This window comes from Triticum aestivum, chromosome 5D (assembly GCF_018294505.1).
Source record: "Triticum aestivum cultivar Chinese Spring chromosome 5D, IWGSC CS RefSeq v2.1, whole genome shotgun sequence".
In the NCBI taxonomy this organism is placed as follows: Eukaryota; Viridiplantae; Streptophyta; class Magnoliopsida; order Poales; family Poaceae; genus Triticum; species Triticum aestivum.
In genome coordinates, this window is record NC_057808.1 from 532,047,452 (window position 1) to 532,119,540 (window position 72,089).

General features: G+C 45.8%; 1 protein-coding gene and 1 long non-coding RNA gene across 2 annotated transcripts; one reads left to right on the plus strand and one right to left on the minus strand.

The window, feature by feature from the left end:
- Positions 1–5,629: 5,629 nt before the first annotated feature.
- On the plus strand, positions 5,630–17,223 carry LOC123123535 (uncharacterized). The gene is made up of 4 exons (XR_006460654.1): positions 5,630–7,573; positions 7,709–7,956; positions 8,472–8,594; positions 15,867–17,223. It is a non-coding gene; the product is annotated as an uncharacterized lncRNA (long non-coding RNA).
- On the minus strand, positions 8,883–17,281 carry LOC123123534 (DNA-directed RNA polymerase II subunit RPB1). Its single transcript, XM_044544058.1, has 14 exons — positions 17,103–17,281; positions 15,894–16,166; positions 15,155–15,457; positions 14,898–15,056; positions 14,620–14,781; positions 14,226–14,446; positions 13,995–14,136; positions 13,539–13,874; positions 13,162–13,448; positions 12,815–13,073; positions 9,624–12,730; positions 9,468–9,542; positions 9,303–9,362; positions 8,883–9,212 (listed from the first exon to the last, which is right to left on the minus strand). The coding sequence occupies exons 1-14, from the start codon at positions 17,184–17,186 to the stop codon at positions 9,137–9,139; spliced, it is 5,544 nt and encodes a 1,847-aa protein (XP_044399993.1). The 5' UTR covers positions 17,187–17,281; the 3' UTR covers positions 8,883–9,136.
- Positions 17,282–72,089: the final 54,808 nt, after the last annotated feature.

The following is a 72,089-nucleotide window of genomic DNA, read 5'->3' on the forward strand; positions in this document are numbered from 1 at the left end:
TGACTATTATCTGAATCTGTTGTTCATTGAATGGTGCTAACTGAATGTAATGCTAACTGAACTTGCAGTTTGGATGATGATGAACCATGGGATATGAGGTTTCATTTCCAAGGCTGTGACAATCTGGAAAGGACCTTATGTGAATCAGATATCACATATATCAACATGTTAGCTATTATTGGGATAGAGGGCTATGATCAAAAGGATTCAATGTACTATGTGAAGCAAGAGGGTGTAGGAATGGCAGGCATGCAGCTAATCAAATCTGAGGAAGATGTAGAAGAAATGTTGATATTGTATGAGGAGAAGAGGTGTGTTACTATCACAGTAATGAAAGGAAGAGACTCAGAGATGGCAAAGTTGCAGATCAACATTGGAGATGAACGTGAAAAGCAGATTCCAATTTCTGAGATTGGTTCTCCAAAGGTGTACAATAAAGATGATGCATGTGTACTCTACCAAAGTCAGACCAGTGAACATGAAGCAGATATGTGTGCTCCAGTTGTTAGTGCTCACACAGAGGACTCCTATGGACAATCTCTCTTCACTCAGGAGAGTTGCAATGTTAAAAAGGGGAGGGACATAGCTGGTGTGAAAGAGTTAGATGATTTTCTTAATGAGTTTGCAGATGACAGTCCAGTAGTACAAGGAGAAGAAAGAATGGAAGAGGATGAGTTGATGGAGACAGAGGAGATTGATGTGGATAGCTCTGAAGAGGAGATAGAGGAAGAGGAGCAACATGATGCAGATTTGCACCAAAAATTAAAAGATCTCAAGAGGAAGAGGGTTTATGAAGGTGATTCAGAGCCAGAAGATCTGTTCTGTGAGGCTGAGGAGGAGGATGAAGTAGAGGGGTTGTTGAAGCACTACCAGTTGAGAAATTACCTGTTAGAAGAGGTCCAACAAGTAGATCACACTGCAGTTCACAAGCCACACTTGAGGCAGACTACATTCCCTTATCTGATGAAGAGGATGAACTTCAAAATGATTATGATGAAGAAGTAGTGTTGTATTGTACCTCATCTGGTAGAAAGTCCAGGGCAAAAAAGAAGAAAGCCAGGATATGGTATGATGAAAAAAGGCTTATGCCATAGGAGCAAATTTGTTGGCACATGTGTTTTGTTGATGTTTACCAGTTCAGAAGAGCATTGATTAACTTGCATGTGTCACAGAGAAGGAACTTTCATTACCACAGGAACAACAAAGACATAATCATAGTTGATTGTGTGGAGAAAGGTTGCCCCTTTCACATGGTTGCATCTGTAGTTGGGCAAGAAAAAACATTTTGTATTAGGAAGCTGCAATTAGAGCATACATGTGCTCCAAGTGGTGAGAATTGCAAGGTTCCTGCTAGGTTTGTGGCCAAATCTATTGAAGAATGCTTCAGGACAGATCCTAAAGCAGGAATTCCAGAGTTTAAGAAAACTCTCCCTTTGTACTGCAAGACAAATGAAGAGTCTATGAAATCTGGGATTTTTGCTGGGATGCTCTTTAACAACTCTAGTTGTTACAATGCATTTGCTACCAGGGCTTGTGTCCAAAACAGCTTGAAGATAGTCTCTAATCCTTGTGTACTGTGCTTCCTGATCACCCTGAACAACACTGAGAGCTTGCTGCCTTGCCCTGTATGCCATCATCTTACCAACCTCCACACCATACTTCTCCTTTGTCTTTTCTACATGGGACATGATAGGTGTACCATGTAACCATGCTGTATGTGCAATCTATAAATCAAAACAACAACCAGAAGATTTTGTCCATGAGTTCTTCAAGAAGCCTATGTACCTAGAAGCTTACAAGCCAATGATATACCCAGTTCCTGGACCTGATCTATGGACAAGGACAGACACTAGAGACATAGATCCCCCTGTGTTCCATAATAAGAAGGGTAGAAATCAGACTCAAAGAAGGAAGGGCCAATTTGAAGTGCCAAAACCCAAGGATACTTCAAGAGTTGGAACCATCACATGCAACAACTGTGGGAAGCAAGGGCATAGATACACAAACTGTGGTGATCAATTGAAGCCATCCCTTGCTGCTAGGAAGAACAAGCACAAGGTATTATAATGCAAATCCTTGACATGTTTCCTTGCAATATTTAGTTTTGTACTGTAAAAATAATGCAAATCCTTGACATGTTTTCCTTAGCTACTACAATGTTTTCTGAAAAAGTAATGCAAATCATATGTAGGAAACAAGAACCGCCCCTCCATTAAGAGCTACTGCTGCAACTTCTGGTGCCAGAAAAGCAGCAGCATCATCATCTGGTGCAAGAGCTACAGCTGCAGTTTCTGAAGCTTCTGGTGCAAGAGCTGCTGCTGCTCCTACAAGTGCTTCTGCTCCCAGAGTTGCTGCTCCTACAAATGATTCTGGTGGAAGAACTGCTGCTTCCTCATCTGCTCCAAGAAGAGGTGCTTCCTCATCTGCTCCAAGAGAGGTGCTGCTTCTTCATTTGCTCCTCCAAGACCTGCTGCTGCTGGTGCATCTGGTTCTACAAGGGCCAGGAAGAAGCCAAGCAGGTTCAGAGACTATTTCTATGCTAGTGGCAATTAGTCAGACAATTAGTTCAGAGACTACTTCTGTATTTTGGGCAAAACTGTTGTGATGTTGGCAAAACTTACTGTATTTTGTACTTGCTGTGGTAGCAAGATAACTTGATGTGATGTTGGCAAGGTATGGTAAACTTGATATGATGAACTTGCTGTGATAACTTGATGTGATGTTGGTTGTCAATGTTAGTGTCTACATGGGTTATGATAACTTGCTGTTTGTCAACTTCTTGCCATGTTGAATATGGTTGCTTCCTTTTGTCGACGGTTGTCGATAGGCTAGGTTAGCCCATAAAGTTGTTGGTTCCTTTTGTCGACGGTTGTCGAGAGGCTTAACCGTAGCCCATCCCATAAAGTTGTTGGTTCCTTTTGTCGACGGTTGTCGATAGGCTAGGGTTAGCCCATAATGTTGTTGGTTCCTTTTGTCGACGATTGTCGATAGGCTAGGGACCAACCTCTTTAGGGTAACCGTAGCCTCTCGACAACCGTCGACGAAAGGAACCAACCTCTTTAGGCTAACTGTAGCCTCTCGACAACTGTCGACGAAAGGAACCAACCTCTTTAGGCTAACCGTAGCCTCTCGACAACCGTCGACGAAAGGAACCAACCTCTTTAGGCTAACCGTACTCTCTCGACAACCGTCGATGAAAGGAACCAACCTCTTTAGGCTAACCGTAGTCTCTCGACAACCGCCGACGAAAGGAACCAACCTCTTTAGGCTAACCGTAGCCTCTAGACAACTGTCGCCGAAAGGAACCAACCTCTTTAGGGTTAACCGTAAACTTTTGCTCCTCTATCAATATGAGAAACCTAGAACACAGTTCATATGATTAGCATAATTCCATATGATCACATCCAACAAACATCTTAGTGTTCAAATATGACATAATAATCCATTACAACTAAACATCACATGACTAAGGTTCAGAAATAGCATAGTTCAACCTTGTTGGCCTCATACATCATGCCAACAGAAACATCTTAGGGTACTTAGTTCAACACAAACAACATAATTTGCTAACAAGTTCATCACAGATTAGCCTCACACAAACAACATAATTTGCCTCACTCACTCATCACAGATTTCTTTGATTTTCCTCATCTTAACCTTGTTTGCCTCCCCATCCTTAAGCAAATCAGCTATGATATACTCTAGCTTTTTCTTCCCCTTCTTCATCTGTTCAATCTGTTGAAGACCTTCATCTGCTACATGTTTCTTCCAATTGCTAACAAGCTCATCATTGCTCTGCTTAATGACTTGCAGTGCTGTCCTCAGCTCAATATTGTCTTTCTCAAGCTTAGCCTTCTCTTCCTGGGCTTGAACTACAACATTCTCTACATCACCATCCTACATAATCTTCTGATAGTTCCCCCTCATCACATTCTTGTGAATTGTTGCAAAAAAATTGCTTGTTTCTTTGATGTGGTTGTGGTGCTTCTCTTGGATTAGCTTCTTCTCTTCTCCCAGCTTGAGTATGAGCTTTTCTTTAGCATCATTCTCTTTGCTACTCTGCTCATACATATCCCAAAGTTTGCGAAGTGCATTTTTCATGGGTTCTGGCCATTCTAGGTCAATCCATTGAACCAGACCACAATTGTCACCTTCCTATAATAATTCAGGCAAAACAAAAGTTAACAGCAGGACCACAGATTTAAATAAGTTAGTTAACACCTATATTCAGTTAACAACTACATATGTTTAGTTAACAGCTACATATATTCAGTTAACAGCTACATATATTCAGTTAACTTAGCTCATTTAACAACTGACACATTCAGATAAGCATTGATTAAACCTGACACATTCTTTCCTAAAAACACCTGATAATACAACATCTTCACAAAACTATATACACAACTATATTCAGCTAACAGGCAAAATAAAACATATATTCAGTTCATTGAGCACCAAACAAAGGATCTATATAATCTATGACTAGCAGAGAGGACCTGCCACTAACCTGATTACCGCATCCATAAAACCTACGGCCAGTGTTGATTCCTTGGAACACAACAGCCCTATGAACAGGAAGGTTGTGATAGCACATCGGTCCTCCGGCAACAATACCGCACCAGTCCGAGTCAACAATGGTCTGTGGGATCTACAATAGTGCAACAGTGCTCAAATCCCAACTCAAATCTGTGAAAACTAAGCTCAAATGGAAGAAAACCCTAACCCTAAGTCAAATAGAAATGATACTCACATAGGTCTCGTCCGCGTGCGAGTTGAAAAGGGGGGACACAGACTCTTCGCTGCTAGTTTCGTCGTCCTTCCAGGACACCATCGCTGCGGCGGCCGGCGGCGACAAATGGACGGTGGAGGCGGTGGCGAACGAGCCGCAGGCAGAGACGAAGGCGAGAGAGAGGGGAATGGACGAACGGATCGGGCTGGGTCGGGCCGGCTCGTTAGGTCATGTGCGATGCCGTCTAACGGCGCGCGTCACGGGCGCTGTCTCCCCCTGTCCACGTGGCGCCTGACAGCGTGCCCAACCGGTCAGTTTTCCACTCAGACGCGCCAAACCGTTCAATCAGGGTTATTTGAAAACTGTCAGCGCAAACATGGTGGTTTTTTGAAAAAAAACGAAACGTGGTGGTTTTTTGTTTCAGCGTCCCCAAATATGGTGGTCTTTTGCAATTACTCTGAAAACTTACGTGTTTTCCGCACGAACATGTAAAAAGTCGTTTGCAAATATTATGATTTGTATGCTCTTTAAAAAAGAAAAAATCTGGCGCAACAAAAAGAAAAGTCGGCCCGTTTTGAGTGTTTGTCATTTTCTCATATGACACGTGTGAAAGTGTAAAAAACGCTTTTATATTATGGGACGGAGGGAGTACTTATTTTTCTTTGTACTCCCTCCGTTCCTAAATATTTGTCTTTTTAGAAGTTTCAAATGGTGACTACATATGGAACAAAATGAGTGAATCTACACTCTAAAATATGTCTATATATCTGTATGTGGTGATCATTTGAAATCTCTAGAAAGACAAATATTTAGGAACGGAGGGAGTACAATTTATTTTGAGCTATGAAAATATGCTTTTTTAAAACGAGCTCACCGGAGCCCGGCCACCATCGGTCATTCGCGGTCTCCTACCCTTCTACCATCCCCACGGCCGGCCGCCCCCTCCCCGCCGCCTGACTGCTGCCAACCATGTCCGCAGTCCGGCCGGCGTCTCGCAGCGGCGGTCAGCAGACTCTGACCCCATCGTCGCCGACCTCCTCTCCGCGCCCGCTCCCCCCGCCTCCTCTCTCTCACCACGCTCTCCCTTGCCGAAGCGCTCCACTCCCTCCTCGCCGCGCGCCCTCCCACGCTCTTACCCCCGCCTCCCTCGGGCTCTTCCTCTCCCACCCCGGGTGCCACCGCCTCCCGCCCACCTCCGCGCGACTCCTCTCCAGGCTTCTTTCGCGCCCCTGCTCATCCCCCGCCCAGGCAGCCGGATTCCTCCGCGCCGGTCACCTCTCCGTTCAACGCCCCCTTGGCCGCGCTCGCCCGCGTCCTCGACCTCCTGGCACAACCCAGCTCCTTGCCTCCACGCGCAACGCCGCCGTCCGGCCCGACGTCGCCTGGTATGGCATGCTTGCCAACGGGCTCTGCAAAGCCGGCCGCGCTCAGGTCGCTCGATGGAATGCCCGGCCCAAACTCGCGCGTTCGCCCGGATGTTGTCATTCGTGCTGAACACTGTCGTGATGGGATGCGCAAGAGCGGGAGGATTGGTGATGCTCCTGACTTCTTCAAGGATAAAAGAACGGCTTGGCCTGAAGGCAGCGGCAATGCCGTGACAGGCTACAGCACTCTGGTTGGGGATTCCCTCCACAGTAACAATGTGTGGGTGTAGCCATGGATTGGGTTTGTTCCATGAGATGGTGGATTAAGGGCTCTCACCAGATGAAGTCATGTATTTTACCATGATATTGGGACTTGGCGTCGTCGATGATGAAGGCAGGGTTTCAGCTGGATGCAAAGGCATACAATATTTTGATTGGTGGATTTAGCAGGAGGAAGAGGTTACAGAGGCTTATCAGTGGCGTGGTGTACACCTACAATACCTTGTTGTCTGCTTTGTGCATAGTAGGACATTTCTCGGCTGTGGATGAGTTATTGGGGAAGATGATGGTTGTCGGTCTTCTGAGGTCACCTTTGGTACTCAGCCCAACACAGTGATATACAATACTTTGATTAACTTTGTCTGCAAGAGCGGGGATACTAATTCACCCATTGAACTATTTGATAAGATGAGGGAGAAGCATGTTCACCTGCAATGCATTGTTGAAGGGATTTCAGGATAAGAAGATACTAGAAAAGGCTTTTGAACTGATGGACCAGATGAGGGAAGAGAGGTGCACACCTGATAAAGTAACCATGGATGCTCTCATAGAATGGCTACATGTCATCAGTGAAACAGACAGATTAAAGCGTTTATGCAGCTAAGGGAGCATATGTAACGAACATGCTTAAGAAGATTGCTCGCAAAATGAAGATAATGATCCTGAATAATTCTTCAGATTACTTAGAAGCTGCACCACTAATGTATCCTATTCCTAGCTGACCTTATATAGGAGATGCTGTTGTGATCAGAATTATCTGCAATCTGCAATCATAGCCTGTATTAGAACCCAATTTCTATTAAATCTACAGATGCTATAGGATAGGCCATACCGATTTCCACGCAATCTCATACAACACGTATTGTGAGTGCTGCTTAGTTTGTTCCTAGTCTGGTTTTGTAGTCATGAGTAAATGTGACTGCAGAATGCAGAAAGTATATATTTCAAGTCCTAATACCACTAGTTCATGACAAGTAGTAGTGGATAGACACCAATGCATGATTCACAACTCTTTTTATTCTTCATTGGATAAGGTTGAATAGGTTCAGTTGGAAAAGAGTAAGAATATGGGCATGCTAGGATTAAAATCTTTAAAGTTCTGTCTGCAATGGCTATGGTCACCTTACCTTTGAAGAAACAATATGCCTGTTGTGGAAGGAGGCTTTTGAAATGTTAAGCTTCAGAGGATTCTTAGCAGGTAATATGGTCCAGCTCTAATGTTTGAACTTGTTGGTAGTTTCTAGAACTTCTTTTATTTGGCTAACCATTAGTACTATGCACTACTGACTGTTGGTAAAAAAACGTTGCTGATCCAATTTTTTTTCTTTTGCAGTACAAAACAAAAAATCAGCCTAAACTTTGCAGCTTTGCAGGACTGTACGAGGATTGGTTAAGATGACTCTAAATAAACCATTTTCCAGTTAGAACATTGCTGTTGACTTGGAGGAATTGCAGCTCTGTTCACTGCCTGTCGTGCTTGCTTGCCAATTGTGTGTGTTTTTGATACCTGTGGTCAATCTTAACTAAATGTAGTAGAGAGAAGGTTTAAATGCAGCGTCAACCGCACATCACGATGAAGAGGTAATTTTGAATTCAGTTCCACCTCGTCAGTTTGAGATTTTATTGACAAATGTATGTAAACAAATATTAAACCTGTGTAACATACCACCAGAAACTTTTGGACAACTTTATGTATGATCGGGTCTACTTTAACGCATCTGAGATCTTAATGTATGGTCGACTTTAAGACATCTGAAAGTATAGCTTCCGTACAATCATGAAACTAAGCAGGCAATCAAGAATTTCTTTTAACCTAGCACGAATTTTCCAGTGCAGTGCTCTGTTCTGTAAGAATGTACTTCTGGTACAAGCAAGACAGTCTGTAAAAGGTGAAGCATGCTAGACAAAGACCCACATGGACATCTAATTTAGATTATTATTATCCAAATATCTTAACTACGGGAATGTCAAAAGGCATAATAGCCTCTTCCATGATATGAATGCATCTGGCAATAACACATGTCTTACAAATTACAGTGGCATAGCTCTGTGTATATGTGTATGATTTGAATTTTCCATCTTATGTTCTGATGCAGCATAGTAACAGTCGATGGATGTAATTTTCGGGCATCAAAAAGTGAGCTAACTCAGCGTATGCAGCGGCTGCCAGTAACGCTGACTTGCTCCTGCAAGTTGTTTCTGCTAACGCTGGAAGTGAGGTACCATTTTTTTCTTGCAAGAGTACACTTTTCATTCTCTTTTACCTGACATCGATGTACTCCCTCCGTTCCTAAATATAAGTCTTTTTGGAGATTTCAATAAGGACTACATACAGATGTATATAGACATATTTTAGAGTGTAGATTCATTCATTTTCCTCCGTATGTAGTCCGCATTGGAATCTCTAAAAAGACTATATTTAGGAACGGAGGGAGTATTCAACAACTAAGTTAATGCAGCGACGGATAATTCAGTGTCTTAGCATTAACTCACTTCGTCACTGCATTAACTTTGACAAATAAGAAGGCTGGGCTCCAATGGGAACAATAGCATTGAATTCTGCCGAGAACACATCATTACAGACTTGCCTATTCTGAACAGCCCAGGAGTGGCACCGAGCCACTCATAGTAACATGGATCGTACATGTGGAATGCTGCATGGTTCTGCATGTTTCAGAGACATACAATGAAATAAGAATAGGTTAGTGTGTCAGTGCGTGGTTCTGCATCAGCCAGCAGCCATTTTCACGAGCCAGTGGCTTCAAGGAGCACTCTTGTCGTCGTCCTTGTCACTAGTTTGTGGCTCGGTGGATGGCGGGGAGTAGCTTGCGCTGGGGCTGCACGATGAAAGTTGCAATTGTCAGATGAGCAAATGGTGCACTTTCATCAGTCATGGGCAGATGAGAGATTAACTTGATCCACATTACCTGTAATTGGGGGAAGTTAGGCTGTAATCTGGGCTAGGTCCTCCAGAGGCAGTGCACGGGCTGCAACACTCAGGCAATGCGTTAGGAAACCCATGTCTTGATTGTCACAATAACAGCATACTTGTAAGTTAAAACAAGGATGATGATCAATTGGAATGGGCTCACCTTGTTGGGCTGTATGATGGACTTGGTTGTGCAGCATATGACGGTGAGGTAGGTGAGTAAGTCGGTGAGGCAAGGCTGCGGAAATAGAGATGCAAGTAAGCTAAACATAGACATGCATGTATGGACAGATGCCTGAGCTATGAACAGAATGAATACCTGTAGTTTGGAGGAAGCTGACTATACGGACTCATCATCATTGGGCTGCTTGGAGAATAAGCACGTGAAGGACTGTAAGAGGGCGATGTAGGACTGTATGAAGGCGAAGTTGGGCTGTAGCTTGGTGACGTAGGGCTGTATGAAGGTGAAGTTGGGCTGTATGCAGGGGATGTAGGGCTATAGTTCGGTGAAGTAGGGCTGTACGAGGGTGATGCCGGGCTGTAACGAGGCGAAGTAGGGCTGTATGAATGCGAAGTGGGGCTGTATGATGGCGATGTTGGGTTATAATATGGCGACGTCGAAAAAGATGCCGGGCTATAAACTGGCGATGTTGGGCTATAAGATGGGGATGTCGGGCTGTATGCATGAGATGTTGGGCTATAAGATGGGGATGTCGGGCTGTATGCATGAGATGTTGGGCTATAAGATGGCGACGTCGGGCTGTATTCAAGAGACGTCGGGCTATAAACTGGCGACGTCGGGCTGTATTGAAGAGATGTCGGTCTAAAAACTGGCGATGCTGGACTATAAACTGGCGATTCTGGACTATGGATGGGCGATACGGGGCTGTAGCTCAGAGATGTGGGGGTATAAATAGGAGATAGTGGCGAGTATACTGGAGAGACGGGACTGTAGCCTTGTCCTCCTGGCCCTGGGCTGAACACCGGAGAAGATGGACAGTAACCACTCCCAGAGGATGTGCTATAGTTTGATGGGACGGGTGAGAATGCCAGGCCCCCAACATATGGCGAGAACTGAAGAGCATGATCTGTAACGGGGGAAGTTCGGAAATTTGGACTCGGCACCGGTGACATCATTCCGGAGATGGGTGAAGGTGCTGGTGTCATGCCATAGTCCAGGCCTTCAACAAAACTCGGGAGTTGAAGCTCAATGGCCTGCTCCAGCATCTTGTCATTCAGGTACAACTCACAGCCTCCTGTGCCAATAGGAGCAAGCTGGCCAAGCATGATGTTCTCTGTGACGCCTCTCAGGTGATCGGATTCTGCATACATGGCAGCATCAAGCAAGATATCCACCGTTTCTTCAAAAGAACATCTCATGAGAGGCCCCGTGTCATTACGGTTTATGCCGTGCCTAGTAATAGCCATCAGATGACCTCTGTATGTCATGGTATCACAGAGAATGGCCAGATGCCTGTAGTTCACATAAGACCCATCAAAAGATATCACCGCCCTCAGCTCATCCAAGAGAGACCTGCGGACAGCCTCGATCCCAAGAACCTCAATCACTTCGATCAGATGGTTACTCGTTGTCCTTGTTGTGTCAACATCCTCATGGCACATCACGGCCAAGAGGTTTACACCTTCTGTATCAAGCATCCACTCTTTGTTCTTATCTTTGTTATCTGATTTTTGAGTGAAACCATCATTTTCATCGAATTTATTCACCTTCCTCTCTTTAATGAAGACCTTGTTAATATCTGGAATGCCTCCAAGGGCCATCTCAGTCAACATGTTACTCTCAACCTTCTTGAGAAAGACATCATCATCCTCATCCTGTTTTGGAACTTCGTCATCATTTTTAATGCGGATACGAAGGATGAGCTTATCCGCGTTGTCATCGTTGAATATGCATGACAAGTCGTCATCAAATTCACATTTTATCTTCTCTGCAATTTCAGCCATGCTCAACCTCTTATCGACCATCATCTCACGGTTCAGCTCGATACGCAGCAGCCAAGGAGACATCTTATCCGGGTCAATATCCTCATCAGGCATTTCATAGTATGACTTGACAAATTCCACATCCTCTTCAATGGTGGTTCGTAGAGGATCAGGATCATACCATATCTCGGTGGCATGGGTCACGCTACGTAGTGTAGTGTACTCCAAGGCACACTGGACATTCTTGGCCAATTCTTTCTTCTTGCTCACCTCAGGCTTTAGGAAAACAGACAGCGATGGAGTCTTTATCTTCTTGGCGACGTTAATGATCTCCCTTAACCTGGGGACGCCAAGGGTGACATTCTTAGCGCTAACCCCAGCATAATGGAAAGTATTCAGTGTCATCTGAGTTGCTGGTTCTCCAATGGACTGTGCAGCCACGCATCCAATCATTTCACCAGGAGCTACCAAAGACTGGAGGAACCTCGATTCAATCTCACCGATGACCCATTCAAAAGATTCCCTTGTGAGCCTGTATTCTTTCAAGACCCTCTTGCTAGCAAATGTGCTACGGAGCAGGATATTGAAGAGCAGAGTAGCGTTCTTCTGAGCCTCGATGCTCATGGCATCGTCTCCTGGGACAACCTTGAGTCTTTCTTGCAACTTATCCATTGCTTCCACAATTTCCATCGGGTGCATGTCAGAAGGTCTTCTCAAATCAATCTTGAAAGTCTTTTGAGCATTCCAGATAAGCCGCTTGAGGTTGACAGGCATAGGCCATGTAATGTCGCCAGTCGTGGCAATTTCAGTCCCAAGCTGTAACCTGTCAGCTTCTAATTTCTGAAACTCTGCCTCAAACACAAGTCTGATATCAGGAACTGTCTTCAAAACATCAGCATCTTCAGGCGACATGTAAGTGGGCCTCCAGTTCTCATCATCCAGTTCATAACGAAATACATTGTCAAACTCTGCCTTTTTCATCCCGAGGGAGTCCAATTTCTGTGGTTCAATCCAAACAGCGTCCATGCCATCTTCTCCATACAAGAATTGAATGACATCACCCAGGGAGTTTCTAACGGTACCATCGTATTTCACCATGATGTCCTCCATGGCCTTCACGAGCCTCCGCTGAATATATCCAGTCTCGGAAGTTTTCACAGCAGTATCAATCAGACCTTCTCTACCACCCATAGCATGGAAGAAGAATTCCTGTGGTGTCAGGCCTCGAAGGTAAGAGTTCTCCACGAATCCACGGCTTTCAGGACTGTCGTCATTTTGCGTGAAGTGGGGCAATGTACGACCAGCAAAACCAAATGGGATCCTCTTCCCTTCAACATTCTGCTGTCCGACGCAAGCGGTCATTTGCGAAATATTAATGAAACTGCCTTTTGAGCCTGCAGTGACCATAGCTTTCAAATTGTTGCTCTCAGACAAACTCTGCTGAGCACTACTCCCAGAATCATCACGAGCCTTGTTAAGAACCTAACATGGAAAATGGATGTCATAACAAGTCTACCAAAAAAACTGATGATGGAAGAACCAAACAAGGACATTCAGCAGTAGTACCTGATTCACTTTATTTTCAAATGATTCCATCATTGTGCGTCCTGGCTCAGGTTCCAACTTGTTGTCACGCGCTTCCTTGATAAGCTCATTCACATCATCCTGAGCTTTTGATATTGTGTCACTAATCTTCTTCATTGTACCTGCATCTGCAATCGTATCCCCGATTCCGATACTGAAACCATGTTGCAGAAGCCAGTAGTTGACGAGCCACTGTGTATGACCCAAGAACTTGCGCGCGGCATCTGGCCCTACCTCTTCCCTGCAAACAGTTAAACCAAAATTATTATTTAGCAGTGGAGAACATCTGTACTAAAAAGAGAAACAGCAGTACGACTTTTATAACTTACCAAATAACATGAATAAGACTTCCCATTGATGTCCCAAGCGTTTTTTTGCAAAGTATACCAGACAGAAGCTCTCCCTTCTCTATCCGGACCACAGTATCACCGGGAGTAATAAATCTGCTTTCTTCTTCATCATGCCAGGCTGAAAATCTAATTAAATTGATTCGCTTGGGGATAATCAAGTTGAAAACTTGTTTGCCAGTCCAAATCGGTCTTGGTTTCAAAATGGCAGGGGCAGGGACCTTCCCATCAAAATCTTCCCACCACATTAAGATGTTCATAAATACATCCTGGAAGAAATTTCACAACATTAATTAGGCTACAAAACTACACAGACAATTCAATATAGAAGGTGTTGAAGGAGAGTATTGTTAGTCCACCTTCTCAATGAGAGTATCCCTTTTGGTAATTTTTCGGCACCCAAGAAGTGTGTCCTGAACAATACCCATAACAGGTCTATTCGCTTGAGGTGACACAATGCATTTTGGCACCATCATCAACTCCATAACTTCAGCTCTGGTCTCAAATGACTGAGGAACATGCATATTCATTTCATCCCCATCAAAATCTGCATTGTATGGCGACGTGACAGACAAGTTGAGGCGGAAAGTTGAGTAGGGCATGATTTTAATGCGATGCCCCATGATAGACATTTTGTGGAGACTGGGTTGCCGGTTGAAAAGAACAAAATCTCCATCAATGAGGTGCCTTTCCACCTGAGATCAGAAGTCAAGCACAAAACGGGTGAGGCTAAAATAAAGGGCAATTTTTGTGATGTCACCATTAAAACAGTAGGTACGTAGATGCTGCAACAATGGCTACTGCATGTTACTCACCTTATAACCCAGCTCCAAATGCTGATCACTACTTTTCTTCACATAGCGAAGATCCAGCCTCTGGCCATCTTCCCTGATAATGTACTTGGCACCTGTCTTTCCTGGGGGAGGGTGAGGCCCATTTTCTACTAGTTCTTTCAACCTGGTATAATCATATCGGATTTAGACATGACTTATCAAATATAAATGCAATAACAGTGATTACGTAAGAATGGCAAATACACTGCGTACCTCTCGATGTTATATGGAGTAACAGTTTCTGGGTATGTCAGATTCAAAGCAATACTCCATGGCACCCCCAATTCATCAATGTTGATATTTGGGTCTGGTGTGATGACGGTCCGAGCTGAGAAATCAACACGCTTCCCCATTAAGTTCCCTCTGACCCGGCCTTCTTTTGCTTTCAGCCTGCTGCAGATTGACTTAATAGGCCGTCCAGAACGCTGAGTGGCCTGAATATTTCGGCAAAAGGTAATCAGGTCAACTACTTGTCCATCAGTGATTATTACCTCTGTAACTTAATATAACACGTTTTTTGACACTATGACACTGTCAAAAACGTCTTATATTAAGTTACGGAGGGAGTAATTATTATGGAAAGTGCACTTATAGACCGACTACTCACCCGTGGTTGTCCTGGAAGATCATTGTCGAAGTATGTCGCAATGTGGAACTGCAACAACTGAGCAAACTCTGTTATAATGTGGGCTGGGACTCCATTTCTCTCTTGCCTCCTCAGATTCTCATTATGCCGAATTATCATTGCTAATTGATGAGTCAAATCATCCTGTAGAAACGGCAAGATAAACAAACAGTGAGTGAAAGGGTGTCATCTGCCATGTGAACCAACCAACCATTGCATTCATAGTAATTATTTTAGTAGTAGTGGCCTAGTGGGCTAACCTCACTTCTGGAGGAAGTGTCCATCATGACAGATGGTCTCACAGGCGGCGGAGGAATCGGAAGGACTTGCAGTATCATCCAATCAGGACGCGCATATTTAGGGTCCAGGCCCAACAGAAGACAGTCCTCGTCGCTTATACGCTTGAGAACATTAAGAACCTGCCCCAACAAATTTACCATGATGCGGTTAAACAAAAAATTCTTATAACCTAGTAGTTTACTGAATTGAGTAATAATAAAGATAATAATGTAAATACCCTCTCGGCGGAGAGAATTTGCTTCCGCTCCACTGGTTCAGGGAGTTGATCTTGATCGCCATTCTTCTTGTTTGTTGCTTTGAACTCTGCAACCATCTTCATACCATCGACCGTGATCTTTGGCTGCTGAGCACCACAGCCACCTCTTTTCTTCACTGGCTCATCGGTGTCCATCTGATCCTGACCCTCAAGATCGTCCTCACCCGCAGCACAAACCTTTTTGCCCTTGCAAGCCTCCTGTATTTTTCGCAATCTATTTTTTGGGTTCTTGATTCTGAGAGCCTGCTTGAACTTGCCATCCTTCTGCAAGAGATATCACTGACTGGTAAATAACATATGCCAAGATCAAGGGAGGCAACAACCATATGTAGATGGCCCGCCCTATGACATTGCTTAATTAGCAGCTAGTAACACGCAAGAACAACCTTTTCAGAATTCGTTCACGAGGAAACTGTAAAGTTGCTTGTAATTATGCTCCATGGTTCTGATTATATTTTACCAAAGACAATAATAGATGAAATAAAATATGCATCATCAATGCATTCATCCTTCTTTTGTTCTACCAATAGCATGTTGAGTGAATAGGTGCAAAATTGGACAGCCATAAATATAGCTAGTGAATGGTGAGAACAATGATTGTTATGATTTCAGTTTAGATAGATGATAATATGCATTGACCAACAATTAACCTACTGGTCAAATTAATGCGCAGGTGGTACGTCTTAAAAGGAAAGGAGACCTCATCATCCTCATCGGCGAGGATCTTGGAGCAGTTGAAGCAGACGCAGCGCATGATGGAGAGCACGGTCTTGATGAAGCCGATGTGGAACATGGGCTTTGCGAGCTCGAGGTGGCCAAAGTGGCCCGGGCACTCGGCCATCCCAGCCATGCATGTCTCACACTTGGTCCTGCGGTCGATGGTGCCCAGACGAGGGTCACTCAAACCACCAGGCTTTGGCTTCCCCTTCTCCATGGTCTCTGCATGCTCTATCACCGCCACCGACATTTGTCGCTGCAGAAGCAACGCAACACGTACAAAATCCATCAGATTGCATCCTAACATTAATGTCACTCCATCATTAATGCACAACGGTCAATGGTCATTTGTTAAACTAATATACCTCCTTCGTTCTAAAAATAGAAGTTCCTTATGTCCCAAATTATATGCTTATTAAAACCTATCGAAGTCAAACTCTACCAACTTTGGCCAAGTTTATAGAAATATTTATCAGTGAAATATAATTTGATATGTTATATATTTGGTAAATAATTTTCTCTATAAACTTGGTCAAATTTTGTGAAGGCCAACCTTTGTGAAAACCAGCGCGTATTATGGGACAAAGTGTGCATTAATTTTTCTAGAAGTCATTTTTTCCATGTTTGGCTGAGTTTGTAGCAAAATATACCAATATCATCAATCTACTTATTTTGTTTTCTCTATATAAATTTGGTAATGGTTAGAAAATTTTGGTCAAATCAATACACTTCATATTTTGAAACAGTCATACTGTTAAACCTTGCCAAAAAAAAAACTAAAAAACCCCGCAAAACAAAACTGTGCAAACTGCTACCAAAACCGCCAAACTCAGAGTTATCCGAATAACTCGGGCAATCACGGGGCACAACTTGTAACTCAAGTATTATTAATTCCGCTCGATCAGCAAAAAGTGCGCCGACGACTCAACCAAGCAACAGTCCTTGGCGAGTTAGGTTTTTCAAAAAGTTGAGCTTAGTTAGTTACAATTAATATTAATGTTGAACATCATCTTGTGTGTTGTCGCCCCATCATAGTTGGTTGCCGTTCATCCAGATCCAGAGCTCGACCGGAGGAGCTAGCCGAGTTAGCCCCAAACGACGCAAACCAAACCCGCTCGAGTTACTACTTCAAACTCCACCCGAAAGCAGAGAGAGAAGCAAAGCAAGGCGGCGGCGGGAGGCGGGGCATTACGATTTCGTCGGGGCTGAGGATGCCGAACTGCACCAGCTGCACCCTGGCCGTCTCCGCCGGCGAGTAGGCGAACCGCGCGTCCATCGTCGCTCAACTTTCAACTTCTCTTTTTCGAGGCTAAAATCGATCGATCGATCTCGCCGATGCGGATGCGATCCGATCTCCTCCGCGAGAGAGGATAGGGGGTTGCGTTTGAGAAAGAGGGGAGGGGGCGTGGGGTGGGGCTTTATTTATAGGCGTAGCGTGCGCCGGGACGGGCTAGCGTGAGCCGAGGCGGTTCGGCGTACGGACGGATTCGTGGCCGGGTAGGAAAGGCGGTGGAACTAGAGTGGGCCCGCTGCGGGCAGGGAGTAGTAAGAGCGAACCGCCTTGGTGGGCGCACGTGTGACGTTGGATGCGCTGGGGACGGTGGAGATGGAGATTGGGGTGGAGATGAGATGAGAGTTCTAGGTGCGTTTCCCGTCAGGTCAACGCGGAACTACCAGCAGCGCCGGTGCGGTCGTCAACTCGTATTCTGGGCCAATCGTTCCGAGGAGGAGTCGAGGCCGCGTGAATACTCTCTCTCTCTTTTTTGTTTTTTTGTTTTTTTGAAAAAACCATCGCGGCAACTTTACTGATTGATGATACCATCGCGGCAACTTTACTGATTGATGATAATAGGGCCCGTGCTACGTTACATGTTGTGAAGACCCCTTGTAACATGGTGGCAAGTTGCGAAGCCATGGATCAGTCCATCATAGGATCTCCTTTGCAATATGACGCATGTTGCAAAGGTTCTTTGCAACAGAGCATATTGCGGTAAAGCCTTTTTGCAACATTGACCAATTTGGCTCCAGTTCCCGCAGCACCGGCTGCTGCCCCCTTGCAGCTTCGCGGCAACCCTGTGTCGCCGCCATTAGTTGCAATGTCGTCATTTTTGATTGATGCCGCAAGCCAATGCTGCGGGAGCGTTACAGATACTGGGACACGGTGCACTGAGGAAGGGCAGCAATGGTTAACATGTTACAATAATGTTGTTGCTAAGTGGTTCTAGTGTTGTTCGTGACGGTGTTGGCGCCAAGCCGTTGTGTTTCTTCTCGGTGCAACATGTGCACTTTAGTTGGAAGGGGCGCTATAGGACTAGTCGATCGCGCCCAACCTGATGGCTAGTGGGCCGACTGGTTCCCTCCATATCATTCGGCTAACGCCTAGCAGCTGCCTTTTTATAACTAACCACATAATCTTATGTACCGGATTACTATTCCAGCCAACTCGGGTTTTTGCAGCCGCTTTAGCTTACTATTCTTTTTTGTGAGACGGTTTAGCCGTAGAAGGCACACGATGGGTCCTTTGAGGCGAATTTTTCAACAATTTTGTACAATGCCTTTCTTACTCCATTGAGGGGTTTATAAGATGGGTCCTTTGAGGGGCTGAGATTAGAATGGATGGAAGAGATCAAGGAAAGCAGTTGGAGTGTGAGTGATCGGTGGCGGCTTGCTTGAGCCCTGCTATGTCCGTTGTTTAATCTATGTAGACTAGTTCATGTTGCATGTGTAGTATGGATATAGGGTGCCGGATATGAGGTACGTGGCTGTATGGGAGAGAATTTGAGGTCTGGCCAGTCACTATCCGCAGACGCGCCCGGGCGCATCCGCGGACGTATAGGGCGTCGGATTTGGTAATCGTGGCTGTAGATGCTCTAAACATAGTTGGGTTCAGTTTGGAGTTTACTTTGTCCATCCAAGATCAACATTTTCATTTGAAGGGCTTTACACAGCACAATGCAATACCTTGTCAAGCAATTCTTGCTAACAAATACATGAAGGTCAAACCACATTGTCCAGCATGCAATTTATGCCCTGATAATATTAGAGATATGCTTTTCATGTGCCCATTGGCTATTGAAGTTTGGAAGCTGCTTTGGAGTACGTACCAGTGAAGTTGTTAAAAGGACAACTATAAATTTAGGCCCTGGTAATATTAGACGTATGATGTTATTGAAAGGGCGAGCCTGATTAACAAATCCGGTGAAGTTGTTTTGGAGTACCTATCGTGTTTGCCAGAGCATGATGCTAAGTTCTTGGTTTGCCAAAGTTGAGAGAAACGGTGGCCACAATGTAACACCCCAGTGTCATGCTGTTAATGGTGCCATGTCATCATGTTACTGTTGCTAATCTTCACTTGATCCAATCACCATTCAAATTCAAATCCAATCTAAAGTCAAAAAAACTCATATTTGTCAGACATGAAATCTAAAATGTTCATCTTGTGGCAAATAGTAATTTGTTAATATTGGTGGTGAGCCAACATTTTTGCAAGGTGCTTAAATGGCCTAAACCAATTAAAGCAGTGGCTAAATCAATAGTTTAAATGCCTTTTTAATTTATAAAAAATTGCAACCTATTTCAAAAGCCTCACAGTCTTTTGTGGCAGTGCCCAATAATTCTTTGAAATTGTTTTGCCCAGTGGCTTATTTTTGCAAAGTCACTTGTGTCTAAAAGAAAAGGCAAAAGCTGCTGGAAAAAGAAAAAAAAGAAAAGGAAAAGGAAAAGCAAAGGGGTGGGAGAGCCCCTGGCCTTCCCATGGGCCTCGGCCCATCCCAGCAGGCCGGCCCACTCCCCCTCCCCGGTCGCTTCCTGTTCCTCCGACCGGGCGGGACAGCGCGCGCCCGTCGCCGTCCAACCACCTCGCCGGCGACGCCCGATGAGGGGATAAGGCTCCGGACGCCTCGGTCCTCTCCCCCGCTCTCCACTGTCGCCCGCTCCGCCTCTCCCTCTCCCACCAGATCCCTCCTTGCTCTCCCCCTCGTTCCCCACCTCAACCGAGCGCCGCCGTCGCCATGGTTGTGCCGTAGCCGCGGCCACCGCCCACCCCGCGCCTCGCCAGCACGTCCACAAGACGCGCCGTCGACCTCTACCTCGACTATGCCTCGCCATCGAGCTCGAGGAGTACCGCAGGCCGCGGATCGAGCCGCCCCCTTCTGCCTCGGTCGCCGGCGATCCCCTTCTTCCCCGACGACGTTCTGCAGCTCCTAAACCGTCACGGGCCTACGTGTGAGCCGCGCGGTGAGCTTCTCCGTCTCCTGCTCCTCCTCGTTAATCCCCTCGCGCGACGTAGCAAGCTCGACGTCTCGCCCGTGAGCCCACCGCCGCAGTTCACCTCGCCCCCGTGGCCATGCTCTTTGTTGTGCTCGCCTGAGCACAGCATCGAGTTCCTGGTGCTTCCAGGAACCCAACGCGCACGCGCACGCTCCCCCCGTGCCTCCTAGCGCCGTCCCCGATGAGCGCCCGAACGCATCGCCGCGGAGCTCGCCGCCGGCAAGGCTCCGATGACCATTTGGTCACGGGCTCAAGGCCGTTGGACTCGCTGCACCACGGGGATCCTCCCCAGCCTTTCTATCCGCTCTATAGCGCGCTGCTTCGCCATCTTCGTCACACACCCGAGCCATATCGCAGCCACGACTCAACGCCGGCGGCCCTGCCGACCTCCCCTGCTCGTTCTGCCGCCACCAACCGACGCGGGATGAAGAGGCCGTTCGAAAGAAACTAACCGCGCGCCAAATGGTGCCCACTAGCTCGATTCCGGCGAGGTCCGGCGCCCCTCCGCCGCAGGAACGCTCACCGGAGCTCCCCAACACCGGCGCCGACGTGGACGTCCGGGTCCACCTCGCTAGGTCACTGCCCCGTGGCCCGGCTGGCCTTGTTGACCCAGTCAACGGCTGACTGGGCATCGCCCAGTCACTGCTAGTGGGTCCCCCGTGGGCCCTATTGACTAGTCAACTAGTCTGTTGACCGCTGATGCAGCAATGACGCCATGATGACGTCATATTTCCTTTTCTGACGATTTAGGTATTTAAAGTAATTCCAGAATATTGTTTACACTTTGAAAATTCATAGAAATTAAACCGTAACTCCGATGAAAATGTTTTCTATATGAAAGTTGCTCAGAAAAATCCAACGAATCCGAATATGCGATCCGTTCATCTGTCACATGCCCCTAACATGCTGAACATGGAACTTTCCCCCGCCGGTCATCTGTCTGACACAGGTCCGGAACCGGGAAAACATTCCCGGTTGACTTCCCCCTTCACCGGTATCGTGTACCACCGTGTTAGTACACGTCTAGCTCTGCCTGTTGTCCTGTTATGCACTTGCTTGCTATGTATTTACTGTTTCTCCCCCCTCTTCTCTTCGGTAGACTCCGTGACGATGCTGATGCCCCTGCGATCGACTACGTCACCGACGACCCCTCCTTCTCGTCTGAGCAACCAGGCAAGCCCCCCTTTGATCATCCCGATATCGCCCATTCCATTCTCTCATGCTTGCATTATATTTTGCTACTGTTATTGTTTGCTCCTATTCTGATGCATAGCCTGCTTTTGTAACCTGCTTATTGTTACCTACCTGCTTATCCTAAACTGCTTAGTATAGGTTGGTTAGTGATCCATCAGTGACCCCCACCTTGTCCTTGTTGCCCTTGCTTCATCATCGAAGACCCGATCAACGGGATCGAAGACCAGGCCCCGGCACCGCACATCACTTTCCCCTTAGTTGCTCGACACCGTTGGGTTACTATCAAGTGCCGAGGGTGAGACCTCTACAGCACTTCTGATGTTAACCCTGTAGTGTAGATATTCGGTCGTGGTCATCGAGGGTGATTCCGCCTTAACCACTTCCGATACGACTCTTTCATGCAACCCCTCAAGTGTGAACCTCGAGGGTGGTTCCTCTTACGTTCACCTTGATGATTACATCGAGTGAAATTCACCGGGGGTGATTCCTCGGGTTTTCCCCTTGATGTTTGGACACACGGATACTTGGACTTTACAACTGTTACTTGGAAAGGCGGGTCGACCCTGAGGGGTACCCGCGAGTGATGTGGAGACGGGTTGACCTGGAGGCTGCCCGCGAGATAATTACGAGGCGTGGCCGGGCATTCCTAGCCCTTGCCGCAAGTCCTCGAGACGGGGCAACGGGGTCACATCTTTCGTGAGTCTCTGCTTGTTACCGCGCGTTCCTAATCCACTACGATTTGGATATTTGATCCGAGGGGCCTCTGGCCTGATAGCACTAACCATCACGTGGGCATAGTATGGGTGTTCTGCGTCGTATGCATCAGCCGAAGCTTAATAGACGTCAGCGACTTAGCGGCGCGCGCCGGGTTGGACTGCGTAAGCACCTGCCTTTTTGAAGGAGGTAGCTAGGTCTGCTCACCGGCCGCGTTCGCAACGTGCAGGAGTTCCCGGGGCGATGGCCCATGACCCCTGGGGGCATAGGTTTAGTCCGGCGTGCTTGACCTCTCTATTAAGCCTAGGTCGGGTTGCGGCGTATTGTTTGGCCGAGGCCGGGCATGACCCAGGAAAGTGTGTCCGGCCGGAGTTAATCGAGTGTGGTGGGTAAGTTGGTGCACCCCTGCAGGGAAGAAAACATCTATCGATAGCCTGTCCTATGGTAACGGACACTTGGAGTTGTATCCTGATCGATACAACTAGAACTGGATACTTGAGATGAGGCATGGATATGAGAATTGGATAGTATGGCTCTGGGATTGCTTTCTTGCAGGGAGTCGAGAAAGGATCTCTGGCCGAGGTTGATAACACTTCTATTACTTTACTTTATGCTACTCTTATCTCTCTTTTGTTGCTGCAAGATGCTTGAAGATGCTGAAGATGCTAGTCTTCGATAGGACTAGGCCTTCTCTCTATTCTGGCATTTCTGCAGCCCAGTCCACATATATAGCCTTCCTTTGATAATGTTGCATATGTAGTGTAGATCCTTGCTTGCGAGTACTTTGGATGAGTACTCGCGGTTGCTTTGCTCCCCCCTTTTTTCCCCTTTTCCATTTTTCTCGGATGTCGCAACCAGATGGTGGAGCCCAGGATCCAGAAGACCCCACCGACGACTACTACTACCCCGAGGGTGCCTACTACTACGTGGAGGCCGCCGACGACCAGGAGTAGTTAGGAGGCTCCCAGGCAGGAGGCCTTGCCTTTTCAATCGTTGTTGCTTTTGTGCTAGCCTTCTTAAGGCAAACTTGCCTAACTCATGTCTGTACTCAGATATTGTTGCTTCCGCTGACTCTTGTGTATCCGAGCTTTTGTATTCGAGCCCTCGAGGCCCCTGGCTTGTAATATAAAGCTTGTATTATTTTAATTTGTGTCTTGAGTTGTGTTGTGATATCTTCCCGTAAGTCCTTGATCTTGATCGTACATATTTGCGTGTATGATTAGTGTACGATTGAATCGAGGGTGTCACACACAATTGGGTGGTACTTGTGGTACAAAGGTAGGAAGCTCACTCATGGAGAAGAGATCCAAATTGCTTAACAGATCAGTCTTTCAGTGAGAGGTCTTGCGGCAAACTATATCATTGCACGTAGCCCAAGGCCAAGTTAAGGTTTTCTGGATGGACTAAACCAAGAACTGAATACGTGAAACTAAATATTGATGCTAGGTTGGACATTGACTCGCTTGAAGGAACAGTTGAATCCATCCTTCGAGATCACATCGGGAAATTGATAGCTGCAACAAATGAAAAAAATGTTTTGCTTCCTTCACAACGGAGGTCTTAACTGTGGGATTTGGAATGAACCTTGCATGAGCTATTGATTGCCAGAAAGAAAGGAAAAGGGTGATGCCTCTTCTTCTGATGCATATGTGGCTGGAACCCATGGGAAGAATGAGAACATTGGACGCGGTCAGACAAGATTTTGGCAAGGTAGAAGTAAATCCAGGGGGAGATCAAAGTCAAAACAGAGGAAATATATTACTTGCTTTCATTGTGGCAATCCGGGACACATAAAGAGGGAGTGCAGTAAGTACAACAGAGAGCTTGCAGAGGGGAAACTTGCAAAGAAAACCGAGCAAAAGGCTGAGAGCAGTTCAGCCATGACTGCAACAGATGATGAATATCTAGTCATTGAAGATAAACAATGCTATAGTGTTGTTCGTGATGATGCCATGAGTTGGGTTGTGGATTTAGGTGCATCCTTCCACATTACGTCACACAAGGAGTATTTCACATCTTACACTAGTAGTGTTACTGGTCAAGTGAGGATGAGAAATAGTGGTTCGTCAACAATTGTTGGCAAGGTCTCTCTATATGCATTGAAACAAACACATGTTTGCGGATTGGTGCTCGATGATGTGAGGCATTTTCCCGACATAAGGCTGAATTTATTGTCAGTGAGCAAGCTTTTAATAGTATCAAACATACTAGTTAGTTCGGTGAAGGAAAGTGGAAGCTCACCAAAGGCTCTTTGATTGCGGTTCGGAGAAGTAGCACACAAGGTTCTCTATATGTGACTAAAACCAAGTTGTGCAATGAAGTGTTCAACATTGCTAAAAAGACACTTCGGTTGAATTGTGGCACACGAGGCATGGACATATGAGTGAGAAGGGCATGCATGTGTTGGGGAACGTAGTAATTTCAAAAAAATTCCTACGAACACGCAAGATCATGGTGATGCATAGCAACGAGAGGGGAGAGTGTTGTCCACGTACCCTCGTAGACCGAAAGCGGAAGCGTTAACACAACGCGGTTGATGTAGTCGTACGTCTTCATGATCCGACCGATCAAGTACTGAACGTACGGCACCTCCGAGTTCAGCACACGTTCAGCTCGATGACGTCCCTCGAACTCCGATCCAGCCGAGTGTTGAGGGAGAGTTTCGTCAGCACGACGGCGTGGTGACGATGATGATGTTCTACCGACGCAGGGCTTCGCCTAAGCACCGCTACGATATTATCGAGGTGTAATATGGTGGAGGGGGCACCGCACACGGCTAAGAGATCAATAGATCAATTGTTGTGTCTATGGGGTGCCCCCCTGCCCCCGTATATAAAGGAGCAAGGGGGAGGCCGGCCGGCCCTTGTTGGCGCGCCAGGAGGAGGAGTCCTCCTCCTAGTAGGAGTAGGACTCCCCTCTTTCCTACTCCTACTAGGAGGGGGAAAGGAAGGGGGAGAGGGAGAAGGAAAGGGGGGCGCCGCCCCCCCTCTCCTAGTCCAATTCGGACCAGAGGGGGAGGGGGCGCGCGGCCCCTCCTGGCTGCCCCTCTCTCTCCACTAAGGCCCATAAGGCCCATTACTTCTCCCGGGGGGGGGGGGGTTCCGGTAACCCTCCGGCACTCCGGTTTTCTCCGAAATCACCCGGAACACTTCCGGTGTCCGAATATAGTCGTCCAATATATCAATCTTTATGTCTCGACCATTTCGAGACTCCTCGTCATGTCCGTGATCACATCCGGCACTCCGAACGACCTTCGGTACATCAAAACATATAAACTCATAATATAACTGTCATCGTAACGTTAAGCGTGCGGACCCTACGGGTTCAAGAACTATATAGACATGACCGAGACACGTCTCCGGTCAATAACCAATAGCGGAACCTGGATGCTCATATTGGCTCCCACATATTCTACGAAGATCTTTATCGGTCAGACCGCATAACAACATACGTTGTTCCCTTTGTCATCGGTATGTTACTTGCCCGAGATTCGATCGTCGGTATCTCAATACCTAGTTCAATCTCGTTACCGGCAAGTCTCTTTACTCGTTCCGTAATACATCATCTTGCAACAAACTCTTTAGTTGCAATGCTTGCAAGGCTTAAGTGATGTGCATTACCGAGAGGGCCCAGAGATACCTCTCCGACAATCGGAGTGACAAATCCTAATCTCGAAATACGCCAACCCAACAAGTACCTTCGGAGACACCTGTAGAGCACCTTTATAATCACCCAGTTACGTTGTGACGTTTGGTAGCACACAAAGTGTTCCTCCGGTAAACGGGAGTTGCATAATCTCATAGTCATAGGAACATGTATAAGTCATGAAGAAAGCAATAGCAACATACTAAACGATCAAGTGCTAAGCTAACGGAATGGGTCAAGTCAATCACATCATTCTCCTAATAATGTGATCCCGTTAATCAAATGACAACTCATGTCTATGGCTAGGAAACATAACCATCTTTGATCAACGAGCTAGTCAAGTAGAGGCATACTAGTGACACTCTGTTTGTCTATGTATTCACACAAGTATTATGTTTCCGGTTAATACAATTCTAGCATGAATAATAAACATTTATCATGAAATAAGGAAATAAATAATAACTTTATTATTGCCTCTAGGGCATATTTCCTTCAGTCTCCCACTTGCACTAGAGTCAATAATCTAGATTACACAGTAATGATTCTTACACCCATGGAGCCTTGGTGCTGATCATGTTTTGCTCGTGGAAGAGGCTTAGTCAACGGGTCTGCAACATTCAGATCCGTATGTATCTTGCAAATTTCTATGTCTCCCACCTGGACTAAATCCCGGATGGAATTGAAGCGTCTTTTGATGTGCTTGGTTCTCTTGTGAAATCTGGATTCCTTTGCTAAGGCAATTGCACCAGTATTGTCACAAAAGATTTTCATTGGACCCGATGCACTAGGTATGACACCTAGATCGGATATGAACTCCTTCATCCAGACTCCTTCATTTGCTGCTTCCGAAGCAGCTATGTACTCCGCTTCACACGTAGATCCCGCCACGACGCTTTGTTTAGAACTGCACCAACTGACAGCTCCACCGTTCAATGTAAACACGTATCCGGTTTGCGATTTAGAATCGTCCGGATCAGTGTCAAAGCTTGCATCGACGTAACCATTTACGATGAGCTCTTTGTCACCTCCATAAACGAGAAACATATCCTTAGTCCTTTTCAGGTATTTCAGGATGTTCTTGACCGCTGTCCAGTGATCCACTCCTGGATTACTTTGGTACCTTCCTGCTAGACTTATAGCAAGGCACACATCAGGTCTGGTACACAGCATTGCATACATGATAGAGCCTATGGCTGAAGCATAGGGAACATCTTTCATCTTCTCTCTATCTTCTGCAGTGGTCGGGCATTGAGTCTTACTCAATTTCACACCTTGTAACACAGGCAAGAACCCTTTCTTTGCTTGATCCATTTTGAACTTTTTCAAAACTTTGTCAAGGTATGTGCTTTGTGAAAGTCCAATTAAGCGTCTTGATCTATCTCTATAAATCTTGATGCCCAATATATACGCAGCTTCACCGAGGTCTTTCATTGAAAAACTTTTATTCAAGTATCCCTTTATGCTATCTAGAAATTCTATATCATTTCCAATCAGCAATATGTCATCCACATATAATATCAGAAATGCTACAGAGCTCCCACTCACTTTCTTGTAAATACAGGCTTCTCCAAAAATCTGTATAAAACCAAATGCTTTGATCACACTATCAAAGCGTTTATTCCAACTCCGAGAGGCTTGCACCAGTCCATAAATGGATCGCTGGAGCTTGCACACTTTGTTAGCTTCCTTTGGATTGACAAAACCTTCCGGTTGCATCATATACAACTCTTCTTCCAGAAATCCATTCAGGAATGCAGTTTTGACATCCATTTGCCAAATTTCATAATCATAAAATGCGGCAATTGCTAACATGATTCGGACAGACTTAAGCATCGCTACGGGTGAGAAGGTCTCATCGTAGTCAATCCCTTGAACTTGTCGAAAACCTTTCGCAACAAGTCGAGCTTTATAGACAGTAACATTACCGTCAGCGTCAGTCTTCTTCTTGAAGATCCATTTATTTTCAATGGCTTGCCGATCATCGGGCAAGTCAACCAAAGTCCATACTTTGTTCTCATACATGGATCCCATCTCGGATTTCATGGCCTCAAGCCATTTTGCGGAATCTGGGCTCACCATCGCTTCTTCATAGTTCGTAGGTTCGTCATGGTCTAGTAACATAACCTCCAGAACAGGATTACCGTACCACTCTGGTGCGGATCTTACTCTGGTTGATCTACGAGGTTCAGTAATAACTTGATCTGAAGTTTCATGATCATCATCATTAACTTCCTCACTAATTGGCGTAGGTGTCGCAGAAACTGGTTTCTGTGATGAACTACTTTCCAATAAGGGAGCAGGTACAGTTACCTCATCAAGTTCTACTTTCCTCCCACTCACTTCTTTCGAGAGAAACTCCTTCTCCAGAAAATTTCCGAATTTAGCAACAAAAGTTTTGCCTTCGGATCTGTGATAGAAGGTGTACCCAACAGTCTCCTTTGGGTATCCTATGAAGACACATTTCTCCGATTTGGGTTCGAGCTTATCAGGTTGAAGGTTTTTCACATAGGCATCGCAGCCCCAAGCTTTAAGAAACGACAACTTTGGTTTCTTGCTAAACCACAGTTCATAAGGCATCGTCTCAACGGATTTTGATGGTGCCCTATTTAACGTGAATGCAGCCGTCTCTAAAGCATAACCCCAAAACGATAGCGGTAAATCAGTAAGAGACATCATAGATCGCACCATATCTAGTAAAGTACGATTACGACATTCGGACGCACCATTACGTTGTGGTGTTCCGGGTGGCGTGAGTTGCGAAACTATTCCGCATTGTTTCAAATGTAGACCAAACTCGTAACTCAAATATTCTCCTCCACGATCAGATCGTAGAAATTTTATTTTCTTGTTACGATGATTTTCAACTTCACTCTGAAATTCTTTGAACTTTTCAAATGTTTCAGACTTATGTTTCATTAAGTAGATATACCCATATCTGCTCAAATCATCTGTGAAGGTGAGAAAATAATGATATCCGCCACGAGCCTCAATATTCATCGGACCACATACATCTGTATGTATGATTTCCAACAAATCTGTTGCTCTCTCCATAGTTCCGGAGAACGGTGTTTTAGTCATCTTGCCCATGAGGCACAGTTCGCAAGTACCAAGTGATTCATAATCAAGTGGTTCCAAAAGTCCATCAGTATGGAGTTTCTTCATGCGCTTTACACCGATATGACCTAAACGGCAGTGCCACAAATAAGTTGCACTATCATTATCAACTCTGCATCTTTTGGCTTCAATATTATGAATATGTGTATCACTACTATCGAGATTCAACAAAAATAGACCACTCTTCAAGGGTGCATGACCATAAAAGATATTACTCATATAAATAGAACAACCATTATTCTCTGATTTAAATGAATAACCGTCTCGCATCAAACAAGATCCAGATATAATGTTCATGCTTAACGCTGGCACCAAATAACAATTATTTAGGTCTAAAACTAATCCCGAAGGTAGATGTAGAGGTAGCGTGCCGACCGCGATCACATCGACTTTGGAACCATTTCCCACGCGCATCGTCACCTCGTCCTTAGCCAATCTTCGCTTAATCCGTAGCCCCTGTTTCGAGTTGCAAATATTAGCAACAGAACCAGTATCAAATACCCAGGTGCTACTGCGAGCATTAGTAAGGTACACATCAATAACATGTATATCACATATACCTTTGTTCACCTTGCCATCCTTCTTATCCGCCAAATACTTGGGGCAGTTCCGCTTCCAGTGACCAGTCTGCTTGCAGTAGAAGCACTCAGTCTCAGGCTTAGGTCCAGACTTGGGTTTCTTCTCCTGAGCAGCAACTTGTTTGCTGTTCTTCTTGAAGTTCCCCTTCTTCTTCCCTTTACCCTTTTTCTTGAAACTAGTGGTCTTATTGACCATCAACACTTGATGCTCCTTTTTGATTTCTACCTCCGCAGCCTTTAGCATTGCGAAGAGCTCGGGAATCGTCTTATCCATCCCTTGCATATTATAGTTCATCACGAAGCTCTTGTAGCTTGGTGGCAGTGATTGAAGAATTCTGTCAATGACGCTATCATCCGGAAGATTAACTCCCAGTTGAATCAAGTGATTGTTATACCCAGACATTTTGAGTATATGCTCACTGACAGAACTATTCTCTTCCATCTTGCAGCTGTAGAACTTATTGGAGACTTCATATCTCTCAATCCGGGCATTTGCTTGAAATATTAACTTCAACTCCTGGAACATCTCATATGCTCCATGACGTTCAAAACGTCGTTGAAGACCCGGTTCTAAGCCGTAAAGCATGGCACACTGAACTATCGAGTAGTCATCAGCTTTGCTCTGCCAGACGTTCATAACATCTGGTGTTGCTCCTGCAGCAGGCCTGGCACCCAGCGGTGCTTCCAGGACGTAATTCTTCTGTGCAGCAATGAGGATAATCCTCAAGTTACGGACCCAGTCCGTGTAATTGCTACCATCATCTTTCAACTTTGCTTTCTCAAGGAACGCATTAAAATTCAACGGAACAACAGCACGGGCCATCTATCTACAATTAACATAGACAAGCAAAATACTATCAGGTACTAAGTTCATGATAAATTCAAGTTCAATTAATCATATTACTTAAGAACTCCCACTTAGATAGACATCCCTCTAATCCTCTAAGTGATCACGTGATCCATATCAACTAAACCATGTCCGATCATCACGTGAGATGGAGTAGTTTCAACGGTGAACATCACTATGTTGATCATATCTACTATATGATTCACGCTCGACCTTTCGGTCTCCGTGTTCCGAGGCCATATCTGTTATATGCTAGGCTCGTCAAGTTTAACCTGAGTATTCCGCGTGTGCAACTGTTTTGCACCCGTTGTATTTGAACGTAGAGCCTATCACACCCGATCATCACGTGGTGTCTCAGCACGAAGAACTTTCGCAACGGTGCATACTCAGGGAGAACACTTATACTTTGATAATTTAGTGAAGGATCATCTTATAATGCTACCGTCAATCAAAGCAAGATAAGATGCATAAAAGATAAACATCACATGCAATCAATATAAGTGATATGATATGGCCATCATCATCTTGTGCTTGTGATCTCCATCTCCGAAGCACCGTCATGATCACCATCGTCATCGGCGTGACACCTTGATCTCCATCGTAGCATCGTTGTCGTCTCGCCAACTATTGCTTCTACGACTATCGCTACCGCTTAGTGATAAAGTAAAACAATTACATGGCGATTGCATTGCATACAATAAAGCGACAACCATATGGCTCCTGCCAGTTGCCGATAACTCGGTTACAAAACATGATCATCTCATACAATAAAATTAGTATCATGTCTTGACCATATCACATCACAACATGCCCTGCAAAAACAAGTTAGACGTCCTCTACTTTGTTGTTGCAAGTTTTACGTGGCTGCTACGGGCTTAGCAAGAACCGTTCTTACCTACGCATCAAAACCACAACGATAGTTTGTCAAGTTGGTGCTGTTTTAACCTTCGCAAGGACCGGGCGTAGCCACACTCGGTTCAACTAAAGTGAGAGAGACAGACACCCGCCAGTCACCTTTAAGCAACGAGTGCTCGCAACGGTGAAACCAGTCTCGCGTAAGCGTACGCGTAATGTCGGTCCGGGCCGCTTCATCTCACAATACCGTCGAACCAAAGTATGACATGCTGGTAAGCAGTATGACTTATATCGCCCACAACTCACTTGTGTTCTACTCGTGCATAACATCAACGCATAAAACCTGGCTCTGATGCCACTGTTGGGGAACGTAGTAATTTCAAAAAAATTCCTACGAACACGCAAGATCATGGTGATGCATAGCAACGAGAGGGGAGAGTGTTGTCCACGTACCCTCGTAGACCGAAAGCGGAAGCGTTAACACAACGCGGTTGATGTAGTCGTACGTCTTCACGATCCGACCGATCAAGTACCGAACGTACGGCACCTCCGAGTTCAGCACACGTTCAGCTCGATGACGTCCCTCGAACTCCGATCCAGCCGAGTGTTGAGGGAGAGTTTCGTCAGCACGACGGCGTGGTGACGATGATGATGTTCTACCGACGCAGGGCTTCGCCTAAGCACCGCTACGATATTATCGAGGTGTAATATGGTGGAGGGGGGCACCGCACACGGCTAAGAGATCAATAGATCAATTGTTGTGTCTATGGAGTGCCCCCGTATATAAAGGAGCAAGGGGGAGGCCGGCCGGCCCTTGTTGGCGCGCCAGGAGGAGGAGTCCTCCTCCTAGTAGGAGTAGGACTCCCCTCTTTCCTACTCCTACTAGGAGGGGAAAGGAAGGGGGAGAGGGAGAATGAAAGGGGGGCGCCGCCCCCCTCTCCTAGTCCAATTCGGACCAGAGGGGGAGGGGACGCGCGGCCCCTCCTGGCTGCCCCTCTCTCTCTCCACTAAGGCCCATAAGGCCCATTACTTCTCCCGGGGGGGTTCCGGTAACCCTCCGGCACTCCGGTTTTCTCCGAAATCACCCGGAACACTTCCGGTGTCCGAATATAGTCGTCCAATATATCAATCTTTATGTCTCGACCATTTCGAGACTCCTCGTCATGTACGTGATCACATCCGGGACTCCGAACAACCTTCGGTACATCAAAACATATAAACTCATAATATAACTGTCATCGTAACGTTAAGCGTGCGGACCCTACGGGTTCGAGAACTATGTAGACATGACCGAGACACGTCTCCGGTCAATAACCAATAGCGGAACCTGGATGCTCATATTGGCTCCCACATATTCTACGAAGATCTTTATCGGTCAGACCGCATAACAACATACGTTGTTCCCTTTGTCATCGGTATGTTACTTGCCCGAGATTCGATCGTCGGTATCTCAATACCTAGTTCAATCTCGTTACCGGCAAGTCTCTTTACTCGTTCCGTAATACATCATCTTGCAACAAACTCTTTAGTTGCAATGCTTGCAAGGCTTAAGTGATGTGCATTACCGAGAGGGCCCAGAGATACCTCTCCGACAATCGGAGTGACAAATCCTAATCTCGAAATACGCCAACCCAACAAGTACCTTCGGAGACACCTGTAGAGCACCTTTATAATCACCCAGTTACGTTGTGACGTTTGGTAGCACACAAAGTGTTCCTCCGGTAAACGGGAGTTGCATAATCTCATAGTCATAGGAACATGTATAAGTCATGAAGAAAGCAATAGCAACATACTAAACGATCAAGTGCTAAGCTAACGGAATGGGTCAAGTCAATCACATCATTCTCCTAATAATGTGATCCCGTTAATCAAATGACAACTCATGTCTATGGCTAGGAAACATAACCATCTTTGATCAACGAGCTAGTCAAGTAGAGGCATACTAGTGACACTCTGTTTGTCTATGTATTCACGCAAGTATTATGTTTCAGGTTAATACAATTCTAGCATGAATAATAAACATTTATCATGAAATAAGGAAATAAATAATAACTTTATTATTGCCTCTAGGGCATATTTCCTTCAGCATGCTCTAACTTGAAGGAAATATGCCTTAGAGGCAATAATAAAGTTGTTATTTTATATTTCCTTATTCATGATAAAGGTTTATTATTCATGCTAGAATTGTATTGATCGGAAACTTAAATACATGTGTAAATACATAAACAAATACCATGTCCCTAGTAAGCCTCTACTAGACGAGCTCGTTGATCAAAGATGGTTAAGGTTTCCTAACCATAGACATGTGTTGTCATTTGATAACGGGATCACATCATTAGAAGAATGATGTGATGGACAAGACACATCTTTTAGCTTAGCATATTGATCATTCTGTTTATTGCTAAATACATATTCCTTTGACTATGAGATTATGCAACTCCCGGATACCGGAGGAATACCTTATGTGCTATCAAACATCACAACATAACTGGGTGATAATAAAGATGCTCTACAGGTATCTCCAAAAGTGTTTGTTGAGTTGGCATAGATCGAGATTAGGATTTGTCACTCCGAGTATCGAAGAGGTATCTCTGGGCCCTCTCGGTAATACACATCATAAGAAGCCTTGCAAGAGAAGTGACTAATGAGTTAGTTGCAAGATGATGTATTACGGAACGAGTAAAGAGACTTGCCGGTAACGAGATTGAACTAGGTATGAAGATACCGACGATCGAGTCTCGGGCAAAGTAACATACCGATGGATAGAGGGAATTACGTATGTTGTCATAACGGATTGACCGATAAAGATCTTCGTAGAATATGTAGGAACCAATATGGGCATCTAGGTTCCGCTATTGGTTATTGACCGAAGAGGTGTCTCGGTCATGTCTACATAGTTCTCAAACCCATAGGGTCCGCATGCTTAACGTTCGTTGACGATATAGTGTTATATGAGTTATATGATTTGGTGACTGAATGTTCTTCGGAGTCCTGGATGAGATCACAGACATGACGAGGAGTCTCGAAATGGTCAAGAGGTAAAGACTGATATATAGGACGATGGTATTCGGACACCGGAATGGTATCGGAGTGCACCGGGTAGTCATCGGATCACCGGAAGAGGCTCCGGGAGGCCCCGAAAGGTCTATGGGCCTAATGGGCCAAGGAGAGGCACACACCAGCCCACAGATGGGCTGGCGCGCCCTCTCCCTGGCCGCCGGCCCTAGAAGAAGGAAAGGGGGCGCCACCTCCTCCTGCCTTTCCCCCCTTGTGGGAGAAAGGAAAGGGGGGGCACCTCCCCTTTCCTTCCCCTTGGCGCCAAAAGAAGGAAAGGGAGGCGGCCTAGGGCATGCCCAAGTAGGATTCATACCTACCTGGGGCGCCACTTGGCCTCTCCCCTCTCCCTCCCACTTATATATATATGAGGGAGGGGGCGTCTAGCACAACACAACATTGTCTTATTGATGCGCCTTGAACTACGTCGGTATTTCCCCAAAGAGGAAGGGATGATGCAGCACAACTGCGGTAGGTATTTCCCTCAGTGATGAGACGAAGGTTATCGAACCAGTAGGAGAACCACGTAACACTATGTAAACGGTACCTGCACACAAAGAACAAATACTTGCAACCTGACGTGTAAGAGGGGTTGCCAATCCCTCTTGGGTAAAAAGATAGATAAATTTGTAGTAGATTGGATAAATAGATCTCGCGGAGACGCAAAATAAAATAAATAATAAAAATTGCAGCAAGGTATTTTTGGTATTTTTGATTAATAGATCTGAAAATAAAAGCGAATAAAAATAGATCTCGAAGGCAAATATGATTAAGAAGAGACCCGGAGGGTTTAGATTTCACTAGTGGCGTCTCTCGAGAAAAATAGCATACGGTGGGTAAACAAATTACTGTTGGGCAATTGATAGAACTTCAAATAATTATGATGATATCAAGGCAATGATCATTATATGGGCATCACGTCCAAGATTAGTAGACCGATTCTTGCCTGCATCTACTACTATTACTCCACAGATCGACCGCTATCCAGCACGCATCTAGTGTATTAAGTTCATGGAAAAACGGAGTAATGCAATAAGAACGATGACATGATGTAGACAAGATCTATTCATGTAGGAATAGACCCCATCTTGTTATCCTAAATAGCAACGATACATACGTGTCATGTACCCTTCTGTCACTGGGATTGAGCACCGTAAGATCGAACCCATCACAAAGCACCTCTTCCCGTGGCAAGAAAAGTCGATCTAGTTGGCCTAACTAAACCAAAGATTTGAAGAAGAAATATGAGGCTATAAGTAATCATGCATAAAAGAGATCAAAACTCCAATAATTTTCATGGATAAAATAGAACTGATCATAAACTCAAAGCTCACCGGACCGCAAAAAGAGTTACATCAAATAGATCTCCAAGAGACCATTGTATTGAGAATCAAGAGAGAGAGAAGAAGCCATCTAGCTACTAACTACGGACCCGTAGGTCTACTACTCACGCATCATCGGAGAGGCACCAATGAGGATGATGAACCCCTCCATTGTGGTGTCTAGATTGGATATGGTGTTTCTGGAACTTGCGGCGGCTGGAATTGTGTTTCGACGACTCCCCTATTTTTTGATTTTTGAGATATTTATAGAGCAAAGAGGCGGTGCGGGAGGCGGACGAGGTGGGCAGAACCCACCAGGGCACGCCTGGGGGCCCAGGCGCGCCCAGGTGGGTTGTGCTCCCCTTGGAGCCCCCCTCTGTGTTGGGAATCGTAGCATAATTTAAAATTTTCCTACGCTCACCAAGATGCATCTATGGAGTCTACTAGCAACGAGGGGAAAGGAGTGCATCTACATACCTTTGTAGATCGCGAGTGGAAGCGTTCCAATGAACGTGGATGACGGAGTCGTACTCGCCGTGATCCAAATCACCGATGACCGAGTGCCGAACGGACGGCACCTCCACGTTCAACACATGTACGGTGCAGCGACGTCTCCTCCGTCTTGATCCAGCAAGGGGGGAGGAGAGGTTGATGGAGATCCAACAGCACGACGGTGTGGTGGTGGATGTAGCGGGTCTCCGACAGGGCTTCGCCAAGCTTCTGCGAGAGAGAGAGGTGTTGCAGGGGAGGAGGGAGGCGCCCAAGGCTTAGATCTTGCTGCCCTCCCTTCCCCCCACTATATATAGGGCCAAGGGAGAGGGGGGGCGCAGCCTTGCCCCTTCCTCCAAGGAAGGGTGCGGCCAGGGGGGAGTCCTTCCCCCCCAAGGCACCTCGGAGGTGACTCCCCCCTTTAGGACTCTCCCTTCTTTCTTATCTCTTGCGCATGGGCCTCTTGGGGCTGGTGCCCTTGGCCCATATAGGCCAAGGCGCACCCCTTACAGCCCATGTGGCCCCCCGGGGCTAGTGAACCCCCTTGGTGGACCCCCGGACCCCTTTCGGCACTCCCGGTACAATACCGATAAAGCGCGAAACTTTTCCGGCGACCAAAATAAGACTTCCCATATATAAATCTTTACCTCCGGACCATTCCGGAACCTCTCGTGACGTCCAGGATCTCATCCGGGACTCCGAACAACTTTCGGGTTTCCGCATACATATATCTCTACAACCCTAGCGTCACCGGACCTTAAGTGTGTAGACCCTACGGGTTCGGGAGACATGCAGACATGACCGAGACGCCTCTCCGGTCAATAACCAACAGCGGGATCTGGATACCCATGTTGGCTCCCACATGTTCCACGATGATATCATCGGATGAACCACGGTGTCGAGGATTCAATCAATCCGTATGCAATTCCCTTTGTCAATCGGTATGTTACTTGCCCGAGATTCGATCGTCGGTATCCCAATACCTTGTTCAATCTCGTTACCGGCAAGTCTCTTTACTCGTACCGCAATGCATGATCCCGTGACTAACGCCTTAGTCACATTGAGCTCATTATGATGATGCATTACCGAGTGGGCCCAGAGATACCTCTCCGTCACACGGAGTGACAAATCCCAGTCTCGATCCGTGCCAACCCAACAGACACTTTCGGAGATACCCGTAATGCACCTTTATAGTCACCCAGTTACGTTGTGACGTTTGGCACACCCAAAGCACTCCTACGGTATCCGGGAGTTGCACGATCTCATGGTCTAAGGAAAAGATACTTGACATTGGAAAAGCTCTAGCAAACGAAACTACACGATCTTTTATGCTATGCTTAGGATTGGGTCTTGTCCATCACATCATTCTCCTAATGATGTGATCCCGTTATCAATGACATCCAATGTCCATAGTCAGGAAACCATGACTATCTGTTGATCAACGAGCTAGTCAACTAGAGGCTTACTAGGGACAGGTTGTGGTCTATGTATTCACACATGTATTACGATTTCCGGACAATACAATTATAGCATGAATAATAGACAATTACCATGAACAAAGAAATATAATAATAACCATTTATTATTGCCTCTAGGGCATATTTCCAACAGTCTCCCACTTGCACTAGAGTCAATAATCTAGTTCACATCACCATGTGATTAACACTCACTGGTCACATCACCATGTGACCAACATCTAAAGAGTTTACTAGAGTCAACGATCTAGTTCACATCACTATGTGATTATCACTCAATGTGTTCTGGTTTGGTCATGTTATGCTTGTGAGAGAGGTTATTAGTCAACGGGTCTGAACCTTTCAGAACCGTGTGCTTTACGAATATCTATGTCATCTTGTGGATGCTACCACGCGCTATTTGGAGCCATTTCAAATAATTGCTCTACTATACGAATCCGGTTTACTACTCAGAGTCATCCGGATTAGTGTCAAAGTTCGCATCGACGTAACCCTTTACGACGAACTCCTTTCCACCTCCATAATCGAGAAAATTCCTTAATCCACTAGGTGCTAAGGATAAGTTCGACCGCTGTCATGAGATCCTTTCCCGGATCACCATTGTACCCTCTTGACCAACTCATGGCAAGGCACACTACATGTGCGGTACACAGCATAGCATACTATAGAGCCTATGTCTAAAGCATAGGGGACGACCTTCGTCCTTTCTCTATCTTCTGCTGTGGTCAGGTCTTGAGTCTCACTCAATACTCACACCTTGTAACACAGCCAAGAACTCCTTCTTTGCTGATCTATTTTGAACTCTTTCAAAATCATGTCAAGGTGTGCTGTCTTTTGAAAGTATCATCAGGCGTCTTGATCTATCTCTATGGATCTTGATGCCCAATATGTAAGTAGCTTTATCCAGGTCTTCCTTTGAAAAACTCCTTTCAAACAACCCTTTATGCTTTCCAGAAATTTTACATCATTTCGGATCATCAATATGTCATTCACATATACTTATCAGAAATGTTGTAGCGCTCCCACTCACTTTATTGTAAATACAAGTTTCTAACAAACTTTGTATAAACCCAAAAACTTTGATCACCCCATCAAAGCGTATATTCTGACTCCGAGATGCTTGCTCTGATCCATGGAAGGATCGCTGGAGCTAGCATACCTTTTAGCATCCTTAGGATCGACAAAACCTTTCTGATTGTATCACATACAACCTTTCCTTACGAAAACTGGTAAGGAAACTTGTTTTGACATCCATCTGCCAGATTTCATAAATGTAGCTAATGCTAACATGATTCCGACGGACCTAAGCATCGCTACGGATGAGAAAAACTCATCGTAGTCAACTCCTTGAACTTGTGAAAATACTCTTTGCCACAAGTCGAGCTTCATAGACGGTAACATTACCGTCCATGTCCGTCTTCTTCTTAAAGATCCATTTATCTCAATGGCTTGCCGATCATCGGGCAAGTTCACCAAAGTCCATGCTTTGTTCTGATACATGGATTCTATCTCGGATTTCATGGCCTCGAGCCATTCGTCGGAATATGGGCCCACCATCGCTTCTCCATAGCTCGTAGGTTCATTGTTGTCTAGCAACATGACTTCCAAGACAGGATCACGCATTACTCTGAAGTAGTGCGCATCCTCGTCGTCCTACGAGGTTTGGTAGTGACTTGATCCGAAGTTTCATGATCACTATCATAAGCTTCCACTTCAATTGGTGTAGGTGCCACAGGAACAACTTCCTGTGCCCTGCTACACACTAGTTGAAGCGACGGTTCAATAACCTTATCAAGTCTCCACCATCCTCCCACTCAATTCTTTCGAGAGAAACTTTTCCTCGAGAAAGGACTCGTTTCTAGAAGCAATTACTTTTGCTTCCAGATCTGAAATAGGAGGTATACCCAACTGTCTTTGGGTATTCTATGAAGATGCATTTATCCGCTTTGGGTTTGAGCTTATCAGCCTGAAACTTTTTCACATAAGCATCGCAGCCCCAAACTTTTAAGAAACGACAACTTAGGTTTCTATAAACGGTGTCGTCTCAACGGAATTGCGTGGTGCCCCTTTTAAAGTGAATGCGGTTGTCTCTAATGCCTAACCCATAAATGATAGTGGTATTTTGATAAGAAACATCATGGTATGCACCATATCCAATAGGGTGCAGTTATGATGTTCGGACACACCATCACACTATGGCGTTCCAGGCGGTATTAATTGTGAAACACTTTCCACAATGTCTCAATTGTGTGCCAAACTCGTATCTCAGATACTCATCTCTATGATCATATCACATTTTATCCTCTTGTCACGACGATCTTCAACTTCACTCTGAAATTGCTTGAACCTTTCAATAATTCAGACTAGTGTTTCATCAAGTAAATACACTCAGCATCTACTCAAATCATCTGTGAAGTAAGAACATAACGATATCCACTGCATGCCTCAGCATTCATTGGACTGCATACATCAAAATGTATTACTTCCAATAAATTGCTCTCTTGTTCCATCTTACTGAAAACGAGGCCTTTCAGTCATCTTGCCCATGTGGTATGATTTGCATGTCTCAAGCGATTCAAAATCAAGTGAGTACAAACGATCCATCTGCATGGAGTTTCTTCATGCATATATACCAATAGACATGGTTCGCATGTCTCAATCTTTTCAAAAACGAGTGAGTCCAAAGATCCATCTACATGGAGCTTCTTCATGCGTTCTACACCAATATGACTCAAGTTGCAGTGCCACAAGTATGTGGTACTATCATTACTATCTTATATCTTTTTGGCATGAACATGTGTATCACTACGATCGAGATTCATTTTAGGTGCAAGACCATTGAAGGTATTATTCAGACAGAGTAACCATTATTCTCCTTAAATGAATAACCGTTTTGCGGTAAACATAATCCAATCATGTTCAACGCAAACACCAAATCTCGATGGTAGAGGGAGCATGCGATGCTTGATCATATCAACCTTGGAAACACTTCCAACACATATCGTCATCTCACCTTTAGCTTGTCTCCATTTATTCCGCAGCTTTTATTTCGAGTTACTAACACTTAGCAACCGAACCGGTATCTAATACCCTGGTGCTGCTAGGAGTACTAGTAAAGTACACATTAATATAATGTATATCCAATATACTTCTGTCGACCTTGCCTGCCTTCTCATCTACCAAGTATCTAGGGCAGTACTGCTTCAGTGACCGTTCCTCTCATTACAGAAGCACTTAGTCTCGGGTTTGGGTTCAACCTTGGGATTCTTCACTAGAGCAGCAAACGACTTGCTGTTTCATGAAGTATCCCTTTTGCCCTTGCCCTTCTTAAACTAGTGGTTTTACTAACCATCAACAATTGATGCTCCTTCTTGATTTCTACTCTCGCGGTGTCAAACATCGCGAATAGCTCAAGGATAACTATCCTTGATATGTTGTAGTTCATCACGAAGCTCTACTAGCTTGGTGGCAGTGACTTTGGAGAACTATCACTATCTCATCTGGGAGATTAACTCCCACTCGATTCAAGCGATTGTGGCACTCATACAATCTGAGCACATGCTCAACGATTGAGCTTTTCTCCCTTAGTTTGCAGGCTTAAGAAACTTGTCAGAGGTCTCATACCTCTTGACGTGGGCACTAGTCTGAAATCCCAATTTCAGTCTTCGGAACATCTCACATGTTCTGCGACGTTTCAAAAACGTCTTTGGTGCCACAATTCTAAACCGCACTGAACTATCATGTAGTCATCAAAACGTGTATGTCAGATGTTTCGTAACATCTACAGACGACGCTGAGGTTCAGCACACCGAGCGGTGCATTAAAGACATAAGCCTTCTGTGCAGCAATGAGGACAATCCTCAGTTTACGGACCCAGTCCGCATAATTGCTACTACCAACTTTCAACTAAATTTTCTCTAGGAACATATCTTAACCAGTAGAACTAAAGCGCAAGCCATGACATAATTTGCAAATACTTTTTGACTATGTTCATGATAATGAAGTTCATCTTATTATGAACTCCCACTCAGATAGACATCCCTCTAGTCATCTAAGTGAAACATGATCCGAGTTCAACTAGGCCGTGTCCGATCATCACGTGAGACGGACTAGTCAAGATCGGTGAACATCTCCATGTTGATCGTATCTTCTATACGACTCATGCTCGACCTTTCGGTCCTCCGTGTTCCGAGGCCATGTCTTTACATGTTAGGCTCGTCAAGTCAACCTAAGTGTATTGCGTGTGTTCCGAGGCCATGTCTGTACATGCTAGGCTCGTCAACACCCGTTGTATTCGAACGTAAGAATCTATCACACCCGATCATCACGTGGTGCTTCGAAACGACGAACCTTCGCAACGGTGCACAGTTAGGGTGAACACTTTCTTGAAATTATTATAAGGGATCATCCTACTTGCTACCGTCGTTCTAAGCAAATAAGATGCAGAAACATGATAAACATCACATGCAATCAAATAGTGACATGATATGGCCAATATCATCATGCTCCTTTGATCTCCATCTTCGGGGCACCATGATCATCTTTGTCACCGGCATGACACCATGATCTCCATCATCATGATCTCCATCATTGTGTCTTCATGAAGTCGTCACGCCAACGATTACTTCAACTTCTATGGCTAACGCGTTTAGCAATAAAGTAAAGTAATTTACATGGCGTTATTCAATGACACGCAGGTCATACAAAATAATAAAGACAACTCCTATGGCTCCTGCCGGTTGTCATAATCATCGACATGCAAGTCGTGATTCCTATTACAAGAATATGATCAATCTCATACATCACATATATCATTCATCACATCTTCTGGCCATATCACATCACATAGCACTTGCTGCAAAAACAAGTTAGACGTCCTCTAATTGTTGTTGCAAGTTTTTTACGTGGTTTGTAGGTTTCTAGCAAGAACGTTTCTTACCTACGTATGACCACAACGTGATTTGCCAATTTCTATTTACCCTTCATAAGGACCCTTTTCATCGAATCTGTTCCGACTAAAGTAGGAGAGACAGACACCCGCTAGCCACCTTATGCATCTAGTGCATGTCAGTCGGTGGAACCTGTCTCACGTAAGAGTACGTGTAAGGTCGGTCCGGGCCGCTTCATCCTACAATGCCGCCGAAACAAGAAAAGACTAGTAGCGGCAAGAAGAATTGGCAAACTCAACGCCCACAACTACTTTGTGTTCTACTCGTGCATAGTAACTACGCATAGACCTGGCTCATGATGCCACTGTTGGGAATCGTAGCATAATTTAAAAATTTCCTACGCTCACCAAGATGCATCTATGGAGTCTACTAGCAACGCGGGGAAAGGAGTGCATCTACATACCTTTGTAGATCGCGAGCGGAAGCGTTCCAATGAACGTGGATGACGGAGTCGTACTCGCCGTGATCCAAATCACCGATGACCGAGTGCCGAACGGACGGCACCTCCGCGTTCAACACACGTACGGTGCAGCGACGTCTCCTCCTTCTTGATCCAGCAAGGGGGAGGAGAGGTTGATGGAGATCCAACAGCACGACGGCGTGGTGGTGGATGTAGCGGGTCTCCGGTAGGGCTTCGCCAAGCTTCTGCGAGAGAGAGAGAGAGAGAGAGAGAGAGAGAGAGGTGTTGCAGGGGAGGAGGATGGCGCCCAAGGCTTAGATCTTGCTGCCCTCCCTTCCCCCCACTATATATAGGGCCAAGGGAGAGGGGGGGCAGCCTTGCCCCTTCCTCCAAGGAAGGGTGCGGCCAGGGGGGAGTCCTTCCCCCCCAAGGCACCTCGGAGGTGCCTTCCCCCTTTAGGACTCTCCCTTCTTTCTTATCTCTTGCGCATGGGCCTCTTGGGGCTGGTGCCCTTGGCCCATATAGGCCAAGGCGCACCCCTTACAGCCCATGTGGCCCCCCGGGGCTAGTGAACCCCCTTGGTGGACCCCCGGACCCCTTTCAGCACTCCCGGTACAATACCGATAAAGCGCAAAACTTTTCCGGCGACCAACATAAGACTTCCCATATATAAATCTTTACCTCCGGACCATTCCGGAACCTCTCGTGACGTCCGGGATCTCATCCGGGACTCCGAACAACTTTCGGGTTTCCGCATACATATATCTCTACAACCCTAGCGTCACCGGACCTTAAGTGTGTAGACCCTACGGGTTCAGGAGACATGCAGACATGACCGAGACGCCTCTCCGGTCAATAACCAACAGCGGGATCTGGATACCCATGTTGGCTCCCACATGTTCCACGATGATATCATCGGATGAACCACGGTGTCGAGGATTCAATCAATCTGTATGCAATTCCCTTTGTCAATCGGTATGTTACTTGCCCGAGATTCGATCGTCGGTATCCCAATACCTTGTTCAATCTCGTTACCGGCAAGTCTCTTTACTCGTACCGCAATGCATGATCCCGTGACTAACGCCTTAGTCACATTGAGCTCATTATGATGATGCATTACCGAGTGGGCCCAGAGATACCTCTCCGTCACACGGAGTGACAAATCCCAGTCTCGATCCGTGCCAACCCAACAGACACTTTCGGAGATACCCGTAATGCACCTTTATAGTCACCCAGTTACGTTGTGACGTTTGGCACACCCAAAGCACTCCTACGGTATCCGGGAGTTGCACGATCTCATGGTCTAAGGAAAAGATACTTGACATTGGAAAAGCTCTAGCAAACGAAACTACACGATCTTTTATGCTATGCTTAGGATTGGGTCTTGTCCATCACATCATTCTCCTAATGATGTGATCCCGTTATCAATGACATCCAATGTCCATAGTCAGGAAACCATGACTATCTGTTGATCAACGAGCTAGTCAACTAGAGGCTTACTAGGGACAGGTTCTGGTCTATGTATTCACACATGTATTACGATTTCCGGACAATACAATTATAGCATGAATAATAGACAATTACCATGAACAAAGAAATATAATAATAACCATTTATTATTGCCTCTAGGGCATATTTCCAACGTACCCTTCTGTCACTGGGATTGAGCACCGTAAGATCGAACCCATCACAAAGCACCTCTTCCCGTGGCAAGAAAAGTCGATCTAGTTGGCCTAACTAAACCAAAGATTTGAAGAAGAAATATGAGGCTATAAGTAATCATGCATAAAAGAGATCAAAACTCAAATAACTTTCATGGATAAAATAGAACTGATCATAAACTCAAAGCTCACCGGACCGCAAAAAGAGTTACATCAAATAGATCTCCAAGAGACCATTGTATTGAGAATCAAAAGAGAGAGAAGAAGCCATCTAGCTACTAACTACGGACCCGTAGGTCTACAATGAACTACTCATGCATCATCGGAGAGGCACCAATGAGGATGATGAACCCCTCCATGGTGGTGTCTAGATTGGATATGGTGTTTCTGGAACTTGCGGCGGCTGGAATTGTGTTTCGACGACTCCCCTATTTTTGGATTTTTGAGATATTTATAGCAAAGAGGCGGTGCGGGAGGCGGACGAGGTGGGCAGAACCCACCAGGGCACGCCTGGGGGCCCAGGCGCGCCCAGGTGGGTTGTGCTCCCCTTGGAGCCCCCCTCTGGTACTTCTTTGGACCAACAGGTGTCTTCTGGTCCAGAAAAAATCTCCAAAAAGTTTTGCTGCGTTTGGACTCCGTTTGGTATTGATTTTCTGCGAAGTAAAAAACGAGAAAAACAGCAACTGGCACTGGGCACTATGTCAATAGGTTAGTCCCAAAAAATGATATAAAGTTGCTATACTATGATTGTAAAACATCCAAGATTGATAATATAATAGCATGGAACAATCAAAAATTATCGATACGTTGGAGACGTATCACTTAGCCGTGTGCGGTGCCCCCCTCCACCGTTTACACCCCCGGTCATATTTTCGTAGTGCTTAGGCGAAGCCCTATGGAGATAGCTTCACCATCACCGTCACCACGCCGTCATGCTGCCGGAACTCATCTAGTACCTCGCCGTCTTGCTGGATCAAGAAGGCGGAGGGCGTCACCGAGCTGAACGTGTGCTGAACGCGGAGGTGCCGTACGTTTGGTACTTGATTGGTTGGAGCGCGAAGGAGTTCGACTACATCAACCGCATTGTTAAACGCTTCCGCTTACGGTCTACGAGGGTACGTAGACACACTCTCCCCTCTCGTTGCTATGCATCTCCTTGATAGATCTTGCGTGTGCGTAGAATTTTTTTGTTTTCCATGCAATGTTTCCCAACATAACTAGCATGGATTACCTCCCTGAGCTGAAAGTTATATCCTTTAAACCCTATGCATATTGTTTTGCTGGCAAACAACATAGGGTTGCATTTCGTACACCCCCTCCACACCGTGAAGGAAATGTCCGTGATATTGTTCCCATTGATGTTTGCTCCATGACTGAAAAATTCCATGGTGGAGCATTATACTTGGTGGCTTTTATTGATGACCATTCCAGAAAGGTTATTGTGTATGTGGTGAAACACAAATACCAGAAGATTGAAGCCTTCAAGGAGTTCTATGCCAAAGTTGAGAGAGAAACTGATAGGAAATTGAAGTGCGCAACATCGAACAACGGTGCTGAATACCGAGGTCCTTTTGAAAGGTATTGCAGAAAGTTTGGCATCAGGATTGTGAAGAGTCCACCAAAGACACCTCAGCTCAATGGTCTTGCACAGAAAATGAACAAGACAGTCACAGAGAGGGTCACAACTATGCTCTCCCATGCTCATTTACCTAATTCATTTTTGGCTGAAGCATTACTGAATGCTATGTATGTAGTTAACCTATCTCCCTCAGTTCCTCTTGCAGGTGATATTCCTCAGAGAGTTTGGTCAGGGAAGGAGGTATCATACAAGCAATTGAATGTCCTTGGTTGCTTGGCATTTGTACATGTTGCAAGGAATGGGAGATCCAAGCTTGATAGCAACACAAAACATTGCATCTACCTCAGCCAACCAAGTGAAGAGTTCGACTACAGGTTGTGGGATCCAGCCAATAGGAAAATTTTGAGAAACCGAGATGTGGTGTTCATTGAAGATGAAACAATAATATATTGGAAAATCGGAGAAGCCAATGACCAACAAACCTCAGGTTGACATGGATTCAATTTGTCGTCCTCTTGTGCATGACAATCATGGGGGAGATGATGACAATGAAGGCAGTGGAGATGCAAGTGATCAAGGCAGTACAAGTCAAAGTGATGAGCAGCCATCAAGTGATAATGATGATGTTGGTTATGATGATGTCAATGATAATTCACCTGATTCACCACCAATGTAGCATCAAAGAAGAAGTGAAAGAGGTCGCATTCCTTCTTCTAAGTATCCACGACATCAATATGTGTTGATGACTAACGCAGGTGAGCCCTCATGTTATGAGGAGACAATGTTTGATGAGAACAAGAATGAATGGTCAGAAGCCATGCTGGACGAGATGAAATCTCTGTATGAGAATGATACTTTTGAGTCGTGAATCTGCCAAAGGGCAAGAATGCACTCAAGAATAAGTGGGTGTATAGAGTGAAGACTAAAGAAACATCTCACATCCAAGGTACAAGGCCATATTAGTTTTGAAAGGTTTCAGTCATAAAAAAGGCATCGACTATGATGAGATATTCTCTCCAGTGAGCAAGATGCCTTTGATCCCAGTTGTGCTTGGCATGGCTGCCACCATGGACTTGAAAATTGAACAACTTGATGTGAAGACTGCATTCTTGCATGGTGACCTAGAGGAGGAGATATACATGGAGCAACCAGAAGGATTTGTGGTTGCAGGCAAGGAGCACTTAGTTTGCAAACTGAAGAAGAGCTTGCATGGCTTAAAGCAAGTTCCTCGATAGTGGAACAAGAAATTTGAGTCTTTTATGACTGGGCTTGCTTACCATAACGCACAATCTGATCACTTTATCTTTATGAAGAGGTACACTGAGGGTGATTTCATTTTTCTCTTGTTGTATGTTGATGATATGCTTATTGTTGGAAATGGCACGAAAGGATTACTCTCCTTAAGAAGGCATTGAGTAAATCATTTGCCATGAAGGATTTAGGACCAGCTAAGCAAATACTTGACATGAAGATATCCCGTGATAGATCAAAGAAACTTCTTTGGCTCTCATAGGAAAGATACATTGAGAAGGTACTTGAAAGGTTTAATATGAAAGATGCGAAATTAGTTATCTCTCCGCTTGCAGGCCATCACAAGCTGAATTATAAACAATGTCCTACAAGCAAGGAAGAAGAAGAAATGAGGAAAGTACCTTACCAATCTGCTGTGGGCAGTTTGATGTATGACATGGTATGCACTAGGCCTGATATTGCCTATGCAGTTGGAGTTGTTAGCCAGTTCATGAAAAATCCAGGTAAAGCTTAATGGGAAGCCGTGAAGTGGGTTCTTAGATATCTCAAGGGAACTTCTACATCTTGTTTATGCTTGTGGTCTTGAGTTCGAATCATGTTGGGCCATCAATGTGTTTAGGGGGGGTGTACCGAAGCAGAAGTAACATAATAAACACTCTTTGTTTCTTCACAGCTTGAACCATCATTGAAGAGAGACAGAGACTTGTAGAGCTGTGGAATTTCAACATATCCCATGCACTACAAATATCATGTGCTAGAAAGACGGCAAACAACTTGCATGACATATCGTAGGTAGGAACTTTGACCAGCAAAGGCTCTACACAACACATTCAAAAGTACATTATATCATAGTACTACATCTCGCTTCTTTCATGATTCATGATCCAACTTATAAAGTAGCATTCCACTTATGGATAACACACCCTTGTCTGAGGAGAGCCTAATTGGAGGCCATCTGATGAGCCAAGAGTGTCTTATTCGAACAACTTAAGTTTGTACTAAAGGAGAAACCCAATCTCTTTAATTTTACCTTAAGCTTATTTAGGTGAAACAGAAATTTGATCTAGACTGAACTTCAAGCTAAGCACATAACATTTGTGATCCTAAATCTGACAAACAAGAGCATTTGTGAAACTAAATCTGACAAACAAGAGCATGTTTATGAAGTATGGATCCAAAATTTTGTAGCATGGTAAATGTGTGTTATCTTCATACCAAAAAATAATTTCACAAATTTTGAAGACTTTTAGACCTGTTTTTCTATGACCTGGTGCACTGTTACACATGTGTGCTAGTGTATTCTATATGTCCATTCATATATCTGATTCTTCCCTACCAAATGAGGACATGATCATACTATGGGATTACACATGGAAATAAGCATGAATGTATGCTATCCAAATTTCGCCATCACTACATCAATTCCAATGTAAAACTAATTGTATAAAACGCAGGTAGAATGAATGAGAGAAAAAACATAGCTAATGTGGAATTTTGTTTTGTTGGAATAGCATTTTTTTTGCGGGTAAAAAAACATGAACAAAGTTTCCAAGTGCAAACCAGTACTGTGAGCCATCTTAACAAGACACCTGATCCTAACACATTTACAAATAGATAGAACATGTCTGACCAGGTAATATAAACATGATACAGGCACATATAGAAGCTGGCAACTTACTAAGCAAAACTATATCATCAATGCAGAGACACACATGCTGCAACGCATCAAAATCAAATTGATTCTCCAAGGGGCAATTACCAGAGAGGCACAACAACACAACCATGGTAATGAAAGCAAGGCTGCTGAAAGAATGCTGATCATGAGGACTGTTACCTCAATCTTAACAGGACTCGTAAGCCATAAACTACTGGTTGTCTCAGAAAAACGGAGCTCAAGTTAATAACAATGCTACTAAAACGATGAAATACTGGCATGGAAATAAGCATGAATGCGTAATATAATATCCTAATTTAACCATTACCACATCAGTTAAAATATGATCACTCAAATTATACACGGCTAGTTTTCCTATCTGATTTCATTGACACATAAGTAGAACCAATTGTATAGAACATCCGTAGAATGAATGAGAGACAAAAATTGAGCTAATGTGGATTTTTCTTTGCCCTGAATAGCACGAGAATTGAAAAAACATGAACAGAGTTCCCAAGTGCAAACCAGTACTGTGAGACATCTTTTAGAAGTCAGCTGATCCTAACACATTTACAAATGTCTAGAACATATGTCTGCCAGGTAAACATGATGATACAGGCATATGTAGAATCTGGCAACCTACTAAGCAAAAAAAAAAATATCGTTAATGCAGAGACACTCACGGTGCAAGGCATCAAAATCAAATTGATTGTCCAGGGGATAATTATCAGAGGCGCACCAACACAACTAAGATATAAGCAAAAATATATCATTAATGTGCAGAGACAAACATGCTGCATGCATCAAAATCATATTGATTCTCCAAAGGGGCAATTACCAGAAGCGCACCAACACAAGCTAGGTAATGAAAGCAAAGCTGTAACAAGCTGAATGTTGCTGATCATGAGAAGTATCACCTCAATCTTAACAGGTCTCGATCGTAAGCCATATACTAGTGGTAGCAGTTTGAGAACAATGGAGCTCAAGCTAACAGCGATGCTACTTAAAATGATGGGATGGAATAGAGATAATATCACAGGTGGTGCTTAAACTCGCCACCGATGTTCACTTTAGTGCCTGAAGTTGAAAAATACGCCGAACTGGTTTCAAAACTTGGCGCGAGCGTGCAAATACGGTGCTAATCCTATTAGTGGACGTTTTTATGCTGACGTGGCACCGTAGTTCGCTTAGCATACACAGACAACCTCGCCCTAGCAAACTGGAACTACTGGCCAGTACGCCATACGTTTTCTCGTGCCTGTTAATGAAAACAGATCCTTTTTCAAAATAATGAAAACATTTCCTATTTTGTTAGATAAAGAAACACGTTAGCGGGTTTTAATGGCCTGCTGCAGTGCAACCCAGTTTGCGCATGTTAGTTTGATTTAGAAATTTGTAAAAAAAGTTTGTAAATTATAATCACAGTAATAAAAATACATTTCAAATATTTGTGCTTCAATTTTTTTATAAATACATATAAATTAAATAACTAAAATGTTCATGTAATTTTAAAAAATAGTCTGCTATTTACATGTGATTTATAGTTAAAGCTTTTAGTAAATAAATTTTCTAAATTGTTTAGTATATGCAAAAATAATTATAAAAACTTAATTTTTTGAGTAAATTCGAAAAGATTATGCATGCTTGGATTATGCTTAAATGAAAAAAAAGTTATAAGTACAAACATTTTTATTAATATTCACATGTCTATAACTTTCTTTTTTTGCGAGAAACATGTGTATAACTTTCATCGTGTCATATATTCATATTTTTTTATAATTAAACTATAGTCTGGAGTGAATGTTTTTTATAAACTGAAATTTTAATTTTGCATATTTATGAAAATTTTACATTATTGAAAATTTCTTAAACAATATGAATCGTAAAAATGTACATGTAACTATTAAAAGGTTTATGTAGTTAAAATAATATTTATGAATTGTAGTATAGAAAATATTTATATAATTCTAAATTGTACAGCCATTTTTATAATCAGAAATACCATTTTATTTATAGGATACGTTTAAAGCAAATATGTGAATATTTTTATTACTGTGATTATAATTTACAAACCTTTTTACAAATTTCTAAATGAAACTAAATTGCGCAAACTGGGCTGCACTGCTGAGCCGATTAAAACCCACGTACGTGTCTCTTTATCTAAAAAAATAGGAAATGTTTTCATTATTTTAAGACAAAGGATCTGTTTTCATTAACGAGCACGAGAAAACGTATGGCATACTGGCCAGTAGTTCCAGTTTGCTAGGGCGAGGTTGTCTGTGCATGCTAAGCGAACTACGGTGCCACGTCAGCGTAAAAACATCTATTAATAAGATTAGCACTGTATTTGCACGCTCGTGCCAAGTTTTGAAACCAGTTCGATGTATTTTTCAACTACAGGCACTAAAGTGAACATCGGTAGCAAGTTTAAGCACCAGCTGTGATATTACCTCGATGGAATACTGGCTAGTAGTCTGATCGAACTGAAATCTGGAATAAAACCAACGTCTGCTCTGCTCTTACGGGTAGTCGGTGAAATCGAAGACCTGCTCAGGGAGGAAAGGGTTGATAGCGCGTGACGCCATCATCATGGAGTAGAGTAGCAGCTCCATGAGCGTGCCAGCGAGCTTGCTCTTGCTAGGGAGGCGGTAATGCTCTTCGGTCCTGAGGAACCCCGGCAGGTAGTGGTGGGGCTTCAGACCCTCGACTGTGCCGGCCCAGGCGACGACGCGGAGGTGCAGCCCGACCATGCGGTGGGCGACGCGGCGGCCTCCTCCGGGGACGGGGACGTCCTGCATCTCGAGCTTGCGCATCTCCTCCTTGATCAGCTGCTGCGATTCCTTGAGGATGTTGAGGCCATGGAGCTTGTCGAGCGGCGGACGCGCCCGGTTCAGCAGCCGACCCGTCTCCTCGTGGCAGATCATCACCAGCTCGTACAGGGTCATCTGCAGGCATGCATACAGATTACTACAGTATTATTTACTCCAGTTCGTAACTGCACCCGCTGGATCGAGCGAGTCGATCCACCCGGCTGGCGGAGCCGCCGCGGGTGCATCGAGCCGTCAATCGATCATCCGCCAACCGTTGGACCTTGCATGTACCACGGGTGCAGTGCAGGTGGAGGTGGCCCGAGAGCTCGACGAAACGTACCTCTGGGATGAACACCTCCCGGTTGCCGAAGCGGTAGAGCTCGCCAGCTTTCTCCTCCTCGCCGCCGGTGACGACGACGTGGTCCTTGTCCTCCTCGCCGCCGGTGAAGACCACGCGGTCCTCCTCCTCCTGGCCGCCTGTGACGACCACCCGGTCCTTCTCCTCGTCGCCGCCGGTGAAGACCACGGCGTCGCTGCCAGCGGGGACGACGAAGATCAAGGCGTCGGCGTCCTTGTCGTCGTTGCCTGCAGGGACGATGTGGCCGTCTTCGCGGGAGCCCTTGGCGGCGCGCACGACGAACGACGCCCGGAGCGCGAGCCCGCGGCCGCCTCCAGTGGCGGCCTTGAGCGCCACCGCGACGGCCTCGGCCCTGCGGCCAGCCGGGCAGACGACGAGGACCGAGCCGGCCGCCTTGAGCGCGGGGGTCGCAAGCGCTCCGACGGTGGCGCGGGGGGCGGAGAGGAGGGGGGCCATGCTTGTTCTCGGCCTCTGCGGCCGGTGAAGAGAAGAGAAGAGAAGAGCGGAAGGGAAATGGATGGGGGCAAGGGAGGAGGGGGTGTGGGGGGTTTTATGGACGGAGCGGGCCCCGGCGTCCAGCCTCCGCAACCGCATGGACATGGCTGGGTTCTGCTCGTGCCCTGCGTCTGGAATGCTCTGCCTGGTCTGGTTTGTTTTGAATTTCGAATCGAAAATCCTCCTCGATCGCATTGCATACACCGTGCACGGCGCTGACGTTGCATCTGATTGCTTTGGGGCGTTTAATTTGGTTGCAATTACGCATCTACAGCAGGTGAACTTCCATCCTAATTGTTTTTGCAGTCTGTTGCGGTTATGATCCATGGAAGAATCTTCCCGGTGAAGTGATTCCCGCATGCACTCTGCACATGGATGGATGATGGATCGAGCGGTAGCGGTGCGTGCATGGCGCCGGCCTTGCTCCATATATATCAGGTCCAGATCGATCGATGCTGGTGTCCCTCTCCAACCACTCGCCGGTCGAAACTCCTTCGCCATCGTCCGTCCGTCCCCGCCGATCGACGGCCACCCATCACATCCACACCGCGCGCGTCTACCGGAATCAACCATCCCTCCCACCCCCTCTCTCGCCCCGCACACAGGCGCCCAACCAGCCAGCCAGCAATCCACACACTACGCAGGAACAACGCATCAGTGCAGCTTTTGCTTTTGTACTTCCGGCCCTTGGCAGCACATGCATGCTAGACGCGCACACCTATGCCATCCTTTTGTACCTACCAACCGCCGGCCGGGGGAGCGACCGCGTGTGTGGCTTGGGCTCGTGTATCGTGTTACCGTCGGCGAGAGATCACGTACACATTGCTCCAACGGGAAACCGCTAGCTGCAGATCCCAACGTACGGACCCGCCCGGAGCTTGGGCTTCTCCAATCCATCCATGCAAACGTGACGAGAGAGAATCATTTGAATTCCTTCAATTTGTAACATAACAAGGAGTAGATACCGTGGAGTAAGAAAAATAGGTGGCTGCTATAAATCAGCCGCATGATTTCCTAGCCGCCTAACCAACCGTTGGATCTGGCACTGGTCGGCGTACAATTTGGCAGCAGCACCAGGAACCTCTGGTGCTGTCCATGGCAACATCGATCGCAGCCCCGACGACACCCCCAGCGAAGCTCCATTGAACAACCCCCCCCCCCCCCCCCCGGCGACGAGACAAAGCTGCAGCGCAGCACCGCCGGCGCCCGCGAAGCTCCATTGCAGCACCAACGGCGCTCCGACGGAGCTCCATTGCAACCTAGCGACCGCGGCGGTGCTCCATTGCAGCTCCGAGCAACGCTTCATTGCAGCACCCGGCTCTCGCGGCGAAGCTCCAAAGCAGCACCGACGGCGCCCAATGAAACTCCATTGCAACCACGACGAGCGCCACATCGCAGCTCCCTGCAGTACCGAAGAGAGCCACCGGCCCCTGTGCCTCTCTGCAACGACGCCAGTGTTGCACCGCAACGCCGGCAGCCACCGGCGACCGCCCACCGTGCGTCGCCGACGAGCGCAGCAACGCAGCACCAGCGCATGGGTTTGGGCAGCGACGCGTTGAAGCTTGGGGGCAATGGTGCGTTGGGAGCTTGGGGGTAGCATCCGATTTGGAGCTTGGCGCCGTTGCTTGGAGCGCATCCGACGGGCGACAGGTGGCGTCGCACCGGACCCGGAGCTGCCGCCCGTATCAACCGCGAGCGCTCGAGTGGGATATGGAGCGCCAGCTCCTGCTCGTCTTTGGAGCCGCCGTCGGAGTGATTTGTCGGCGCTAGACATGTCACCGGCTCTAGGAATTGGACGGATTGAAGAAATGGGAGTGTCAAGGAGTGGAGCGGAGTGAGGTAGGGTTTCATCCAGACGGGGGATTTTGTGGGGTCGGGGTGGGCCAGCGGTGGGCCGGGTTGACGTGGCGGACGCGCCCGGGCGTGCTCGGGCCGCCTCATATCCGCCTTACATTTGGGACGGATATGAGGGGTGCCGGTTAGCCTGGCCGTTTGAGGCCTGTTTGAAAGCTTCGGTTGGGTCTGTTTTTTGTTTGAGATGGATATAGGATGCCCGGTTGTAGATGCTCTAACAATCCAAACAATGCAGACAATCCAAAAAAGATACCCTGATTTGGTTTGAAGAACATAGGGCACAGTTTGATCAAGGCAGCAGGGCGATCGAGCCATGACCGTCCATATCTGTCCCGGGGCTGATCCCAACGTACCAAAGGCTGGCTAGCGAGGAGATGGTTTGTCTTGGTTATGTTGGACTTAGAGCATCTCCAACAGCCGCGTTAAACAAGCGTCGCGTTGTAAATTTAGCCATTTTAGCGCGCGCAACCCGGCGGGTGTCTCCAGCGGGCGCGCAATAACCGCGCACGCGCTATAAGGAGTTGGGCGCGCTGTCCGATTCGCTATCTCGCGCGGTGTATTTGTGTTGGGGAACGTAGTAATTTTAAAAAAATTCCTACGCACACGCAAGATCATGGTGATGCATAGCAACGAGAGGGGAGAGTGTTGTCCACGTACCCTCGTAGAGCGACAGCGGAAGCGTTATCACAACGCGGTTGATGTAGTCGTACGTCTTCACGATCCGACCGATCAAGTACCGAACGCACGACACCTCCGAGTTCTACACACGTTCCGCTCGATGACGTCCCTCGAACTCCGATCCAGCCGAGTGTTGAGGGAGAGTTTCGTCAGCACGACGACGTGGTGACGATGATGCTGTTCCACCGGCGCAGGGCTTCGCCTAAGCTCCGCAACGGTATTATCGAGGTGTAATATGGTGGAGGGGGGCACCGCATGTTGGAAATATGCCCTAGAGGCAATAATAAATGGTTATTATTATATTTCTGTGTTCATGATAATAGTCTATTATTCATGCTATAATTGTATTGTCCGGAAATCGTAATACATGTGTGAATACATAGACCACAACCTGTCCCTAGTAAGCCTCTAGTTGACTAGCTCGTTGATCAACAGATAGTCATGGTTTCCTGACTATGGACATAGGATGTCATTGATAACGGGATCACATCATTAGGAGAATGATGTGATGGACAAGACCCAACTTAAGCATAGCATAAAAGATCGTGTAGTTTCGTTTGCTAGAGCTTTTCCAATGTCAAGTATCTTTTCCTTAGACCATGAGATCGTGCAACTCCCGGATACCGTAGGAGTGCTTTGGGTGTGCCAAACGTCACAACGTAACTGGGTGACTATAAAGGTGCATTACGGGTATCTCCGAAAGTGTCTGTTGGGTTGGCACGGATCGAGACTGGGATTTGTCACTCCGTGTAAACGGAGAGGTATCTCTGGGCCCACTCGGTAATGCATCATCATAATGAGCTCAATGTGACTAAGGCGTTAGTCACGGGATCATGCATTGCGGTACGAGTAAAGAGACTTGCCGGTAACGAGATTGAACAAGGTATTGGGATACCGACGATCGAATCTCGGGCAAGTAACATACCGATTGACAAAGGGAATTGCATACGGATTGATTGAATCCTCGACACCGTGGTTCACCCGATGATATCATCGTGGAACATGTGGGAGCCAACATGGGTATCCAGATCCCGCTGTTGGTTATTGACCGGAGAGGCGTCTCGGTCATGTCTGCATGTCTCCCGAACCCGTAGGGTCTACACACTTAAGGTCCGGTGACGCTAGGGTTGTAAAGATATATGTATGCGGAAACCCGAAAGTTGTTCGGAGTCCCGGATGAGATCCCGCACGTCACGAGAGGTTCCGGAATGGTCCGGAGGTGAAGAATTATATATAGGAAGTCCAGTTTTGGCCACCGGGAAAGTTTCGGGGGTTATCGGTATTGTACCGGGACCACCGGAAGGGTCCCGGGGGTCCACCGGGTGGGGCCACCTGTCCCGGAGGGCCCCGTGGGCTGAAAGTGGAGGGGAACCAGCCCCTAATGGGCTGGGGCGCCACTTTGGGCCTCCCCCCCATGCGCCTAGGGTTGGGAACCCTAGGGGGGGAGTTTCCCCTTGCCTTGGGGGGCAAGGCAACCCCTTCCCCCTTGGCCGCCGCCCCCCCTTGGAGATCCCATCTCCAAGGGCTGCGCACCCCCCCTTGGGGGCCTATATAAAGGGGGGGAGGGAGGGCAGCACACTACAGCCTTTGGCGCCTCCCTCCTCCCCTGCAACACCTCTCTCTCTCGCGCGCAGAAGCTCGGCGAAGCCTTGCCGGAGAGCCGCTACATCCACCACCACGCCGTCGTGCTGTTGGATCTCCATCAACCTCTCCTCCCCCCTTGCTGGATCAAGAAAGGAGGAGACGTCGCTGCACCGTACGTGTGTTGAACGCGGAGGTGCCGTCCGTTCGGCACTCGGTCATCGGTGATTTGGATCACGGCGAGTACGACTCCGTCATCCACGTTCATTGGAATGCTTCCGCTCGCGATCTACAAGGGTATGTAGATCCACTCCTTTCCCCTCGTTGCTAGTAGACTCCATAGATGCATCTTGGTGAGCGTAGGAAAATTTTAAATTATGCTACGATTCCCAACAGTGGTATCAGAGCCAGGTTTATGCGTAGTTACTATGCACGAGTAGAACACAAAGAAGTTGTGGGCGTTGATGTTGCCAATTCTTCTTGCCGCTACTAGTCGTTTCTTGTTTCGGCGGCATTGTAGGATGAAGCGGCCCGGACCGACCTTACACGTACGCTTACGTGAGACAGGTTCCACCGACTGACATGCACTAGTTGCATAAGGTGGCTAGCGGGTGTCTGTCTCTCCTACTTTAGTCGGAACGGATTCGATGAAAAGGGTCCTTATGAAGGGTAAATAGAAATTGGCAAATCACGTTGTGGTCATACGTAGGTAAGAAATCGTTCTTGCTAGAAACCTACAAACCACGTAAAAACTTGCAACAACAATTAGAGGACGTCTAACTTGTTTTTGCAGCAAGTGATATATGTGATATGATATGGCCAGAAGATGTGATGAATGATATATGTGATGTATGAGATTGATCATATTCTTGTAATAGGAATCACGACTTGCATGTCGATGAGTATGACAACCGGCAGGAGCCATAGGAGTTGTCTTTATTATTTTGCATGACCTGCGTGTCATTTGAATAACGCCATGTAATTACTTTACTTTGTTGCTAAACGGTTAGCCATAGAAGTAGAAGTAATCGTTGGCGTGACAACTTCATGAAGACACAATGATGGAGATCATGATGATGGAGATCATGGTGTCATGCCGGTGACGAAGATGATCATGGTGCCCCGAAGATGGAGATCAAAGGAGCATGATGATATTGGCCATATCATGTCACTATTCGATTGCATGTGATGTTTATCATGTTTTTGCATCTTATTTGCTTAGAACGACGGTAGCAAGTAGGATGATCCCTTATAATAATTTCAAGAAAGTGTTCACCCTAACTGTGCACCGTTGCGAAGGTTCGTCGTTTCGAAGCACCACGTGATGATCGGGTGTGATAGATTCTTACGTTCGCATACAACGGGTGTTGACGAGCCTAGCATGTACAGACATGGCCTCGGAACACACGCAATACACTTAGGTTGACTTGACGAGCCTAGCATGTACAGACATGGCCTCGGAACACGGAGGACCGAAAGGTCGAGCATGAGTCGTATAGAAGATACGATCAACATGGAGATGTTCACCGATCTTGACTAGTCCGTCTCACGTGATGATCGGACACGGCCTAGTTGAGTTCGGATCATGTTTCACTTAGATAACTAGAGGGATGTCTATCTGAGTGGGAGTTCATTAAATAATTTGATTATATGAACTTAATTATCATGAACTTAGTCTAAATCTTTACACTATGTATTGTAGATCAAATGGCCCACGTTGTCCTCAATTTCAACGCGTTCCTAGAGAAAACCAAGCTGAAAGATGATGGCAGCAACTATACGGACTGGGTCCGGAACCTGAGGATCATCCTCATAGCAGCCAAGAAAGATTATGTCTTAGAAGCACCGCTAGGTGAAGCACCAATCCCTGAGAACCAAGACGTTATGAACGCTTGGCAGCAGCGTGCTGATGATTACTCCCTCGTTCAGTGCGGCATGCTTTACAGCTTAGAACCGGGTCTCCAAAAGCGTTTTGAGAAACATGGAGCATATGAGATGTTCGAGGAGCTGAAACTGGTTTTTCAAGCTCATGCCCGGGTCGAGAGATATGATGTCTCCGACAAGTTCTTCAGCTGTAAAATGGAGGAGAACAGTTCTGTTAGTGAGCACATACTCAGAATGTCTGGGTTGCACAACCGCTTGTCTCAGCTGGGAGTTAATCTCCCGGATGACGCGGTCATTGACAGAATCCTCCAGTCGCTTCCACCAAGCTACAAGAGCTTTGTGATGAACTACAATATGCAGGGGATGGAAAAGACCATTCCCGAGGTGTATTCAATGCTGAAATCAGCTGAGGTAGAGATCAGAAAAGAACATCAAGTGTTGATGGTGAATAAAACCACTAAGTTCAAGAAGGGCAAGGGTAAGAAGAACTTCAAGAAGGACGGCAAGGGAGTTGCCGCGCCCGGTAAGCCAGTTACCGGGAAGAAGTCAAAGAATGGACCCAAGCCCGAGACTGAGTGCTTTTATTGCAAGGGAAGTGGTCACTGGAAGCGGAACTGCCCCAAATATTTAGCGGACAAGAAGAAGGCCGGCAACACCCAAGGTATATGTGATATACAAGTAATTGATGTGTACCTTACCAGTACTCGCAGTAGCTCCTGGGTATTTGATACCGGTGCGGTTGCTCATATTTGTAACTCAAATCAGGAACTACGGAATAAACGGAGACTGGCAAAAGACGAGGTGACGATGCGCGTCGGGAATGGTTCCAAGGTCGATGTGATCGCCGTCGGCACGCTACCTCTGCATCTACCCACGGGATTAGTTATAAACCTCAATAATTGTTATTTAGTGCCAGCTTTGAGCATGAACATTGTATCTGGATCTCGTTTAATTCGAGATGGCTACTCATTTAAATCTGAGAATAATGGTTGTTCTATTTATTTGAGAGATATGTTTTATGGTCATGCCCCGCTGGTCAATGGTTTATTCTTGATGAATCTCGAACGTGATGCTACACATGTTCATAGTGTGAATACCAAAAGATGTAAAGTTGATAACGATAGTCCCACATACTTGTGGCACTGCCGCCTTGGTCACATTGGTGTCAAGCGCATGAAGAAGCTCCATGCAGATGGACTTTTGGAGTCTCTTGATTACGAATCATTTGACACGTGCGAACCATGCCTCATGGGTAAGATGACCAAGACTCCGTTCTCCGGAACAATGGAGCGAGCGACCAACTTATTGGAAATCATACATACCGATGTGTGCGGTCCAATGAGTGTTGAGGCTCGCGGAGGATATCGTTATGTTCTCACTCTCACTGATGATTTAAGTAGATATGGGTATGTCTACCTAATGAAACACAAGTCTGAAACCTTTGAAAAGTTCAAGGAATTTCAGAGTGAAGTCGAGAATCAACGTGACAGGAAAATAAAATTCTTACGATCAGATCGTGGTGGAGAATATTTAAGTCACGAATTTGGTACACACTTAAGGAAATGTGGAATAGTTTCACAACTCACGCCGCCTGGAACACCTCAGAGAAATGGTGTGTCCGAACGTCGTAATCGCACTCTATTGGATATGGTGCGATCTATGATGTCTCTTACCGATTTACCGCTCTCATTTTGGGGTTATGCTTTAGAGACTGCCGCATTCACTTTAAATAGGGCACCGTCTAAATCCGTTGAGACGACACCGTATGAATTATGGTTTGGGAAGAAACCTAAGCTGTCGTTTCTAAAAGTTTGGGGATGCGATGCTTATGTCAAGAAACTTCAACCTGAAAAGCTCGAACCCAAATCGGAAAAATGCGTCTTCATAGGATACCCTAAGGAAACTATTGGGTATACCTTCTACCTCAGATCCGAAGGCAAGATCTTCGTTGCCAAGAACGGGTCCTTTCTAGAGAAGGAGTTTCTCTCGAAAGAATTGAGTGGGAGGAAAGTGGAACTTGATGAGGTGATAGTCACCCCTTCCGAACCGGAAAGTAGCGCAGCGCGGGAAAATGTTCCTGTGGTGCCTACACCGACTGGGGAGGAAGTTAATGATGATGATCATGAAGCTTCAGATCAAGTTACTGAACTTCGTAGGTCCACAAGGACACGTTCCGCACCAGAGTGGTACGGCAACCCTGTCCTGGAAATCATGTTGTTAGACAACGGTGAACCTTCGAACTATGAAGAAGCGATGGCGGGCCCGGATTCCGACAAATGGCTAGAAGCCATGAAATCCGAGATAGAATCCATGTATGAAAACAAAGTATGGACTTTGACTGACTTGCCCGATGAGCGGCGAGCCATAGAAAACAAATGGATCTTTAAGAAGAAGACGGACGCAGATGGTAATGTGACCATCTACAAAGCTCGACTTGTCGCTAAGGGTTATCGACAAGTTCAAGGGGTTGACTACGATGAGACTTTCTCACCCGTAGCGAAGCTGAAGTCCGTCCGAATCATGTTAGCAATTGCCGCATACTATGATTATGAGATATGGCAGATGGACGTCAAAACGGCATTCCTTAACGGCTTCCTTAAGGAAGAGTTGTATATGATGCAGCCGGAAGGTTTTGTCGATCCTAAGAATGCTAACAAAGTATGCAAGCTCCAGCGCTCAATCTATGGGCTGGTGCAAGCATCTCGGAGTTGGAACATTCGCTTTGATGAGATGATCAAAGCGTTTGGGTTTACACAGACTTATGGAGAAGCCTGTGTTTACAAGAAAGTGAGTGGGAGCTCTGTAGCATTTCTCATATTATATGTGGATGACATATTATTGATGGGAAATGATATAGAATTCTTGGAAAGTATAAAGGCCTATTTGAATAAGTGTTTTTCAATGAAGGACCTTGGAGAAGCTGCTTATATATTAGGCATCAAGATCTATAGAGATAGATCAAGACGCCTCATTGGTCTTTCACAGAGTACATACCTTGACAAGATATTGAAGAAGTTCAGTATGGATCAGTCCAAGAAGGGGTTCTTGCCTGTATTGCAAGGTGTGCAATTGAGCACGGCTCAATGCCCGACCACGGCAGAAGATATAGAAGAGATGAGTGTCATCCCCTATGCCTCGGCCATAGGGTCTATTATGTATGCCATGCTGTGTACCAGACCTGATGTAAACCTTGCCGTAAGTTTGGTAGGAAGGTACCAAAGTAATCCCGGCAAGGAACACTGGACAGCGGTCAAGAATATCCTGAAGTACCTGAAGAGGACTAAGGATATGTTTCTCGTTTATGGAGGTGACGAAGAGCTCGTCGTAAAGGGTTACGTCGACGCTAGCTTCGACACAGATCCGGATGACTCGAAGTCACAGACCGGATACGTGTATATTTTGAATAGAGGAGCAGTAAGCTGGTGCAGTTGCAAGCAAAGCGTCGTGGCGGGATCTACATGTGAAGCGGAATACATGGCAGCCTCGGAGGCAGCACAGGAAGCAGTCTGGATGAAGGAGTTCATTACCGACCTAGGGGTGATTCCCAATGCGTCGGGCCCAATGACTCTCTTCTGTGACAACACTGGAGCTATTGCCCTTGCGAAGGAGCCCAGGTTTCACAGGAAGACCAGGCATATCAAGCGTCGCTTCAACTCCATTCGTGAAAGTGTTCAAAATGGAGACATAGATATTTGTAAAGTACACACGGACCTGAATGTAGCAGATCCGTTGACTAAACCTCTCCCTAGGGCAAAACATGATCAACACCAGGACGCAATGGGTGTTCGATTCATCACAATGTAACTAGATTATTGACTCTAGTGCAAGTGGGAGACTGTTGGAAATATGCCCTAGAGGCAATAATAAATGGTTATTATTATATTTCTGTGTTCATGATAATAGTCTATTATTCATGCTATAATTGTATTGTCCGGAAATCGTAATACATGTGTGAATACATAGACCACAACCTGTCCCTAGTAAGCCTCTAGTTGACTAGCTCGTTGATCAACAGATAGTCATGGTTTCCTGACTATGGACATAGGATGTCATTGATAACGGGATCACATCATTAGGAGAATGATGTGATGGACAAGACCCAACTTAAGCATAGCATAAAAGATCGTGTAGTTTCGTTTGCTAGAGCTTTTCCAATGTCAAGTATCTTTTCCTTAGACCATGAGATCGTGCAACTCCCGGATACCGTAGGAGTGCTTTGGGTGTGCCAAACGTCACAACGTAACTGGGTGACTATAAAGGTGCATTACGGGTATCTCCGAAAGTGTCTGTTGGGTTGGCACGGATCGAGACTGGGATTTGTCACTCCGTGTAAACGGAGAGGTATCTCTGGGCCCACTCGGTAATGCATCATCATAATGAGCTCAATGTGACTAAGGCGTTAGTCACGGGATCATGCATTGCGGTACGAGTAAAGAGACTTGCCGGTAACGAGATTGAACAAGGTATTGGGATACCGACGATCGAATCTCGGGCAAGTAACATACCGATTGACAAAGGGAATTGCATACGGATTGATTGAATCCTCGACACCGTGGTTCACCCGATGATATCATCGTGGAACATGTGGGAGCCAACATGGGTATCCAGATCCCGCTGTTGGTTATTGACCGGAGAGGCGTCTCGGTCATGTCTGCATGTCTCCCGAACCCGTAGGGTCTACACACTTAAGGTCCGGTGACGCTAGGGTTGTAGAGATATATGTATGCGGAAACCCGAAAGTTGTTCGGAGTCCCGGATGAGATCCCGGACGTCACGAGAGGTTCCGGAATGGTCCGGAGGTGAAGAATTATATATAGGAAGTCCAGTTTTGGCCACCGGGAAAGTTTCGGGGGTTATCGGTATTGTACCGGGACCACCGGAAGGGTCCCGGGGGTCCACCGGGTGGGGCCACCTGTCCCGGAGGGCCCCGTGGGCTGAAAGTGGAGGGGAACCAGCCCCTAATGGGCTGGGGCGCCACTTTGGGCCTCCCCCCCATGCGCCTAGGGTTGGGAACCCTAGGGGGGGAGTTTCCCCTTGCCTTGGGGGGCAAGGCAACCCCTTCCCCCTTGGCCGCCGCCCCCCCCTTGGAGATCCCATCTCCAAGGGCTGCGCACCCCCCCTTGGGGGCCTATATAAAGGGGGGGAGGGAGGGCAGCACACTACAGCCTTTGGCGCCTCCCTCCTCCCCTGCAACACCTCTCTCTCGCGCGCAGAAGCTCGGCGAAGCCTTGCCGGAGAGCCGCTACATCCACCACCACGCCGTCGTGCTGTTGGATCTCCATCAACCTCTCCTCCCCCCTTGCTGGATCAAGAAAGGAGGAGACGTCGCTGCACCGTACGTGTGTTGAACGCGGAGGTGCCGTCCGTTCGGCACTCGGTCATCGGTGATTTGGATCACGGCGAGTACGACTCCGTCATCCACGTTCATTGGAACGCTTCCGCTCGCGATCTACAAGGGTATGTAGATCCACTCCTTTCCCCTCGTTGCTAGTAGACTCCATAGATGCATCTTGGTGAGCGTAGGAAAATTTTAAATTATGCTACGATTCCCAACACCGCACACGGCTAAGAGATCTCAAGGATCAATTGTTGTGTCTCTGGGGTGCCCCCCTGCCCCCGTATATAAAGGAGCAAGGGAGGAGGAGGCCGGCCCTAGGAGGGGGCGCACCAAGTGTGGAGTCCTACTACGACTTGTTGGGAATCGTAGCATAATTTAAAATTTTCCTACGCTCATCAAGATGCATCTATGGAGTCTACTAGCAACGAGGGAAAGGAGTGGATCTACATACCCTTGTAGATCGCGAGCGGAAGCGTTCCAATGAACGTGGATGACGGAGTCGTACTCGCCGTGATCCAAATCACCGATGACCGAGTGCCGAACGGACGGCACCTCCGCGTTCAACACACGTACGGTGCAGCAACGTCTCCTCCTTGATCCAGCAAGGGGGAAGGAGAGGTTGATGGAGATCCAACAGCACGGCGGCGTGGTGGTGGATGTAGCGGGTCTCCGGCAGGGCTTCGCCGAGCTTCTGCGAGAGAGAGAGAGGTGTTGCAGGGGAGGAGGGAGGCGCCCAAGGCTTAGATGTTGCTGCCCTCCCTTCCCCCACTATATATAGGGCCAAGGGAGAGGGGGCGCAGCCTTGCCCCTTCCTTCAAGGAAGGGTGCGGCCAGGGGGGAGTCCTTCCCCCCCAAGGCACCTCGGAGGTGCCTTCCCCCTTTAGGACTCTCCCTTCTTTCTTATCTCTTGCGCATGGGCCTCTTGGAGCTGGTGCCCTTGGCCCATATAGGCCAAGGCGCACCCCTTACAGCCCATGTGGCCCCCTGGGGCTGGTGGACCCCCTTGGTGGACCCCCGGACCCCTTTCGGCACTCCCGGCACAATACCGATAAAGCGTGAAACTTTTCCGGCGACCAAAATAAGACTTCCCATATATAAATCTTTACCTCCGGACCATTCCGGAACCTCTCGTGACGTCCGGGATCTCATCCGGGACTCCGAACAACTTTCGGGTTTCCGCATACATATATCTCTACAACCCTAGCGTCACCGGACCTTAAGTGTGTAGACCCTACGGGTTCGGGAGACATGCAGACATGACCGAGACGCCTCTCCGGTCAATAACCAACAGCGGATCTGGATACCCATGTTGGCTCCCACATGTTCCACGATGATATCATCGGTGAACCACGGTGTCGAGGATTCAATCAATCCGTATGCAATTCCCTTTGTCAATCGGTATGTTACTTGCCCGAGATTCGATCGTCGGTATCCCAATACCTAGTTCAATCTCGTTACCGGCAAGTCTCTTTACTCGTACCGCAATGCATGATCCCGTGACTAACGCCTTAGTCACATTGAGCTCATTATGATGATGCATTACCGAGTGGGCCAGAGATACCTCTCCGTTTACACGGAGTGACAAATCCCAGTCTCGATCCGTGCCAACCCAACAGACACTTTCGGAGATACCGTAATGCACCTTTATAGTCACCCAGTTACATTGTGACGTTTGGCACACCCAAAGCACTCCTACGGTATCCGGGAGTTGCACGATCTCATGGTCCAAGGAAAAGATACTTGACGTTGGAAAAGCTCTAGCAAACGAAACTACACGATCTTTTATGCTATGCTTAGGATTGGGTCTTGTCCATCACATCATTCTCCTAATGATGTGATCCCGTTATCAATAACATCCAATGTCCATAGTCAGGAAACCATGACTATCTGTTGATCAACGAGCTAGTCAACTAGAGGCTTACTAGGGACAGGTTGCGGTCTATGTATTCACACATGTATCACGATTTCCGGACAATACAATTATAGCATGAATAATAGACAATTACCATGAACAAAGAAATATAATAATAACCATTTATTATTGCCTCTAGGGCATATTTCCAACACGACTCCCTAGTCCTAATAGGATTCCACCTCCCATATGGAATAGGAAAAGAGGAAGGGAAAAAGAGAAGGAAGGAAGGGGCCGCTCCCCTTCCCTAGTCCAATTCGGACCAGACCAAGGGGAGGGGTGCGGCCACCCTTGAGGCCCTTTTTCTTCTTTCCCGTATGGCCCAATAAGGCCCAATACGTATTCCCGTAACTCTCCGGTACTCCAAAAAATACCCGAATCACTCGGAACCTTTCCGAAGTCCGAATATAGTCGTCCAATATATCGATCTTTACGTCTCGACCATTTCGAGACTCCTCGTCATGTCCCCGATCTCATCTGGGACTCCGAACTCCTTCGGTACATCAACATACATAAACTCATAATAAAACTGTCATCGTAACTTTAAGCGTGCGGACCCTACGGGTTCGAGAACTATGTAGACATGACCGAGACACGTCTCCGGTCAATAACCAATAGCGGGACCTGGATGCCCATATTGGCTCCCACATATTCTACGAAGATCTTTATCGGTCAGACCGCATAACAACATACGTTGTTCCCTTTGTCATCGGTATGTTACTTGCCCGAGATTCGATCGTCGGTATCTCGATACCTAGTTCAATCTCGTTACCGGCAAGTCTCTTTACTCGTTCCGTAATACATCATCCCGCAACTAACTCATTAGTCACAATGCTTGCAAGGCTTATAGTGATGTGCATTACCGAGTGGGCCCAGAGATACCTCTCCGACAATCGGAGTGACAAATCCTAATCTCGAAATACGCCAACCCAACAAGTACCTTTGGAGACACCTGTAGAGCACCTTTATAATCACCCATTTACGTTGTGACGTTTGGTAGCACACAAAGTGTTCCTCCGGTAAACGGGAGTTGCATAATCTCATAGTCATAGGAACATGTATAAGTCATGAAGAAAGCAATAGCAACATACTAAACGATCGGGTGCTAAGCTAACGGAATGGGTCAAGTCAATCACGTCATTCTCCTAATGAGGTGATCTCGTTAATCAAATGACAACTCATGTCTATGGCTAGGAAACATAACCATCTTTGATTAACGAGCTAGTCAAGTAGAGGCATACTAGTGACACTCTGTTTGTCTATGTATTCACACATGTATTATGTTTCCGGTTAATACAATTCTAGCATGAATAATAAACATTTATCATGATATAAGGAAATATATAATACTTTATTATTGCCTCTAGGGCATATTTCCTTCAGTCTCCCACTTGCACTAGAGTCAATAATCTAGTTCACATCGCCATGTGATTTAACATCAATAATTCACATCACCATGTGATTAACACCCATAGTTCACATCTCTATGTGACCAACACTCAAAGGGTTTACTAGAGTCAATAATCTAGTTCACATCGCTATGTGATTAACACCCAAAGAGTACTAAGGTGTGATCATGTTTTGATTGTGAGATAATTTTAGTCAACGGGTCTGTCACATTCAGATCCGTAAGTATTTTGCAAATTTCTATGTCTACAATGCTCTTCACGGAGCTACTCTAGCTAATTGCTCCCACTTTCAATATGTATCTAGACCGAGACTTAGAGTCATCTAGATTTAGTGTCAAAACTTGCATCGACGTAACCCTTTACGACGAACCTTTTGTCACTTCCATAATCGAGAAACATTTCCTTATTCCACTAAGGATAATTTTGACCGCTGTCCAGTGATCTACTCCTAGATCACTATTGTACTCCCTTGCCAAAATCAGTGTAGGGTATACAATAGATCTGGTACACAGCATGGCATACTTTATAGAACCTATGGCCAAGGCATAGGGAATGACTTTCATTCTCTTTCTATCTTCTGCCGTGGTCGGGCTTTGAGTCTTACTCAATTTCACACCTTGTAACACAGGCAAGAACTCTTTCTTTGACTGTTCTATTTTGAACTACTTCAAAATCTTGTTAAGGTATGTACTCATTGAAAAAACTTATCAAGCGTCTTGATCTATCTCTATAGATCTTGATGCTCAATATGTAAGCAGCTTCACCGAGGTCTTTCTTTGAAAAACTCTTTCAAACACTCCTTTATGCTTTGCAGAATAATTCTACATTATTTCCGATCAACAATATGTCATTCACATATACTTATCAGAAATGTTGTAGTGCTCCCACTCACTTTCTTGTAAATACAGGCTTCACCGCAAGTCTGTATAACACTATATTCTTTGATCAACTTATCAAAGTGTATATTCCAACTCCGAGATGCTTGCACCAGTCCATAGATGGATCGCTGGAGCTTGCATATTTTGTTAGCACCTTTAGGATTGACAAAACCTTCTGGTTGCATCATATACAACTCTTCTTTAATAAATCCATTAAGGAATGCAGTTTTGTTTATCCATTTGCCATATTTCATAAAATGCGGCAATTGCTAACATGATTCGGACAGACTTAAGCATAGATACGAGTGAGAAACTCTCATCGTAGTCAACACTTGAACTTGTCGAAAACCTTTTTCGACAATTCTAGCTTTGTAGATAGTAACACTACTATCAGCGTCCGTCTTCCTCTTGAAGATCCATTTATTCTCAATTGCTTGCCGATCATCGGGCAAGTCAACCAAAGTCCACACTTTGTTCTCATACATGGATCTCATCTCAGATTTCATGGCCTCAAGCCATTTTGCGGAATCTGGGCTCACCATCGCTTCTTCATAGTTCGTAGGTTCGTCATGGTCTAGTAACATAACCTCCAGAACAGGATTACCGTACCACTCTGGTGCGGATCTTACTCTGGTTGACCTACGAGGTTCAGTAATAACTTGATCTGAAGTTTCATGATCATCATCATTAACTTCCTCACTAATTGGTATAGACGTCACAGGAACCGTTTCTGTGATGAACTACTTTCCAATAAGGGAGCAGGTACAGTTACCTCATCAAGTTCTACTTTCCTCCCACTCACTTCTTTCGAGAGAAACTCCTTCTCTAGAAAGGATCCATACTAAGCAACGAATGTCTTGCCTTCGGATCTGTGATAGAAGGTGTACCCAACTGTCTCCTTTGGGTATCCTATGAAGACACATTTCTCCGATTTGGGTTTGAGCTTATCAGGATGAAACTTTTTCACATAAGCATCGCAACCCCAAACTTTAAGAAACGACAACTTTGGTTTCTTGCCAAACCACAGTTCATAAGGCGTCGTCTCAACGGATTTTGATGGTGCCCTATTTAACGTGAATGTAGCTGTCTCTAATGCATAACCCCAAAACGATAGTGGTAGATCGGTAAGAGACATCATATATTGCACCATATCTAATAAAGTACGGTTACGATGTTCGGACACACCATTACACTGTGGTGTTCCAGGTGGCGTGAGTAGTGAAACTATTTCACATTGTTTTAACTGAAGGCCAAAACTCGTAACTCAAATATTTTACCTCTGCGATCATATCGTAGAAACTTTTATTTTCTTGTTACGATGATTCTCCACTTCACTCTGAAATTCTTTGAACTTTTCAAATGTTTCAGACTTTCTGTTTCATCAAATAGATATACCCATATCTGCTCAAATCATCTGTGAAGGTCAGAAAATAATGATACCTGCTACGAGCCTCAATATTCATCGGACCACATACATCTGTATGTATGATTTCCAACAAATCTGTTGCTCTCTCCATAGTTCCGGAGAACGGCGTTTTAGTCATCTTGCCCATGAGGCACGGTTCGCAAGCATCAAGTGATTCATAATCAAGTGATTCCAAAATCCCATCAGTATGGAGTTTCTTCATGCGCTTTACACCAATATGACCTAAACGGCAGTGCCACAAATAAGTTGCACTATCATTATTAACTTTGCATCTTTTGGCTTCAATATTATGAATATGTGTATCACTACGATCGAGATCCAACAAACCATTTTCGTTGGTGTGTATGACCATAGAAGGTTTTTATTCATGTAAACAGAACAACAATTGTTCTCTAACTTAAATGAATAACCGTATTGCAATAAACATGATCAAATCATATTCATGCTCAACGCAAACACCAAATAACACTTATTTAGTTTCAACACTAATCCCGAAAGTACAGGGAGTGTGCGATGATGATCATATCAATCTTGGAACTACTTCCAACACACATCGTCACCTCGCCTTTTACTAGTCTCTGTTTATTCTGCAACTCCCGATTCGAGTTACTACTTTAGCAACTGAACCAGTATCAAATACCGAGGGGTTGCTATAAACATTAGTAAAGTACACATCAATAACATGTATATCCAATATACCTTTGTTCACTTTGCCATCCTTCTTATCCACCAAATAGTTGGGGTAGTTCCGCTTCCAGTGACCAGTCCCTTTTGCAGTAGAAGCACTTAGTCTCAGGCTTAGGTACAGACTTGGGCTTCTTCACTTGAGTAGCAATTTGCTTGCCGTTCTTTTTGAATTTCCCCTTTTTCCCTTTGCCCTTTTCTTGAAATTAGCGGTCTCGTCAACCATCAACACTTGAAGTGGTCTCGTCAACCATCAACACTTGATGTTTTTCTTGATTTCTACCTTCGTCGATTTCAGCATCACGAAGAGCTCGGGAATTACTTTCGTCATCCCTTGCATACCATAGTTCATCACGAAGTTCTACTAACTTGGTGATGGTGACTAGAGAATTCTGTCAATCACTATTTTATCTGGAAGATAAACTCCCACTTGATTCAAGCGATTGTAGTACCCAGACAATATGAGCACATGCTCACTAGTTGAGCGATTCTCCTCCATCTTTTTACTATAGAACTTGTTGGAGATTTCATATCTCTCAACTCGGGTATTTGCTTGAAATATCAACTTCAACTCCTGGAACATCTCATATGGTCCATGACGCTCAAAACGTCTTTGAAGTCCCGATTCTAAGCCGTTAAGCATGGTGCACTAAACTATCAAGTAGTCATCATATTGAGCTAGCCAAACGTTCATAACGTCTGCATCTGCTCCTGCAATAGGTCTGTCACCTAGCGGTGCATCAAGGACATAATTTTTCTGTGCAGCAATGAGGATAATCCTCAGATCACGGATCCAATCCGCATCTTTGCTACTAACATCTTTCAACATAATTTTCTCTAGGAACATATAAAAAATAAAACAGGGAAGCAACAACGCGAGCTATTGATCTACAACATAATTTGCAAAATACTATCAGGACTAAGTTCATGATAAATTTAAGTTCAATTAATCATATTACTTAAGAACTCCCACTTAGATAGATATCCCTCTAATCATCTAAGTGATTACGTGATCCAAAGCAACTAAACCATGTCCGATTAACACGTGAGATGGAGTAGTTTCAATGGTGAACATCACTATGTTGATCATATCTACTATATGATTCACGCTCGACCTTTCGGTCTCTGTGTTCCGAGGCCATATCTGTATATGCTAGGCTCGTCAAGTTTAACCTGAGTATTCCGCGTGTGCAACTGTTTTGCACCCGTTGTATTTGAACGTAGAGCCTATCACACCCGATTAACACGTGGTGTCTCAGCACGAAGAACTTTTGCAACGGTGCATACTCAGGGAGAACACTTTTATCTTGAAATTTTAGTGAGAGATCATCTTATAATGCTACCGTCAATCAAAGCAAGATAAGATGCATAAAGGATTAACATCACATGCAATCAATATAAGTGGTATGATATGGCCATCATCATCTTGTACTTGTGATCTCCATCTCCGAAGCACCGTGCTTGTGATCTCCATCTCCGAAGCACCGTCATGATCACCATCGTCACCGGCGCGACACCTTGATCTCCATCGTAGCATCGTTGTCGTCTCGCCAACTTATTGCTTTTACGACTATCACTACCGCTTAGTGATAAAGTAAAACTATTACATGGCGATTGCATCTCATACAATAAAGCGACAACCATATGGCTCCTGCCAGTTGCCGATAACTCGGTTACAAAACATGATCATCTCATACAACAAATTATATCACATCATGTCTTGACCATATCACATCACAACATGCCCTGCAAAAACAAGTTAGACGTCCTCTACTTTGTTGTTGCAAGTTTTACGTGGCTGCTACGGGCTTAGCAAGAACCG

Excerpts from the sequence above, each read along its gene's own strand:
- LOC123123534 (XM_044544058.1), bottom strand. The coding sequence starts at position 17,186 with ATGGACGCGCGGTTCGCCTACTCGCCGGCGGAGACGGCCAGGGTGCAG. Across the intron at positions 9,543-9,623 it reads CAGCTTCCTCCAAACTACAG|CCTTGCCTCACCGACTTACT; the intron begins GTATTCATTCTG and ends CTATTTCCGCAG. Across the intron at positions 9,363-9,467 it reads CCATCATACAGCCCAACAAG|CCCGTGCACTGCCTCTGGAG; the intron begins GTGAGCCCATTC and ends TGAGTGTTGCAG.